Source organism: Dermacentor silvarum, chromosome 7 (assembly GCF_013339745.2).
Source record: "Dermacentor silvarum isolate Dsil-2018 chromosome 7, BIME_Dsil_1.4, whole genome shotgun sequence".
NCBI lineage: Eukaryota > Metazoa > Arthropoda > Arachnida > Ixodida > Ixodidae > Dermacentor > Dermacentor silvarum.
The window spans coordinates 48846591-48918679 of record NC_051160.1 but is presented as its reverse complement, the minus strand read 5'-3'; the positions used below and the strand labels follow the sequence as shown (position 1 = coordinate 48918679).

The window sequence follows — 72089 nt, the reverse complement described above, 5'->3', positions numbered from 1 at the left end:
ATAGAAGGAGCGTCACCAGTGTGGATTGGATGGGTGACGACACGGGTTCGACCTAGCGGGCGATTGCCAAAATCAAAGATGTCTTTATAAGACATCAAAATTCGGTGAAGGGCGTCGGCGTAAGCAGGTCGCAGGTCAGTAGCTATCATTGGAGTAAACTTGCAGTTGCGTGAAGTAGGAAGGGCGGAAGCTGCAACAGTGTCTAATCGTGGTTCGGCCGTAAGAGGAGCTACTCCACAGTCTACCAAAGGGGGCAGCACAGCAAAAGATACACCCTCAGGAAGCACTTGCAGACACGAACCAAAGTTCAAAAGAGGAAGCCACGCTCGATTGTTGACAAGAGTTACAATTGAGCTTGGTAGTGCTATTTGACGTGCCAGGAGGACGTCGAAAGTGGGGACTCCACGTTAGGACCATCTCGAAGTGGTGGAGAAGGCGACATGAGGACGTAGGTCGCAGCATCAGGTTGCAGCCGAACAAATTCAGTAGAACGAAGTCGGCACTTGTGGTCGTCGGTCGGGTCGGCAATGTAATGGGGCAGTTCAAGGCGACGTGTGCCGGTTGCACAGTCAATAAGTGCTGAATGGGCAGTCAGGAAGTCGATTCCAAGGATCACTTCGTGGCGACACTCGGCCAGTACAGTGAACCGAACTAACACTGGATGGCCGAAAATGGTAACACAGGCGGCGCACATTCCAATCACGGCTGTTGTAAGTACTGCCATTAGCTACTCGGACGGCAGGCGACTCGGCAGGTGTCAGGACTTTACGAAGATGGCTACGAAGATCTGACCGCATAACCGACGCCTGACTGCCAGTATCGATGAGGGCTTGAACAGGGACATCATCAACAAAAGTTTCAACAAGGTTCGGTCGAGCAGCAGGGGTCAGCAGAGGTTTTGCAGCCCGAGTCGTAATGTAGCCTTACTTCCGGGGCTACATTGCTTAGTTTCCTGAGAAGCGGTCCGCGTAGGAAGGGGACGAGGGACGTCGAGGTGTAGGCGAACGGGACTAACGGCGTTGCGGCGAGGCCGAGCGGCTAGTGGTGTTTCCCCGAGAGGGAAGGCCGGCATGGTATGGTTCAAAGAGGGGCGACAGAGGCCGAGGGTCTCGGCCGAAGCACTGATCAGCATATGGTCCAGGCGAGGAGTACCACGGGCTACTACTGCAGTGGTGGGAGATGTGACCAACCCGGGAGCAAGCAAAGCGAATTGGCCTGCCATCCGGTGTTAGCCACTCAGAGGGGTTCCGATATCGATTCGGGAACGACTGTCGAGGTGCAGCAGAGGTAATAAAAGGAGCCGTGGGGGTGGGACGTGGGCGGACGCAGACTGGATGTCCATGTTTGCAATTTCTTGTCGGACAACAGCTTGAATGAGCGAAATGGTCATGCTGTCATGCGTATAGGGAGAGTGAGAACTTGGAGCCATAGCCTCAAGAACTTGGAGCCATAGCCTCAAGAACTTAGAACCATAGCCTCAAGTCAAGCTGGGCGGTGTAGGCGGATGTCATGCCGGAGGGTCATTGCAAGAGGAAGTGGCAGCCGTATTCGGAAGTCGGTTGCAGCGTTGTACGATGCGTTTGCTCTTCCCTTTCTCAAAATTCCGTCATTCCTTAATGATGGAATCAACCGTTGAACAGTTCCTGCAAAGCAGGAGGTTGAACGACTCGTCCGCGATGCCCTTCAAGATGTGTCCAAACCTATCGGCCTCCTGCATGTCCGCGTCCGCTTTATGGCAGAGAGCCAGAACGTCTTGAAGATACGCGATGTATGAATCGGTTGATGTCTGGGCACGAGGCGCTAGCTCTTGCTTGGCCTCCATTTGACGTCCCACAGGGCTCCCGAAAAGATCGCGTAGCTTTTCCTTGCAGGGGTCTCAGCTTCTAATGTCGGCTTCATGCGTCTCGAACCATACCTTCGCAGTTCTTCCCAACTAAGTTATCACGTTGGCCAGAAAAAATGTGGCAACCCACTTGTTGTGCCTACCGACGCGCTCATGCGATGTCAGCCAGTCTTCGACGTCGACTTTGCTAGTGTCGGTGAAGATTCCCGGGTGACGTAGCTGGGTTAGCACTACTTCCGCTGGTATCTAAACGGCGCAGGTAGCGTCAGTAGCCATAACAGCGGAACCGGTGTGACGCCCGCTGCGAAGATCCAGGGCTGGCTTGTGGCGAGATTACCCCGCACTTTCACCAAAATGTTAGGGAGAGAAAAGATTTATATATATATATATATATATATATATATATATATATATACAGTTACAGGGTTGTAGCTCAGTGCCCAGGGTAGCACCATCTAGAGATCTCCGAGACACTTCAACCTCCTCCTCAACTCCCAACATCATTTTGTCCACAGCGGCACAAATTAGTACTTGACAATATTGCTTCTGGGTCACCTTCGACCTTCGAGCACCTCATGGGCAAGTCCGCAACCTAGCCGTACGTTGTTTTTGTCTAGTCATGCAGTTGGCTTCCCGACCGCAGCTCCTTGAGCCATTGGTCCTCGTGTGTAGCGATAATATAGTAGATGACAGGGCGAGAAGCCACAATTTGTCTGTGGGACTTCGCTGTATGCAAATAACAGTGGGGCTAAGTATCGGTGCTAAACTTTCAGGCTTTGCGAGCCCATCCTCCGGATCATTTGCTGAAACCTTCAGTTAAAGCGCTCCACTAGACCATTTGCCATTGGTTGGTAAGGCGTGGTCAGTAGTTGTTTAAAAGAGAGCAGACGGCTTAACTCTTTCATGAGTTGCGAGGTGAATTGTGTACTGACAATTGGGCGAGTTGGTACGGATGCATGGCTTCAGAACGGCGCAACAAGGAATACGAAAAGACGAAAGAACACACGAACACAAGCGCTTGTGTTCGTGTGTTCTTTCGTCTTTTCGTCTTCCTTGTTGCGCCGTTCTGAAGCCATGAATTGTGCACCTCGGTCAGTTACTATTTCTCGTGGAATTACGATCCTGGAAAACATCTGAAGCAATGCCTCAGCAATTCTTTCACTGGTGATGCTTGGCAACGCAACCGTGTTTGGATAAGAGGTTGCAAAGTACATCATAGTTAGGACATAGCAAATACCACTGGCTGATGGAGGTCACAGGGGTCCAATGATATCGATAGCGACACGCTGGAAAGAAGTATTCATGATCGGCATGTTTCTAAGAGGTACACGTCCTACAATATGTTTTGGGAAGGTTCTCTGACAAATTTCGCCAGACTTCAGAAACCGCGTGACTTCTGCTTGAACACCAGGCCAGTAGAATTCTTCCGAAACCCTATCCGCTGTCCTCTTTGTCCCTTGATGACCGGACAGTATGCCACCGTGTGCAGTCTTCAGGACGGATGCTCGTAGGCCCTTCTGAACAACCAGCTGTTCCACTTCTCTCTGTGTCGCGGACTTGTAACGCCGGTAGAGAAGGGCATTGATGATGACGAATATGGCAGTGGTCGATCGTGTCGTTTAGTCTTGCCCACGTCAGTGAAGCAACCGCTTAAGTTGTGATTGTTCTTGTCCATTGTCGCCAATCTATCCGGACCAACGTCCAAAGGACTTGGCATGACTACTGGCAGCTTTAGTGATTCTTTGCCAACGGATCGTGATACAACAGCCACATCATCGTTGCAACCAGGATCGGTGTTGTCCTTGCAATGTAGACAGCCACCTGTACGTTCCTCAGGTTTTAGCGCGGCTTCGCTTCCAGGCAGTCCGAGAGAGGGGAAGACGCCGTTGATATTACGCAACACAACATCATACAGCATCCATGCATATGAAAAGTACCATGCCCTTGCAGAACGGGCAGTCGATACCAACTTCTGCCTCTGGAAGATATTGAGCGGCACTGTGTAATAAATCATCAGTCCGCGTTTTCCGAATAAGCTTCTCGGCTGGTGCAAGTGCGTGTTTTACTATGGCAGTGTCGCAACCTGAATCTCTGAAAACGGTCACAGGTTGACCTTCCAGATAGCCTTGCGCTGTCGGCATTCGTTCGTTCTGTTAGACACTTCGGACAGATGGGGCTTCCAGCACCCGAACCAAGATTGTCTCATCTGCTGTCTTCAGTGTCTGTTGCAATTCGGCACTGTTCGCGCAGGGTGCTTTCTCGCGTTGTTTGGCCACGTTCAGAACTCGAACACATAGCCTCGTTGCAGTCCTTCGTGTTTTGGGGAAAGCTCTGTGGCTTCTCTCCTTTCACATTGCTCACGAACATACTTCCTGATGCTCCAGACCAGCAATCAGACGGCGTGTGGCCTCTTTTATTGCATATAAAGCAATGGGGCTTTCCTTGAGCGCTTGTTGGCCTTTTGGCGCCACCCCACTCTTCACATACGCGTTGTTTTCTCGGCCTCTAGCCAGGCGTGTCAGGCGTTGGGCTTCGAGATAATCATCCGCTGTTGTGGCGAAACTGCCCAAGTCTCCAACTTCTGGTCACACCGACGCGAAAATTATTCCGAGACAACCCTGTCTTTCAAGGCGTCATATGTCCTTTCGGTTTTGGCCAGCTCTTGCCAATGGCCAAAATAAGCAAGCAGTCTGCCTGCAAATTGACGTCCGGTTTCGCCATTTCAGGGTTTGGCCTCTCGGAACTTGATTCGATAACCCTCTTCGGTATACCGGAACTTATGAAGTAATGTTTTTACATTACAATAAGGAAGCCGAAATCTTGCCCCATCTTTGTCAAGCTAACCAGAACCCCCGTTGCTCTACGCCCGCCAAATGGGTTTGACCGAAACAATATTGGTGGCTTTCTTTGGGAAGAAGGTGCCGTTCTACGTCCAATACGCCGACTGCTGGCTCCGCTGCACCCCTTTTCGACAGAAGGTGGAAGCCTTTGTCAAGTGCAAGCAAATCGGACATCGGTGGGATATGTGCCGTGTGCGTTCCAACTTGTGAGAAGTGCGGGGTGGTTAGCCCCGACGCGAACCACACCTGCAACCATAAATGTGTGGTCTGTGCGGGAGACCACGCCACGGGCTCGGCGCAGTTTCCACAGCGCTACAAGCCCAAGAGAAGCCCTCCTCCTCTAAAGAAGAAATCTGGTACCAAGCAATCAGGGAAGGACCCGCCACCTCCTAGTAGTTCCATCAGAAGTTACACTCGTTTGGGCTCCTGTGCACGAGAGCTTCCCAGCCAACGAAGCCGCCCATGCCTGTGCCCGAGGATTCACGAACCGGACACAGACAACACAAGGGGAGGCTGAGGCCGGCGCCTTGCATGATATGCCCATTACATATCACGACATCTGCCAACACCACAAGTCATCTAGACGCACTTTACCCCCTCTCACTCGTCACCACTCGAGGGAATTGGAAATCCTATGGAGGCAAATACAGACACACACCATCACTACTCCGTCGCTACTGAAAAAACTATACCCCGATCAATTTCTCGACCGCGGCTGCCATCGTTACGCAGCCCCTTATGCTAAATATAACCACATACTTCTAAAATGTCCCGACTACCCCCCTCCCCCGCCTTAAGAGGGAGGGTAATTGCTTCCCTAGGCAGCTCCGAGCCTGGTCTACAGGACGACGTCCTGCGCTGGACCGTGGAGGTGATGGGGCTCTGCCACGAGTAGATGTCTCAGTCGCCTCCCACCCCCACAGATCCTGCAGGGTTTTAATCCTGACATATAAAGGTGTTCATTTATTATGAAGTAATGTTGACTTCAGCTTTGCAAAGTCCGTCGCATCTTCAGCAGGCATGCGCCCGACAACAGTGAGAGCCTCCCCCGTTAGGCACGAACTCAGGGATAGAACCCACCTTCACTGAGGCTATCCTAGGTCAGTGGCTACTCGATTGAACCTTTGAATACAAGCGTCGACCTCATCCCGGGATCCATTGAAAGCTGGAATTAGCTGATGCGGACTTCGAAAACCTTGACTGCTCGCGCTGCGATCGCTTGGTTCAGCGGTGACAGCTTGACTATGTTTTTTAGAATTTTGCATTGGTAGACGTAGCTCAAACAACTGGCGTGCTACGGCTATGGCGCTCTAACTTTATGTGGTAACCCTCCTTAGCAGCTTCACGCTCTAGCGCATATCTCTCACTTTCACTCTCCCGTTAGCATCAAATACAAGCTTTCTAAAACCTACGTGTTAAGTCGTTGCAAGCGAAATATTGGTGCTATCTGTTACCTTTCCAGATATCTTGGCAGAACAGTGATGCCCGCCTAGGTCATATTAAACGAAAATCGGGGGCGTTTCATGTGTAACCCTTGGAAAAACTAGCGAAACTGGATTCAATAAGAGGTTCACTAATAATTACTTAATACTAGTTCTCCCCACATTTTTGTGTCTTATATGATGAGCCCGCGGCGTGCGCTGGGATCGAAACAAGTTACCTTGTTTATACAATTTTCTATAAAATAGGAGTAAGGCTTTCGGTAATGGGTAGGTAAATATGAATTTGGCCTTGGTAATTCGAATATTTGCAGTAAATCACGTGCAGGAACCCTTCGGGACGTTTTGGGTGTGTTTCACGCTTGTCGAAAAATTAGGTCCGGTCTCATCTTACCCCCTTTTTACGACAGGGAAGTGCTAGTGATTTTTTTGGGGTGATAGTTCGTACCATAGAAACCCAACAAAGCGAAAAACGCGTTTCCTTGGCCATATTTCATTCCTGGACTATAATATGTAATATGCCGCCGAGCGAACAATAATGGAGCTTCTTAATTGTCACAATTATTGAGAGCGCAATATATAAGGTTTTTTTCAAAGATACAGCACCTTGATAAGTAGGGTTTTATTCGCCTAGGAGGATCACACAATTACCTCAAGCACCGCTCAAGTTTTGCCTTCCCGGTTGAAACAGCCAGGACAAAGTAATGCCGAGCCAGAGGTGTAGAAAATTTTGCATAGTTTTATCAGAAAGTAATCACTGGAATGTTTCGAGAGTCGTCAAACACTTCTTCTTTAGAGCGGCTTTAACATGTTTTACTCAAGATATTTTATTTATTGATAAGTGAGCAAGCTTCTCTGCGGCTACCGCGAAGGAATTAACTAATGCTGCCGCAAAAACGGCAAATCTATTTGCGGACCCACACAACCCGGTTAAGTTCGTTCATTGTACTATATGTCTGTCTGACGGTCACTACCCAGACAATGCTGCAAATTCTTACACAGCTAGCTATCTAGAAATATACAGCGGCAATCGTGAAGTGCGTCTCCTATAGACAAGAAAAAGTCAGCACGTTAGTTCATGCCAATTCCTAAATTCAAAGCAGTTAGTTCACTCCATGGACAACCAGTGGGAGGTGATAGGGAGGAAAAAATTAGGATGTCGTGTTGTATGTTTGTTTCAATATAGTGTAGTCAAACGACATAATATATATTTGGTTAATCAGAATTATTCAACAGGCTTTAATATGGACAAATCAAAGCTTGTAACTTGTGCATATTAGAAAGTATATACATGTTTACAAATTGTAGGAAATCGCACTTATTTAAACGAAAACCAATGTTTCTTTTCATGCAGCGATGGCACAATTTTTTCTGCCTTTTCGTGGTTTACTGCCTAACATGCAAGCTACCGTTTATTCAGGCAAGTGATGCTTACACGTTATTTATAACTATATATTTCTCATTCACACATTTTAAAAGAATACAGGAGATGATCTTTTCCACCAACTAACCCCGCGGAAAACGTTCATGCCATCCTTAAGGATTTGCTGTGCTTATCAGGGGATAGATTTAAGAGTTTGGTACACTCAGTCCCCTGTGGCTGCGGAGCACTTGACCAAAGCAGCGGTGAGACCTGTGACGCTGCAGAGAGGGCTAAAAATCTCTGGATCCGGATAGGCCGACACTAGAAAGTGAACCTGGAGACACTCAACACGCGCACCCTCTAGAGTGAAGCTAGCTTACCAGGGCTGTTCAAGGAATTATCAGGCTTTTTTGGGATATTATCGGGATATTATCGGCCTCACTGAAGTTAGAACAATTGGTGAGGCTTATATAGTGCTTACTAGCGGCCACGTTCTCTGCTGCAGAGGTATCCCAGATAAGAAAGAATGCGGGTTAGGATTTCTGATCCATAAGGGCATAGTGGGCAACATTTATGAATTCTACAGAATTAATGAGAGTGTAGCGGTCATCGTAATAAAGCAGAATAGGAGGCATAGATTGAAGGTTGTACAAGCCTACGCCCCAACCGCATGTCACGATGATGAAGAAATAAAATAGTTTCATGAAGATGTTGAATTAGTGATGAAAAAGCTGAAAACTGTAGTCATGGGCGGCTTCAAAGCAAAAGTGGGGAAAAAGCAGGCTGTTGAGCAAGCAATTGGCAGCTACGGCATCGACTCTAGGAACACTAGAGCAGGGATGTTGGTAGAATTCTCAGAAAGGATTAGGCTCGGAATAATGAATACCTCCTTCAGGAAGCGCAGCAACAGGAAGTGGGCCTGGAAAAGCTCTAATGGAGAAACAAGGAAGGAAATAGATTTCATAATCTCTACTGATCCCAGCATAGTGCAGGATGTAGAAGTGTTATTTAGGAAAAAGTGCAGTGACTATAGGTTAGCGAGGTCTAGGATTTATTTGAATTTGAAAAGAGAAAAAGTAAAATTAGTCGAGAAGAAACAGGTCAACCTAGACACACTAAGGGTAAATGCAGACCAATTCAGGCTGGTGCTCACGAATGAATCTGTTGCTCTTGAACAGAACGATGAATATAACGTAGAGGGAATGAATGAGTCCGTAACTACGCTGATTTCAGAAGCATCAGTTGAAATGGGAGGTAAGGCACCAAGGCAACCAGTAGGTAAGCTCTCCCAAGTAACAAAGGAGCAAATAAAGAAACGGCAAAGCATAAAAATGTCCAGCTCAAGAGATCAGATAGTATTCGCTGAACTCTCAAAACTGATCAACACGAAGAAAGTAAGGCATATGATAAATTATAAGGCGGGAAAGATTGAGAAAGCAGCAAAAACTTGACGCAGCATGAAATCAGTGCGAAGAAAACTTGGCAAAGGACAAGGCAAGGTGTATGCACTTAAAGATAAGCAGGGTAATATCATCAGCAATTTCGACGAGATAATAAAAGCAGCGGAAAAATTGTATAGTGACCGAGCTACATTATAGCAGCCGAGCTACTTTCATTAGAAGTAGTGATGAGCAGGATACAGAGACATCTTCTATAACTAGCGATGAAGTTAGAATGGCCTTGCAAGACTGTCCCGGAGAAAAGCGGCAGAAGAAGATGAAATAACTGTGGATTTATTCAAAAATGGAGGAGACATGCTTGAAAAGCTTGCGGCCCTTTATACGCAATGCCTCAATACTTTTCAAGTGTACCAGAGAACAGGAAAATTGTTAACATTATGCTAATTCGTAAGAAGGGAGACGTTAAAGAATTAAATAATTGTAGGCCAATTAGGTTGCTTTCAGTATTGCCTAAACTATTCAACAAGGTAATTTCTAATACAATCAGGGCAACACTTGACTTCAGTCAACTAAGAGAACAGGCTGGCTTCAGGAAGGGATATTCTACGATGGATCACATCCATGCCATAAATAAGGTGACTGATACAACTCCGGAGTACAATCAACCTCTGTATATGACTTTCATAGATTATTCAAATGAATTTCACACACTACAGATACCAGCAGTCATAGAGGCATTGCTTAATCGAGGAACACAAGAGGCATACGTGAATATCTTGACAAATATCTACAATGATTCCACAGCTAGCTTGGTTCTCCACAACAAAAGTAGAAAGAGTACATATGAAGAAGGGGGCCAGGCACGGAGACACAACCTCTCTAATGCAATTCACTGCATACTTAAAGAAGTATTGAAGCTCTTTGACTGGAAAGGCTTACGAGTGAGGGTCAACGGCTACTATCTCAGCAACCTTTGCTTTGTAGAGTTCAGCAACTCTGGGAGCTAAATGCAACAAATAATTGAGGACCTTAACCGAGAAAGTATAAAAGTGTGGTTGAATATTATTATGCAGAAGACAAAGATAATGTTCGACAGCCTGACAAGGAAACGACAATTCGGGATCGCCAGTCAGCCTCTAGAGTCTGTACAAGAGTATGTTTATCTAGGTCAGTTACTCGCAGGGGATCCTGATAATTAGAAGGAAATTTACAGAATAATAAAAATTGGTTGGAATGCACACGGGAGGCATTGCCAAATCCTGACTGGGAGCTTACCACTGTCGTTGAAAAGAAACGTGTACAATCATTGCACTCTACCAGTGCTAACATGCGGGGCAGAAACTTGAAGGTTAACAAAGAAGTTTGAGAACAAGTTAAGGTCCGTGCAAAGAGCGATGGAACAAAAAATTTAGGCGTAACGCTGACAGACCGGTAGAGCGCGGTGTGGAACAGAGAGCTAACGGGGATAGCTGATAATCTAATTGACATCAAGAGAAAGAAATGGAGCTTGGCAGGCCATGCAATGCGTAGGGCCGATAATCGGTGGACCGTTAGGGTTACAGAATGGTTATCAAGAGAAGGGAAGCGTAACCGAGGACGGCAGAAACCTAGGTAGAGTGATGAATTTAGGAAATTTGCAGGTGGATACTGGAATCATTTAGCACAAGACAGGAGTAATTGGAGATCGCGGGAAGAGGCCTTCTTCCTGCAGTGGATATAGAAATTGGTCTGCTGATGATGATGCTTAGCAGCAACTCTTGGCTTTATGTTTTAGATCGAATGTGTTTGCTGATCCCTGGGCGTAAACAAGAGTAATAAAGCCGCCGCAGTTTCTTGTATCACCACTAAATCAGATGTACGTAATACAATTCCTTTAGTTGACAGTTTTGCTGCTGCCATTGTAGGGCTAAAGTAAACTTACAAAAAGTTCCATGAAAAGAACAGTGACTTACAGTCAATATAACGTCAAGCAATATAGTAATTGTAATTTTATATCAATCAGAGAGTACGCTATATCTAGTGCAAAGTTGTAGACGTTACAGAAGAAAACAGCCGATTACGATTACAACTGCTTCATTGAAAGATATATTCAATTACAGTTGCCAATTACTGCCCCACGAAAGTAATTGAGTAATTACTGAAAAGCAATGGATCACTTTTACATTACTTTCCTAGAAACTTTTATTAATAATGCACAGATACAGTAACGAGAAAGAGCTGGCCTAGAACATTGAATGTCCGTCATGTAGCTTTCATTCATCGGTTACCTGCACTAACCATTAAAAAATATTTCGTGATCGTCTCTTGTTTCTAACGTGAAAAGGTCAACAGTCACCTAGAAAATTCGCTGCAGGAGGAAAAATAGAAGTAACGACGAAGTGGTTAGCGATTCCGCGCGGTGTGCTTGCTGGTAGACGCGCGGTGTTGTTACATACAATAATCTTGTGCAGATGACTGCGGTCATTCACCATCTGAGTCCTCTATGAAGCGCAGTTCTTCATTGTTGCTGTGACTTGGAGAAGATGCCGCAGGTTAGGCTAACCAAAAGCCTCCAATATCATCCGTATGTTATTTCCTCGCAGTAACTTCGTGTAACTTCATTCATTGTTTCGCCCTAAGGGCGAAGCAATGAATGCGATAGCCACACAGCAATGTCATACGAAGTAAGGTGAGCGGCTTTGGTAGCAATATGAATTGTAGTAAACATGAGCTGATTAAGTAAGGAGGTGTGCTGCGGCGTAAGCAGACCGACATGACGAGATACTCGATGACCACGAGTAGGCGTGTGAAACGGTGGTGTTGATGAGAAGCGCTTCCCGTGGGCAGCGCGTGCGAAGGGACACATCTGTAGCGCTGCACTGCCGAGCCGGGCAGCATTGCATGTGTAGCGTGCGTTGGAAAATGTGGCCCGACTATTACTAACTGAATGAACAAGCGTGGTGTGAGCGCGCACAAACAAACATGAATAGCTCACACTGAATGACTGCAGACAACGACCGTCAAAACTCTGGCAGCAAGCGGATACGCCGCAGCGGCGAACGTACGTGCGGTCTATCGCTTCAACGGAAACAGAGCGCATAAAGGTCAGAGCCGTGTGGAGATAAGAGACGGTGCGAGCGAGCGACGATCGCGGTTGTTGGCAGCGTAGAAGTGCGCCCCCCCCCCTCCCCCCTCCGCTCCCTCCGGCGCTGGCTTACCGCTTCCTTGCTTGCGCGTGGGAGAGATAAGAGACTGTGCGGACGAGCGACGAGCGCGGTTGTTGGCAGCGTAGAAGTGCCCCCCCCCCCCCCCCCCCCACTGCTCCCTCCGGCGCTGGCTTTCCGCTTCCTTGCTTGCGCGTGGGAGATTGAGTGCGTTCGCTCTCCGTGATAGCGCGCGTCCCCGCACGCTTCCGCTGGGGCATACGGCGCGCGGCGAAGATTTTATCTATACGGAACCTCACGGCGACGCCGACGGCGACGGCGACGCCGACGGCAGAAATCCGGTTGAAGTGTCCATATAATTGCTATCGCAATAAAAACAATACTGAGCCTCTGGGTTTGACAGTCTGAAAATGCGCATTCGTGAGGCAGCTGGGTGGCATATTATCACGGGTGTTCTGCAGTATTTTTCACCAGATACTGGTGCTCAAAGCTGCGTCACCTTTTACAACTTGTCTCGTCATTAAAGTAACTAATTGCAAGTAATTCCTTACTGACAAAATAATTCAATTAAAGTGCAAACGACATTCAATTACAGCCATTTTTTTTCTTTCATAACTTCTATAAACCAAAGTTTTCCAACTCGTCCCTTGGCCGCTTCGTACATAATGACGACCCTATGCAGAGTGCTTGCCTGTGCTCGAAGGCTAAACCAAAGCTTATCAGACACTTCGACGTTGCCAGGCCAGGACATGCGGCTTGAAGCCTGAGCTCAGCCGAGGCTTGAGAGCTTCAGGCCTGGGCCCGGTGCTGGTCCACCAATCATTGCTTTGCCCTGTTCATCCAACCGGCCAGGTTGCACCAGGGCTTTTAGCTAAGCCCGGACCTATGCATTTATACATGCAACACTCAGGCTACTTCAGACGTTAATTCCATTTTCAGCTCGGCCTTGAAATTGCAAAGAATGAAGGGGTTCGAGCATTAGTTGATTTCGATGAAAGCTAATGTCTCCCTGAGTGAATTGGTGGAGTGATCAGCGTATATGAAGTATAGAATATATTCTGCCTACAGAATATATTATGTAGGCCCTCAGCGTTTCCAAAGACAGTGTCTGCGACTTCGACCAGACAAACAGTGTCTCAATGAAAGCGTTACAAAACGCTACCTACCGAGGAGAAAGAAATGAAAACAAATGGCCTCCTTACCACCGGCAGCATTGTTGACACCGGTACCAGTGGTACCAATACCACAGGCAGCACCAGTAACTGATTTATGTTCCGCATCAGCGCATTTACAGACTGCACTATATCCAGAATCGGTCCACAGCGGTGACAAGACACATAACCGATACGGAAAAATGGGGGTGCCTCGCTGAAAAAGCAGGGCAATATTCTGGTTCCTGCACTTTACACATTTCATATCGATAAACGTTTTTATCGCAACTATCACATCTGTATTACCGCTGCTTCTTTCTAAGGTATAAATATTTTTTGCTCGACATACACTTGGGCAAGGTATACTAGAAGCCCCATCAATAAGCCTGATGCTATAAGAAATTTAATATATTTTTGTTTGCTCCAGTGCGGTGGATCGCAATCTGACATAAGTGACATTTGCCAGCCGAACAGTGTGTTTTGCAAAGCAGATAAAAAACAGTTCTGCCTATACATGTATAAAAAGAAGAACACGATAGCGCATATTAAAGAAAGATGTAGTAAGTATATTCATACTTACCATCCTTATATATGTAAAATTTTAGTGAATTCATACGAACTACCTATCATAAATGAGCAGGTTGGATGTATGGCACACACATAATGGCCGCGCTTGTGCGGTAAGCTGCACGGCGTGGCTTGTGGAAAGTGTTGCTTGGTCCTGACAGTAAAACTATTTGCTTTCTTATCGTCATCCTGTGCCAGTCTTTGAGCTCGCCAGCTACTCCCATGTACGTTGTGCTCTAAATCTCGGTGACAAGCCGTAGATTTTGTACACAGCCAGTTCGGTCACTAAAGGGGAGCAGACACATGACCAGATGGCGGTATTTTTATTCTGCCGTGCGCACGTGTGAGCTGCCATAATCCGGTAGTAAATTTTTCTTTAGAAGGCCTCCTGCATATAATGGTTGCATGCTGGGGGGGGGGGGGGATAAACTTTATTATATATAGAGGGGAAGGGAAATAGAGCCAGGTTGGAGAGGGGGACTAGGTCGGGGCCCAGGGAGCCGCAACACTAGCCGACCACTCTGCCAGCCTGGTTTCAATCACCAGGTCGGTCGATCGCAGTGTCGATTCCTAAACCTCCGGTGAAGGAGCTTGCATCATGAGCTCTCGAAGGGACGGATTGCTGGGGCCTCCCCATGGAATGTGGTCCTGGCTCGCCTCTGCCAGGCCACAATATGTTGCCTTTTGATACAATATAATATTTGATGGTGGCAGCTAGGCGCCTGGGGCTTAAAGCGCTATGGGTTTGCGACCGCCTGAGAGTTGTGGCAAGCGCACTGCACAAGAGAGTCGTGCAGTGGCAGATAGAGTCGACTTTCTTCTGTGTAGATGTTTAGCCGATCACCGTAGCTTAGGGCTGCCCTTAGAGAGTCCGGTACATGAGGCTGGCCCACCACCCGGTTCGTTGTTGCTCGGGCAGCAAGGTGGGCCGCTTAGTTTCCCGGATTTCCCATGTGGGCAGGCACCAAGATGGGCTTGATCTCTTGTTGTAGTGGTTTTAGAATATTTTGGTCTGTTGGGCTGACAAACCCAGACATATAACATTTAATGGCGGACATTGAGTCGGATACGACGAGCAGAGTTCCCTCAATGGTCGTTCCTAGAGCAATCGCCGCTTCCTCGGGCTTCCATGATTGAGTTTGTTAGACTCTTCGTTGATTCGTTCGGCCGAGGACGTCAGCCGCAGCTATGGCGCATGACTGGTCTGCCTCGTGAGTAGCGTCAACGTAGGCTGCAGGTTTGTCATGCAGTCCTTTCAGTAGTGAGGACGCGCATGCTGTTCGTCTTGCGGTGTTGTGGCTTCCCATATTTTCAGGTAGGGGGTTGGGGGGTAATTTACCTCTTATGTGACAGGGGCTTCTGATTCTCTCGGTCAGGCTCTGCACCGGCTATAGGTTCATGTGTTTAAGGACATGTTATCCTTGCTGAGTGCGAGACAGGCGCCATAGATGCGACGCTCTCTGCACTTCGATGACGTCTTTTACTGTGTTATTGACTCCGAGCTGCCATAAGCGGTCATTGCTGTCCCTGCTCGGTATCCCGAGAGTAGCTCTGTAGACTGATCTTATCATGCCGTTGATGTTGTTTAGGTCGGTCTTTCTAGGGTATATAATGAAGAAGCATGCATGCTGTTCTACAAATGAAGAAGGCTTGAGCAAGCCTGTTGGCATCCTTCTCGTTGAGGCCAAATTATGTTTCAGTCAATCTTATTATAGCCCCGTCACCTGACGAGTTCTAGTCTGTAGTCGTTAAATCGTTTCTTGATTCCCTAACTTGTCCTGTAGCAGCCGCTCGAGCATTCTTTTGGTGGAGACCAATGGAATGTTACAATTGTTGAGTGTAATTTTGAAAGTATCTTTGACTCCTTGAGGTATCTTTTCGCCGATAAAGTACTCTGGGGACATTGCTGATGAGCATACTAATCCGCTGCATTTGGCATGAGCTTGCACAACGTCTGCAGCTCTTTGGAGCGATTCTATGACATCTACTCTGGAGGCCGACCTAGTCCAGATGGTCACGTCATCGGCATATATCGCATGCCTAATACGCGGTTTGCGGTTAAGTTTGTCTGGGAGTCTTCTCATAGTGTAAGTGAACAGAAATGGCGAGAGGACCACCCATTGAAGCGTGCCGCGCGCACCTAGCTGAATTTCAGTGCTGTTAATGTCGCCGAATTGCAAGGTGGCCGCACGGTCCTAGAGAAAGGCTGATATGTAGTTATATGTGCGCTCCCCAACATTTATGTTCAACAGATTTTGTAGGACAGCTTGATGGGCCACATTACCAAATGCTTTTTGAATGTCCAGGCACACTAGAGTTTTGTTGTGTGTGGGATTCCTTGGCCTATTATGTCCCTTTTAATTGGCCACATCACGCCTTGAGTGGACGTCCCTGGGCGGAAACCAAACATCTTAGGTGGGAAGAACTGATTTTTTTCCATGCACTCGACCAGCCAATTGAGGATGACATATTATAGGGCTTTGCCTAAACTCAAGGTCAGTGATATTGGTATAAGATGTGCTGTGTTTAGTGGCTTGCCCGGTTTGGGAATGCTAGGGAGGCACAGGCTATGCAAGCCCGTGCCTCAGTATGTCGTCGGCAGTTTCTAGGTAGCTTCAGGGGTGGCCGGGTGGCTCAATCGTAAATTATGCTTTCTCAGCTATACTGTGAGTTCCGTGGTTATAGCCATGATTTCTACACGTTCCGCACAAAACGTTTGTGATGGACTAAGACCTTTAGAACTAGTCGATGGCCTCTTTCTTACGAGCCTATAAAAAACTGATGACATCTTATGCGGCTCTAAGTTTGGGCAGCCACAGCGATATGTCTGAAATACGATCGCTAGCTCTTCGTAACCAAAGTGGCTGCTTTACGCCTTCGGAGGAAGCCCTCTTATGTAAATCGCCCTTAGCAGGTCTGAGACCCGGGGTGTTCTCATGCAAATACAGTCATATATGGCTTCTGACAATTCTTTTTCAGCGCCATTGAAAAATAATAACAAATTACCTCCGTTCATGGCAAACGAGTTCAATTTCAAACAGAGTACTCTATTTCATAAAATATTGTGATCAACTGCAATAGGGAGCTTATGCAAATGAACAGCGTTCGGGCTTCGCGATAGTGTAAACATAAATAAATAGTTCTTAAATTTAAATACAGTTTGTGTGTTATTTTACAACATTTCACATAAAAAGATCGCGGGATCAAATCCCGGCCAAGGCGGCAGCATTTGGATGGGGGTGAAATGCGAAAACACCCGTGCACTTAGATTTAGGTGTATAATAAAGAACCGCAGGGAGCCCAAATTACTCCGTAGCCCCACTACGCCGTTTGTTGGCGGACGTTTTGTTGGACTCGGAAAGGGAACATGTTCCGTTTTCCTCCAAGAGTGGCAGCGACGATACTGACCAGCATATCTTTTCGGAATCATCGGATGCTGACGACAGCGTCTCGACGTGTTGTCAGTGGACGCCGATAGATATAAAGAACCCCCATCGCCGCCTCCTAGGTTTGTTCTGAATGCCTGACACAATGCCTCAAACTCCTCTCAGGCATTTATTCAAGATTGACCAATGGTATTTCAATGCCTTCTCAACATTTTTTGTAAGTGGTTAGCAAAGTCATCCTATCATTCTGAGAGTCGCTAGCTTCGCTCAATTAGAGAATGGGTGAGATACAATTGCCGAGCTTCTTTGTTAACCTCCAAGTTTCTGCTCCATATGTTAGCACCGGTAGAATGCAATGATTGTACACTTTTCTTTTCAACAACAGTGGTAAGCTCCCAGTCAGGATTTGGCATTGCCTGCCGTACGCACTCCAACCCAATTTTATTCTTCTGATAGAAGGTAAGCGCAATCGGCGACGGCGGAAAACTAGGTGAGGTAATGAAGTTAGGAAACTTGCAGGTGCAAGTGGGAATCAACTAGCGCATGACAGGTGTAATTGGAGTTGACGGGGAGAGGCCTTCGTCCTGCAGTGGACACAAAATAGGTTGATGGCGATGAGATATAATTCCACGTGTTACCGCGAAAAGGCGCGCTTCACACAAGCTGACCACTTCGCTTTCCTCTGTTGTTACCACTGGAGTCACTTGTCTCAAGGTTCTCCTGTTCAACCAAACAAATGCCTGAGTTGACAATCGAGCCCCGAAGAACGAAAATCGCTGTCTTGCTTCGCGCAGAAATTATTATTCTTCACTACCGAGGATGTAGTATTTCCCGGAAAGGGATGTCATGGAGCATCAATGAAAACCAAGGCCTATTCTTGCCCAGATACTTCAGGCCTAGCATTATAAAGTGCATATTAGCAGATGACGCTAGTATCAGTGAATGAACGAAGCGGAGCAAACATGCGTAGCCTGGCGCAGTAATTGTCTTTGTGGATATTGTTCCAGAGGCATTTCAGAAATATGTATGAGCTGGTCTATAGTGTCCGTGTAGTATTCCTCGTTCGTAGAAAGAAGCGCTGCTGCGGAAGCGCTTCCTAGCACTAACAATATTTTGCACACGTCCCAGAATCTACGTCGTTAACACATGTCTCCATAAAAAGGGAGTGATTGTTAGTTTCCATAGTTTGGCTCCCGTGCTTCTTGACAGTGTCGCGAACGTTTCAGTCAGACCCTCGCCTATGCTGGTCGATATTCTTGATTTGCATTCCCGCCTGGTAACAAGCCTAGTAAAGATATGCGCTCATGTTATATATAAACTAAAAACTGTTTCGCACTCGACTTGGAATTCTTCGTCTGCGATGACAGTTCCTATTTCTGCATTAGTCTTGTCGAGGTCATCATTAGTTAAGAAGGCCTCTCGTAGATGGCTTAGAGCTGCTGATGCGTTGCGGACACGTTAAACCAAAGGACACTTGTCGCGCTGTTAATCCGACAACTCATACATCGTCTTGAAGTCTCCTTTCGCATTCAATGTTTTAACCAGCTTGTGGTCATTCGTAGGCCTTTGTTAGGCTTATGAACATAAATCAGTGCAAGATGACGCACCAGCAGCCGCATATAGACTCATGCCTGATGATATGGTAAAGAAAATGCATTTAGTTAAATTGACCTAAGCTGCAAAGACCCCACTATTCGTCAAGAATCCTCGTCTTTCTTTCATGCATGTTAACGCGCCATTTTTTTTCACCTGCACAACACTTGCAAAACAATCAACACGTGTGGATAGTTTCGCCACTCCCAATGTCTCGTTTTTTTCATGCGCAGTAACTGAGCTGCTATATCGAAACGCTGCTGAGCTTGAGGACACAGGTTCATTCTCGGTCCTGGTGGTTCTATTCCGATAAGCGCAGTATAAGAAAAAAGTCACACGCCTGCGCGGCACATGCAGCACCGTCACAGCGTAAGCTAGTTCAGCGGCGCAAGAGCCGCTCCCATTACGGCACCACGCACAACAAGGTCTTAGCGGCAAAGTGTCTTCGCCTCGATTTTGACAAAAACGATCTGAACTGTCCACCCGGCGTCGACGGCGAGCTGCAGCTTGTAATGCGCTCTGCACAGCAGTCTGCTGAGCCCGATGATGCCTGGTTGTAGCCGCGCACGTAGCTCTACGATTCGCTTCTGCAGCAGCGGTTCGTACCTTGCGAGGAGACGCCATAACGTGTACCGAAGAGGTATCCAGAATACGTGGCGCAAATCTAACATCAGGATAGCGTTGATTGCGCGCCTCGCCTGAATAGCATCTCGTCGCACGCGGCGGTTGCAGGCACGTTAACTAGATGGCGCTACCATACTGGCCGATGCTCGGGTAGTCTGCGCCTGCGCGCCTGCCTATAGGGCGCGTCTAAAGGGAATATTTCTGCGGCCTGAAAGCAAGCGTTTGCGTGGCTCAGTGGTAAAGTATCTGACTTCCACGCAGCGGCCCTGGGTTCGATCCCGGCGGAGACCGGGTACTTTTTCCGCATTTATGGCGATAGTGGTTACGGGGTGGCGGCGGCATCATCGCGACCCGAATCGGCTATTGGAATGAGCCCATAACAGCCTACGCTGTAAAACGTTCCTGTCCTTAGATTTTTCTGTACCTTTAAGAATACCTGGCTGTCCAAACAAATCCAGACTCCAATATTATGGTGGGCCTCACATTCGAATGCTGGTTTTCACACGTAAAACCCCGGAGTTTAATTAATCTATCCAAGGTGTTTTCTGCAACGACCCTAATACAGCATGGCGAAGGCCTTAGCGTCAAAATCATTCTATGACAGATAACGTGGTAATAGAGGATATATTTTCATCCGAAATAAGACTGGCACACTCCAACTTTTACCTCACCTTTATATTTCGATTACATTAAAGGTCACATAAACAAATTTGACGACGAGCTGCTTTAGGGCTGAGCGATTGCACGCGAGTACATTGTGCTTGAGCTCTATTCGGTTCCATTGGTGCATGATGCTTAGGTGCAGCTTTTTACAATGCTTACGCCATAGGGTTCATCATCAGATCATTCTACCGAAGTGCTGTGCTGATTTGATGCATCTGATGGTCTGCGTCAGTTTCCTAGCCCTAATCTTACGGATGTGTTCAAATGCAATATTTCGCACGCGTGCAATCCATTGTAAGGAACCTTCTAGGGCGGAAGCATTAAACATAATATAAATACAGCACAACACTGTACGCACTTATATGCATTGAAAAGTAAACATACCTTTATACAGGGTGTCCCAGCTATCACGCAGCACGATTTAAAAAAAAGAGGAACGGCGTTACGCGAAGCAAAGCTAGTGTGTTTTGTTTCCAGAACGGTGGAGTTGCGGCCAGTAATTTTTTCGTAACTGAGATTTATTTAGTAATTGTAATTAATTATCTAACTCGAGAAGTACTATCCTAATTATCAAAGTGTCACGAGAAAGTTGTATAGCAACATGATAAACTACCGATACAGCTTTCTGTTGTTCAATACGTGCTACGTAAGTGTTTTTCCGAGCTTGAAAGAACCCCACAAATGCACGAAATTTGCCTCTAACGGCCAGTTGCGCAGCAATTCTGCGTGTATTCGCGCGCTTCTTTCACACTCGGAAAAACGCCAGAAGAGATGCACTGGCTCACATGAAAGTAAACTATTATGACAATTGTGGTGGTTATGCAGATGTGAAAAAAATCTACATGTCAAATATTCATTATGTTCACTTCGTTTTATATCATTTATGTTTATTATCTCCCTTTAGAGCATAAACACACGGAATGCAATGCCCAAGGCGGCGAGTGGTTGGCAAGTGACTGCCCTCATCCACATAATGAGTATAAAATATTCTGTGAAATCGTGCGTTTGACAAGGGAAATATGCGTGTGCCGATGTGGTCAGTTTTCGTTTTTTCGTTCTGCTTATTTTCCTGTACGCTATAATCAGCAAATTACTTTGCCCATAAAAATTCCCGTGGAAGATAAATGTAAGAAACATGGTGGCAGTCACATATGTTATTAAACCTGTCCTTTTCTATATGGGAAACAAAGGGAATGCGGGAGATGGCGATTCAAGACGATGAGTAACACGAGAACAAGGTGAGAGCAGCTCCTGCTCTCACCTTATTCTGGTGTTACTCATCGTCCTTTTCTATGTGTAATTTTGCTGCAGCATAGATTCCATCGGAGATTTTTTCTCCATTAAAGCGTACAATACGGCTTTGGTTGTATAACTGGTGCTGCCCACAAAATTGTATCGCAATGTAGACGCCATCTTCCGGTGATTTTCTGTCGAAATGTTTTCTTTGCGAAATCGGTACCTAGTTTTCAAGATTCTTAATCACGATCTTAGAAGTCTTTGCACTGGAAAATTTAGTGCTCAGAAAATGTCAATTAGACACAGGAGATAACATCTAATTCTCCCTAATTTCAGCGGAAACACTTAGTTTTGATTTTTATATGTATCCGAAGCGCACCTCCAAATAACAAAAAAGTAGTAAATTTGCGAAGCTTTGATGACGTTTTTGTCGCTATCGGCAAAAGTTCAATGTTATCGCTAACATCATAATGTAAGCCCTCAAGGTATAGCCAAAATAAAGATTTTCGGCACCCGGAACCCTAATTTTTCCGACAATGAAACTGCTTGAAGCATCGTGTTTCAAAGAGTGGTCTTGCTTATTTTGCCCAAACAGTTCTCAGTTATTCTTTGGTACTTTTCTTACAGTACATCAAGACTACGGACGGTAATTGCACTGCCACTCATCCATCTCCAGGCAATTAGTCGTAGGGTGCTTTGCAAACCTGCCTTATATATATATATATATATATATATATATATATATATATATATATTAAACAACTTGTACAGATCTTATCCTGTGCTAATATTTTGTTTTTGCTGACAAGGACTAAAATATTGTACTTCAAATATCTAGTTTTAGACAACTAGTATACTGAAAGAAGTACAACAGGCATGATATTTTCAAATTTATCAGTACCTCGACCTTTATCTGTATCTTTTTGAGGTTGGAGTTTGGGGGCCAGTTAGAAGAAAACATTTAAATGAACATGTTTCTTGTAAAGACAATTCAGAGCCCTCCAACTACTGTGAAGATGGAAGCCAGCGAAGCTGTGACGACAGTGACTATGTGACGACGGCTTTAGTGAATATTGCACCCACGATGAGGATGAGCCTATTGTCGTGGAGCACTGTACTGTATTCCTTTCACATGTGGTCAAATGTACAAATGACAGACCGGCCTGTAACTAAATACGTGCCAATAAATAACCATATTTCACTCAAAAGGTCATTATGCTCGTTCGACTTCAGAGTGCATTGACGTGATAGGGCTTCCACCGGATTACGATCGTTCTTCTGTTTTGACCCACGGTGAAAAATTGACAAAACTTAAATAAGACATGTGTGAGCCGGCCCCCATTATCAATGCGTGAAAAAGCACCCTTTCTCGATGACACGAGATAGAAATTAGTCTGTGCCTATGCGCTTTCTTACGCAAATACTGTTTATCGGGCTTTTATGCCCTCGTATTACAACTTACGAGTTCCAGCTGAAACAACTTGTGTAGAAGTAAGCACACATCCACTGTTATTCTTTTTAATCCTTCCATCAAAATAAACCGTTAGTTGTTAGCAGAAGATGTATGGGCTCGCTTCCACGCCTGTGTAAACATTGTCCTCAAAATTTAGATAAACTGACCGCCAAACTCAAAACGATACAACAAATTTCCCCTAGCGGACACGGTTAGTTCTCAGAAAATGCACAAACACAATGATAGGTATCTGTTCGCATACTGTAGCAATAGTGGGTGCAAGCTAGCTTTGAAACTGCTGCAATACTTCAGCTGTCACACGGCTACAGTGCTTAAAAGACCAAAGAAGTAAGTGTAAGTGCACAACAACAAAAGCAAGTAGGCGCATCAGCTATAAATTTGACTTCAGCAGTCACAACATAGGCTGCTGCAAAGGGAAAGGGACCCAAAATATTATAAATAATTATTAACAGCTGTAGAATTAGGGCTTCTTGGTTGATTATCTCTATTACAGTTACACCAGTTCCAAGCAGAATATTCTGTGAGGTGTTGTTGAAATAAAATTCGTTTGATGAGCATCACTGCAATAACCAGCAAACGCCATAACAAGAGCAAGCAGACAATTTAGGACTATGTGCGAAATTTTGTGCTTCTTTAAGGATAGAGGATCAGTACACTGAACAATCTACAAGCTAACTGTATGGTCTATTCTGCATTGACGGATTGCAAAAAATAATGTAACTCGATACAGACACGCTACTGCTAAAATGCCTATATGCATGGAAGGTAATAGCTCGCGAAGAGTATACAAAAATGGGCGAGGAAAAAGAAAGCTTACTAAAAAACACCTGACTATTGTAGTAACTGGAGCACAGTGAATACTGGCCTCCATGTATCATTTCAAAAAATTCAAGCTTGTCAAATGTATTTGCCAGTGGCAGTTATTCTGGGAACAAGACAGAAAAAATTGTGAATATTAACAATAAACAATGGTAAGCATGCTGCATGCTTTGACCTGTGACATGTTTAGCCCCCTACTCATCAACTTTTTACATGCGCAGCAAATGCACGAGCGTGTAGCATAAACAGAAAAAAAAATGCGGAAATAATGTTACAGCATAGGAAACAGTTTTAAAACAATAAAACCAAAATAAAAAGTAATAAATAGACTGTGTACTAAGCAAAAATAAAATGTACCTTGTAGCCAAGCGACTGACGCAAGAAAAAAAGTCGCAGTTTCACCCGAAAGGCGAAGCATCGATTGGGATATATAACTAGCGGCGAGCTATACGAAGTAAGCATAGTACTTTTATCGACCGTATAAACTTGCAAAAATATGCATACTAACTAAATTAACGAGCATGGCGTCACGCGCACTCAAGAAAACGTGAATGCATCTCACTCGATGACCGCGGAAACTGGCTGTCAAAACGCTGGAGTGAGTCAGCGCAGCAGCATGCCAATCGACCTTCGTTTCGGCGCTCGCATCAACGCGATCTTAGACGGGAAAACGCAGGGATGATGGACTGTGTCCCCTCCGCAGATGGATTTCAAAATAGAGAAGCGCCGGCGGGCGCTCGCGGCAAAGAACGCGCCCCCTCTCCCCGAGAAATTCCGGCCCGGTGGGAGCGCGCGGCCCCAGTAAAGCGCGTCACCTCCACCTGCCCACCCTCCCTCCGGAACGTTGTGCGCGACTGGAAGGCTGCGCTTCCTTCCCGCTTTCCGCCCTTGTGTGCGCATGCCGCAATAGCCGACTCACCGTCGCATGCATAAATACTAAACATCAGGACATGTTAGGTCTAGTTTCACATAGAACACGATAATGTGTACATAACGTCTAAGTACACAAATAAGCAACAAGTTGAATAAAGTTGAATAAATTTGAGCCCATTTAGTAGGCTGCATTAAGTAATATTATGATTAGCCTATCCACAAATGATTCCAACCTCCTACGTTTTGGAACGCGTACACTTCATACATACCTGATCCGACTATCCAGATTACATGCCGTGCTGCTTCAGACATAGTCACGGGATCCCTGCATTTCGGGGGCTCCTCCAGGATGTGGACAATACTGTGGGTCACGGCCTCGCCAATAAGAGATAAGTTCTGTGTTAGCTTATAGAACTGGCACATTAAAGCTGTCACATTGTGAGCACATGCAAGGAGCACCTATAAAGTCACGAAAACGATTTTTGAGCTAGTGCAGGGTAGCAAAATAGCACAAGGTCGAGGTGACTGAAGAATGTCATGATAATAGGAACCCTTTCATCACACTAAATTTTTAACAGACACGCAGCCACATCACATTGGAAAGAAATATATGTTTACATAACAATTCATTTTTTTCTTCATGACATAGTTTAAGCAACATTTAACTGTTACGTTGAGTTACGTCGAAGTTATGTCCACGCGCCTTGTCTTAAAAAGTCAGTTGTGCTAGTAACAAGCTGTCATTGCTCACATTTTTCCTCCACAGCTGCTCGGAAACCGAAAACCTCGTAAGGAGAGATTATTTACAACGTCGAAGCATTTATAAGCTAGGAAACGTCACTGCAGTATGAATTCGCATGAGTTCGTATGGTCCTCTGACGCCTGGAAGATTCCCCAGAACAAATCCGTAGAGGGGCTACGTCCATACATGCCACTGTTAACTTGCCTGTAAAGCACGGCGTGTTCACTTGTATGACAGCTTCAGGCAGGTAGCTTGTGGAGCCGTCCAGAAGAACAACGTTGCTCGTTTTTCCCGTCATATACACCTCTGGAACGAGTTGTCTTCTCACAATTGCGGTATTACAACCGGTACCTTGTAATACACGAACATTTCTTCCTAGCAGTCGGCCTTCAACCAATGGCATCCCGTCGATGAGGAAAGGCACAGCATTTCCAGGGCTCTCGTCGTCGCTGTCACTTAATCAGCGAGGCTTCCTTCCTGGGCGCTTTGATGCTATCACTAGACGAGTTCGAACTGGTCGAAATTCGGTGAGTGCACATGACGAACTCGGTTAGTTATCCCCGTACTGGTTTCGACAATTTTCATCTACATGTATGTCCCGTTCTGTCACACAACTTACACTTTAGCACATGCTTAGGTGGGTTACGGCAGTCAGGAGCCAAATGTCCAAACCGTTGGCAGACTATGCACTTATGTTGCAGTTTCCTGGGAGCCTCAATGTTTTTCCCACCGGAATCCTTTGTGTTATCGGGACATTTCCTAGGTTCGCCAAATTCTGCGCTTCGAGAAAGCGATCTGTTAAGCTAGCAAGTTCTTCCAGGGATTTGCACTCTCGCTCCTTCAAGAAAATAACAAGCTATGGTTTACAACAGCGCAGAAACTGTTCAGAAATCATGTGATCTCGTAGAGCTTCATACGTTTTAGGCACGTTAGCCATCTCAATCCAATGATCAAAATAGGCTGAAATTCTTGCTGCTAACTGTCTTCCAGTTTCGCCATCTACTGCTTGTGCTTTCCGAAACTTCTCTCGGTAGCCTTGAGCCGTGAATTGGAACCTATGTAGTAAAGCTCTCTTTACCTTCGGGTAGGCTAACGAATCGGCGGCAGTCATACGACCGATCACACTTAAAGCTTCGCCAGTTAAACACATGCTCACAGCAAGAGCCCATTTTTCTTGCGGCCAATCCTGCCCTGTTGTTACGAGCTCAAATCGCTGTAAATACGTGTGCAAGTCATCGCGTTTCTCGTCGAACAAACGTACTAGCTTCTGCGGATTGATGGATGACGAGGAAATGCTGGACGCAGGCGAAATTTCAGAAGCCGCTGCAGGCACATTCCGAGCTCCTTCCAGAAGCTGTAGCTTTAGCTGGAGGATCTCCCGCTGCATCTCGTCAGCTAAGTGCACTAATTCAGCAGCTTCCTTAATTGCCTGTCGCTCCACAGCTCTCGCGTCCTTTTGTTTTGCCTGTTCGGCCTCAATCGATCTCTGAAGTTCTCCGCCTGACAATCCTAGTTGGAGTCCTATAGCGGTGAGTTTCTCTAAATCTATGTGTCTACTAATGTGTGTTAGCGCTCAAGCGAAACTGCCCTCTTTCACTGACAGGCTCGCCACTTTGCGATGTTATTGGGTGCAGGATCACTCCACAAAGAGATAGAAGCAGCACGCAGAAGCGCACAAACTGTTTTCATGTGTTTATGTTTCCCCTCTAGCGTGCAATATATTACCAGAGCCGTTTCTTTATTAGGTCATTTGTGCCTTGGGAGAGCTTACCTATTGGTTGCCTTGGTGCCTTACCTTCCACTTCAATTGCTGCTTCTGAGGTCAACCTAGTTACGGTTTCATTCATTACATCTATGTTGTCTTTATCTTCCTGTTCTAAAGCTGCGTATTTGTTTGCGAGCACCAGCTTGAATTGTTCTGTTTTTATCCTAACTGCGTCTAGGTTGGCCTGTTTCTTCATGACTAACTTATTCTTTCTCTCTTCAAATTAAGAGAAATCCTAGACCTCAGTAACTTATGGTCACTGCACTTTACCCTACCTAACACTTCTACATTTTGCACTATATGCTGGGATCGGCAGAGAATATGAAATCTATTTAATTCCTTGTTTTTCCATTTGGACTTTTCCAGGTCCACTTCCTGTTGCTGCGCTTCCTGAAGAAGGTATTCATTATTCGGAGCCTATTGCTTTCGGCCAATTCTGCCAACATCTCTCCTCTGGTGTTCCTATAATCGATGCCGTATTTCTCTTTCTCTCTTCTGGTGTTCCTATAATCGATGCCGTAGTTGCCAATTGCTTGCTCGCCAGCGTGCTTTTTCCCCACTTTTGCATTGAAGTCGCCCATGACTACAGTATACGGAGTTTGCACCTTTCTCATAGCTAATTCAACATCTTCATAAAACTGTTCTATTTCTTCATCATCGGGACTGGAGATTGGGGCGCAGGTTTGTACAACCTTCATTCTATATCTCCTATTCAGATATATTACGACGACTGCTACCCTCGCATTAATGCTTTAGAATTCATCAATGTTGCCCGCTATGTCCTTATGGACTAGAAACCATACTCCGAATTTTTTCTGCACTTTACCCTACCTAACACTTCTACATGCTGCACTATATGCTGCGATCGGCAGAGAATATGAAATCTATTTCATTACTTGTTTTTCCATTTGGACTTTTCCAGGTCCACTTTCTGTTGCTGCGCTTCCTGAAGAAGGTATTCATTATTAGGAGCCAATTCCTTTCCGCGAATTCTACCAACATCTCTCCTCTAGTGTTCCTAGAATCGATGCCATAGTTGCCAATTGCTTGCTCGCCAGCCTGCTTTTTCCCCACTTTTGCATTGAAGTCGCCCATCACTACAGTATACTGAGTTTGCATCATTGCTAATTCAACATCTTCATAAAACTGTTCTATTTCTTCATCATCGTGACTGGAGGTTGGGGCGTAGGCTTGTACAACCTTCATACTATACCTCCTATTCAGCTTTATTACGAGGACTGCTACCCTCTCATTAATGTTGTAGAATTCATCAGTGTTGCCCGCTATGTCCTTATGGACAAGAAATCCTACTCCGAATTCTCTCCTATCTGGAAGACCTCTATTTCAGAGGACGTGGCTGTTAGTCAGCACTGTATAAGCCTCACCAGTTCTCCTAACCTCATTTAAGGCCAATAATATCCCAGGCAATACCTGATAATTCTTCAAATAGCCCTGCTAACCTAGCCTCACTCTATAGGGAGCGCCTGTTCAACGTTGCCAAGTTCATTTTACACATGAATCCATAAAACTTTATTTGTTTTATGGATTCATGTGTATTTTTGCATTGTAATTGTTTTAAGATGAGTAAATTTACTAATTCACTAAAAACTAACCTGAATATAAAGTAAGGGAATATGTTGTATATTTAGTTCTTGTTTCAGTTTCAAAGGTAAACCCTTCAGGGGCTACAGTTACCTTTATATACGTGTGCGTTGTCAATAAAGCTAGAGTTAGCTTTTTGCCTTGACTTTCATAATTTCCACCATTAAGGAGCAGCTCACACCGACACCACAGTGTTATGCGAGGCACAGGAAAACATACAAGCACACATGGTAATCCAGAAGCAATGGCTGCACCGTACAATAGTGTGCCGCGGCCTCTTGAAACTTCTTGGATATTCCGTACGTGAGAGCAGCGCACCGGCAAAAATCCCAACATGAATACACGGTAATATTCACATTCAGCAATCCTCAGAAACACGCGTCTATACTTTAAAAGCCAACCGCGACAGGCCAGGGTGCACGAGCTCGAGAGAAAACCACCCCAATGCCTTCTACGTGAGCGTGGCCAGCACAACAAAAACTTGGAGGACGCTTAAGCTTCGCGTTTAAGCGTAGAACGCGATAGTATTCAAAGATCCCTGACTGATTCTCATGCTTCCCCGGAACTTCCGCTTATGCAACCGTAATGTTTACCGGGAAACGCTGGCTGCGATCTTTATGCATGTAGGCGAGCTTTCTGGTAGAAACGCGGCCAAGATCTTGCGTGGGCAAATCGCGGAAGTTGTGAACGGCTGGGCTAGCAAAATTCAACATTTTCTGGTTCCTGTTATTGTTTAGCACTTTTTTATATTTCAGTATGAGTAGATTTAACATAAAAGACATGCGCTCTCGGTGTTTCGTTTCAGGAGGTATGTTTGTGGGTTGCATTCTCAAAATTCCGAGGAATAACTTTGTCAAAAATTTAAGACAAGGTATGAGCAACTTTGGTGGGAGAATGGTGTAGTATAGTATAACCCGCATATACCACATGTCATATAGCAAGGCGTGGCTTTTACATATACCAAAATATATACAGGATCATTGTCTCTAATGGACCACGCCACCGACGCCGGACGCCGACACCAGATTATCTGCGACAAGGGACCCTTAACGCTGTCGCGTTAAAATACCGCATTCGCGACCACCTTAGTCGACAATCGCGGATAAGAAATCTATGCGTCCTCTGATTCAGAGGCGAACCTCACGGCGCCATACGAACTCGCGATAGCGCTAGTTGCGTTAAAGATATTTGATGTGACATTAGGTGGCTATAAAATAGGTAGGTTTCATTACGGTGGCATAGAATATTTGCTACAGAAGAATAAAATTGGGTTGGAGTGCATACTGCAGTCATTGCCAAATCCTGTCCACTGTCGTTGAAACGAAAATTGTATAGTCATTGCATTCTGCCGGTGCTAACATATCGGGCAGAAACTTGGAGGTTAACAATGAAGCTGGAGAACAAGTTAAGGACCGCACAAAGATCGATGGAACGAAAAATCTTATGCCTAACATTAGGAGACAGGAAGAGAACGGTGTGGATCAGAGAACAAACGGGGATGGCTGATATTCTAGTTGACATTAAGCGGAAAAAATGAAGCTGGGCAGGCCATGTAATGCGTAGGATAGATAACCGGTGTACCATTAGAGTTACAGAATGGATACCGAGAGAAGGGAACCGCAGTCGAGGATGGCAGAAAAATAGGTGGGGTGATGAAGTTAGGAAACTTGCAGGCGCAAGTTGGTATCAGCTTGCGCACGACAAGGATAATTGGAGATCACAGGGAGAGCTCTTCGTCCTGCAGTGGACATAAATACAGGCTGATGATGATGATGAAAATGTTTCCGGCAGTTTTTAGCGCAACACACCAACTTTCACCATTCATACATGTAGTGTGGAGCCAGGGCATTAGTCCTTCCATAGCAAACAGCCGGCACATACCTGCGGTAGAGCACACGCACACCGACAGGGACGCCAGGAGGAGTTTCATTGTGAAGCAATACTATTAACATACCACACATAAGACCACACTGCCGCTTGTTACCAATAATACTATGACAACGACTTTCCCACGATACGAAGTCGCAGTATGGCTTAAGCTACAAGTTTGTAAGCACGTTTGAGTTGGTCCCACGCTATGCACCCTACCACGTATTTTATTGCGATATATATCGACGCTCCAGTAGCATTTCTGCCGACGCCGTCGTCGTGATGCTCCGTATAAAGTCCAGACACGATAAGGTCGTGCGAGGTATGTGCGAGGGAAAGCTTGCGACGTTCAGCCGACGATTGCGACTCAGTCTCGCGCGCGCGAGGGAGGAAGGCGGGGTGGAAGCGTTTTAGAGGGGGGGGGGGGGGGGCATTCTACTCCTGCGGCTGTTGCTTGCGGCGCGGTCACTCGGGAGCCATATCATAAAAGCGATCTTCAAAGTGGACACATTGCGCGCCCGCGCCGGCTCACCTTCCAAGCGATCTGCGATGTGGCCAAAGTTTGCCGAGTACCGGTAGCATCTTGAGAGCTGTGCTTTCAACGTTTAGTTCGCGTCAAGCGAGAGACTGCACGAAGGTCAATTCGCTCGCTGCTGCAGCCGCGCTTCCTCACTCCAGCGTTTTAACAGCGAGTTGCCGCGGTCATATATACCTGTGCGCGCCTGACACCGTGCCGTGTTTGGGAATGTAGTTAGTAAGCAAATATTTACAACTTACACGGACAATAAAAGTACTATCGTTACTACGTGTAGCTGTGTACTAAATTCCCATTGCAATCAATGCTTCGCCTTGCGGGAAAACTGCGACTTTTTTTATTACCCACACAACGAGAAAGGCGTAACGCTTTACCGTATAGTATGGACATACGCAAGTGCACCGGGTGCTCACACCCATAAAATATCCTACCAAACTGCATTGGGGGAAGTGCATCGATAAGGGTGCATGTTTCAGCATGCATGTCTTGCACTCTGATTGCCACGATTAAAAGTACAAGTTGGCTGCATACAAATTAAAATACCTTTGATTGTACAATTCCTTCAAATTTTGTGGTGACTTTTCAAATTGGAGCAGTATGTCAGCACATACCAGCTTAAGCAAAGCAAGAGTTATTTCATCTAGCATTGAACAGGCATTTGTTTGGAATCGCATTTTCTAACAAATTTTGTATAGATAGGAAATAGTACCTCAGCAAGGTTTTTTTAGGTTGCCGAGAGTATGAATGCTGGTTAACGCACACACTTGTATTAACATTTTAACAGCATCCGTACGGCAGCTTATGAGACAGCTGTCAGCTCCTCGCCAAAAAAAATGTTATTAGAAAGAATACGGGCGAGCAAGCCGCTGAGTATCAACCTGAACGGTCTTTCTTGTCCACTTGAGCTATGTCTGACATTATAGGCAGCAAGCAGTAGTAAAGGTGCAGCGGACTTTAACCTTGATCTTTTCTTGAAGAGGAGCTCCATACGTGCTCCTTTCGGCCTGCCTACTTGAGTGATCTTTTACTTTCAGACGAAGGTGCAGCGGCTGAACACGAATGCACTTTAACTTCATGGCATTTAACGCTACAACACACTAGCACCTAGGGATTACTATTTCGTGCACCAACAGAGAACGGCAGAATAGGCTGCACAAAGCGAAATAGACCGGAAGCATGGGACCACAATATTACAGGGGGGTACTAAGGCTTGAAAAAAAAAAACAATTTACCACAGGTGTTTACTGTCTTTGAACCCATTGGAAGACGCACTTTTTTGACAATACTAGGCAGGGCGAGAAGAGCTCCGTAGACGCAATGAAACGACAAAAGCGTGTCAAAGTAATCACTTTCCTCTGCTTTAGTAGTTTATTAGAATCTACTTTATAGCCTATATCATTTGACGCAATGGGAACTATGCCGTAGCCTTCGTTTATAGTCTTGGGAAATGCCTGGTACTTTCTGCATAAATAAAAAGGCGAACAGAAAATAGGTGGCCGGCCCGCCTCCTCCCTGTTCTTGCAATTCTGTGTGACTCCTATCTGCTCTGTAGTCTGTTTTAAACAAAACCCAAATGGATGTGTTGGAATGTGACTGAAGTCCTGGGTACAAGATTTTCGCATTTAAGAAGCCGTGAGCGCATAATTCTGGCGCAGTTCAAACCGAAATCTGTGAGCATGTTCTCGCAATGCGCCATGTTGCCTTTTGGGCTCATTTTAGCTTCACTTACAGAAATTCTGATATTGCTTGGAATCGGCATCATTATTAACTTGCTCTCAACGGTATAATTCTTAAACGTGATACGAACATTTTGTTAACTCATTATGCATTTTTTTCCTTATAAAGGTGCTCCGTTTCAGCGCACAATTAGGACTGTTTCTTTAAAGATCTCGCTTTTGATGATGCACAGAACCACCTCCCTGTCTGTTTTAGATAAAAATATGAAAGTTATCTTCCAAATATGCCTAATGGATGAAAATGACGTCATAGTAAATGATCCTGGAGTATTTATAAACACCACGTAATATTTACCAAGCCCCTAACTTACTTTACGTGAGTGTTTTTAAATTAGAACGTTGCTGGAAATCAAGCCCACGACATTGTACTCACCAGGAGAACGTCATAGTCTCGGCGCTACCATGAATCTTTTGTTGCTTCTCAGTCTGCGTTGTTTGAGCCTACGTTTAGAGCAAAAATAAAATGCTTGTATCTAACGTCTATTGCTTTCATTACATTTGGAAAACGAAATGTTCAAATGAGTATTGCTAAAATGGTTCTTTCCATGGGGCATTGTTGTCATTGCTGTGGTGACATGTGTTCCCCTGTTGAGAAAGGCGGTTTTCAAAATTTCGCATAAAAGAGCGTTGGCCAATCATGTTGACCATCAAAACAGCGCTATGGCCGTCAACGGCCACAGCAGTTGTATACTTGAGGACTTTAGCGGCCAAGTATTTAGAACCTAGAACATGCGTTGAAACAGTTTTTAAAAATATATGAATAAGGAAACTTCAACTCGGTTGTTCCGCGTTCTTTTTATGTTTCAGGAACCGTGTAGTGCTTGCATAGAACAATATAGCAGATCTTCTCGCAAGCGCTCTTTGGGATGTATACAGTATAGCTTTAGCTTCAGTCTTCAGTCTAACCTAAGAACGAAACCTACGACACAACTACGACCTCTAGACACACAGTTGAAAAGCCGGCGAACATGTGTTACTTATTCGTTCCATGCACTTTCGGTTACCTTGGATACTTCTTTGTATGCAAAAGGTGTCAAAGCAGCTTTCAAAGTGAAAGCAGCTTTCAAAGTATGAGGACTGCGGTGGTCGTTAGTATGTTACTGAACATCACTACTCTTCGGGGCTGTGCCACGTGTCATCGCTTGCCAATATTCACACGCGGTTTTCAACGTTGCGATCAACGGAGCCGCTGTTGGCAGAAATTACACGTGACGCGCACCAACTTCGCCGCCAGGGAACAGTGGACATTTGAACGGCCTACAGAACGGGCACCTGTGACATTTGGCAAAGGCAGCTGCAACCGCGGGACAAAACCTAAGATGTTGTCATTTGCTGTTTTACCGGTATGTAACTGAACCTTCATCTTTGCATTTAGAGTGCAACAAGCCATTTTTTTCCTTCTGCCGCCACCAGTGCTTGTCTAACTATACCTAACTGCATTCAAAGTGTACGCAGTAGACTTTGCAAAATTTTTATAATTTGCAATGATATCGCAATGAAAACACTTTTTGAGATGTATATGCGTAACGAACAATGCAAACTATCAAGAAATGCTGATTACTCGAGCAGGCAGTATGATTGCATGGAAGCGGAAAGTAATATTTTCAGAAAAAACAAATCGTCGACGATGTCGATACTCCCTAATGCGAAATTTGAACGCAGCTTTATACATGTATTTATTTCGCGATATATCGCGGCACGTTTCAAACGGAGCGTGGCTGACGCATGGGCGTGATTGACAGCAGCCGCCGCAGACAGACCTCCGCTAATGTTGCGCTATGGTGAACAGATGACGCGTACAGTGCCTCAATGCGCGCACCCCCGCGAATGGAGCCGAGGCGAGCCTGCGCATCCAGGCACCCGAACGACGCGCGCTACTCTGGCGCCATCTCGTAGTCATCGTCGCCATTGTCTATCTTGCGCGCGACTGCGCTTTTCTGTGCTTTCGCGCTATCTTTGCTATCGCCGTCTTTCATTACCCGCTGCGCTCCGCGTTCGCTCTCATCTTTCGCTGTGCTCGTTCTCTTAGTGACGAGGTTCAACGCCGACAGTCTTCGCAGGAACCGGCGCTTGAGAATTGCGCTCTAAAAGAAAACAAGGTCCTAGCAGAAAGAAGGCTCCATTTCCGTTCTAGCTATAAATCGCATAGAAGAATGACATATCTATTAAAATCAAACTTTATGCCGATGATTGAGTTATGTATGCTGAAGCGAAAAGCTAATATGACCAAGTGCTGTTAAACAATGTGTCCCAAAAAGTAATTGCTAGGTTCGACGCTTGGCAAATGCCTATGAATTTTGAAAAAAAACGGTATGCATGATAATGACACGTAAAAAGTAGCCAATAAAATTCCAGGACTTTTCATACAGTAATACAGCACTGCTGAAGGTACGATGCGTGCACAGATAATGTCCTTGCGCAGCGGTAAATAGTTCCGGGCGTAAATGACTGATTATTGGCAGCACTATAGTTTTATCTTGGCTCCTACACATGATACGGCATAGCGATACGTGACATGGTATAGCCTTGGCGCTTGCACGTCGTATACCGAGAATCACGTATAGCAACATGGTGACGTGATGCGCTGACGATGCGGAATACTATAAAGGCCTAATGGTTCACTGCATAATTAATTTACTACCCCGCTCTAGCAAGGTACGTGATGACAGTAGCGAACAAAGGCCAAGCATGTGAGCAAGTCAACAATTATGAGGGCGTTCGTCCTTTCTACTTGCTATGGAGCCTGCAAGGTAACTGCAGGGAAAGCGTACAGGTGAAGCGAAGCCCCGCTATCTCATCCATGTCGTCATCATCATCATCATCATCATCATCATCATCATCATCATCATCATCATCAGCCTATATTTATCTCCACTGCAGGACGAAGGCCTCTCCCTGTGATCTCCAATTAGCCCTGTCTTGCGCTAACTGATTCCAACTTCGCCTGCAAATTTCCTATCTTCATCACCCCACCTGGTTTTCTGCCATCGTCGACTGCGCTTCCCTTCTCTAGGCATACATTCTGTAACTCTAATGGTCCACCGGTTATCCATCCTGCGCATTACATGGCTTGCCCAGGTTCATTTCTTTCCGCTTAATGTCAACTAGAATATTGGCTATCCCCGATTGTTCTCTGATCTACGCCACTCTCTTCCTGTCTCTTAAGGTTAGGCCTATCATTTTTCGTTCCATCGCTCTTTGTGCGATCCTCAACTTGTTCTCGAGCTTCTTTGTCAACCTCCAAAGTTCTGCCCCATGTGTTAGCACTGGTAGAATGCAATGATTGTACACTTTTCTTTTCAACGACATTGGTAAGTTCCTAGTCAGGATTTCGTAATGCCTGCCTATGCACCCTAACCCAATTGTATCCTTCTGTAAATTTCTTTCTCATAATCAGGGTCCCCTGAGAGTAATTGACCTAGATAAAGGTACTCCTTGACAGACTCTAGAGGCTGACTAGCGATCCTGAATTCTGGTTCCCTTGCCAGGCTATTGAACATTTTGTTTGGCTTCTGCATATTATCTTCAACCCAGCTCTTAAACTTTCTCGGTTAAGGTCCTCAATAATTTCCTGTAAATTGTAAACAAAGCATAACCATCAGCATGTAAACAAAGCTGATGGTTATGGCGTCAAAACATTTTTTGCGTCAGTCCACTAACCTGGGCGCATACAGGAGGGCAAGCAAACGCTGAGCAGACGACGCGGCACTCATGAGCACATCTCGAGAGGCATTCGGCCTTCTAATTGGTTAAGAATCCATGTAGTTTCCACGGTACTGCAAGGATCTACAGAGATACAGTATAGGACTCTGGATGCATGGCAGCCATGCACCCACGTCGAAGCATTCCTACAGTTGCACATTTACATTCATACGACACGGCTCTTTGGGTATGCTTGGCAACATGCATTAAACCGGCCGGATGGTCAATACTGGATTTTTATGTGCGGAGCATTTTAGGGGCCGCAGCTGTCGGCGTCTAATGTATAATGTGTCATGTCGTCGCGCTCAGAAAACACAAATGGTAAACAGGGCCAAAACATGCCAATACCCGCGCACAACTGGGTAACATTAAACTAACTCAATTCAGCATAATTTACAATACCGGAATACTCATGAAATAATCGAATTACCCGAAGCTTGGTAAAATATCTTGTAACACGCACGGCTGATTCCAGCGATGCGCAAGACAGAATAAAACAGGATGAACCCAAGGAAAACACAAGGCAAACACCGGCGTATCACTGCTCCGCACTTCCCCAGCTTTGATGTTGAGTGGAACTGCTTTACCGCCGCGATTACGATTGCATTTGAAGCTTTGCGAGACGAGAAGAGGCAGCGACTTCCCACGCTGCTCGACGAGTGTCCAGTTTTGTGGTCGAAACCTGGCGAGCCGCCGCCAGAGGCATCGGCTGCTGTCATGGACACCGCACGCGTTCGGAGCGAACGTGGGGAAACGCGGACGGCGTTGGCAGCAGCAACATACAAACATCGTTCGCTCACGCTGAGCTTCGGTTTCAACAGAACGTTGAAATGGGTGTTCATAGCCGCTGATGTCAAGTTCGCCATATTGGGCGCTGACTTTCTGCCATACTTCGGCCTGCTGGTTGATGTTCGGAACAAACGGCTTCAGGATCCTGCTACAAGGCAAGCCGTGCTGGCGTCCTCCTGTCAGCCCGACATTACTCCGTCCCTCCGGAGAATCACGCTTCACCACCATAGTACAGGAGCTCCCAGAGCTGACACGACAGCAACAGGCATTCGCCGAAGTGAAACAGGATGCTGAGCATCACATAGAAATTACTGGACCACCGGTCTACGCGCAGCCATGGCGTCTTTCACATGAGAAGCGACTGCTAGCCCGACAGGTGCTTTCGCATATGATGGAACTCGGCATAATGCGCCCTTCGTCTAGCCCATATGCGTCGCATCTTCGCATGGGCCCCAAATCAACAGGCGGCGATTGGTGTCCCTGTGGGGATTATAGGGCACTAAACCGTGTGACTGTACCGATCCGTTACCCAGTGCCTCACGTCCAGGACCTCACCTCCTGCCTGCATGGCGCTAACATATTCTCAAAAATAGATCTGGTGAGAGCATATCATCATATACCTGTAGCACTATGTGATGTTCCCAAGACTGCAATAACAACGCCATTTGGAATATTCGAATTTCTACGGATGCCTTTCGGCTTACGGAATGCAGGCCAAACTTTTCAACGGTTCATGGATGGCTTCGTCCGGGGCCTCGACTTCTGCAAGTTTTACCTCGATGACCTGCTGATTGCTAGCCGCACGCACGAAGAGCACGAGGGTCATCTACGCTGCGTGCTACAGCGACTGGCAGAGCACGGGATCGTTATCAATACGGCCAAGTGCGTGTTCGGGGTACCGCCGCTACCCTTCTTGGGACATAGCATTTCAAGCGCAGTAGTGCAACCACATCAGGTCAAGGTCGCAGCAGTACGACGGTTTCCACAGCCAAAAACCATCCGCCAGCTCCGAGAGTTCCTGGGACTCCTAAACTTCTACAGTAGGTTCCTTCCGAAGTGGGCCCACATAATTCACCCGCTGCACAGCCTACTAGCAGCATCAGGGACTAATGCAAGCACCATTCAGTGGAACGACCAAGCCGTAGAAGCGTTCCTGCATATTAGGGAGGCTCTCGCAAATGCCGCTCTGCTCGCGCACCCGCAGCCCGGTATTCCGCAATGCGTAATGGTGGATGCCTCCGACGCAGCTATTGGAGCCGCATTGCAGCAGAAGTCGAGCGGAAGGTGGCGACCGATTTCCTTCTTCTCCGTAAAATTGAGCCCGTCCGAACGATGGTACGGCCCCTTTGGTAGGGAGCTCCTGGCCATATACGCTACTATACGACATTTCCGCCATTATCTAGAATGGGGAGAATCTTTTGTACTCACGGGTCACAAACCGCTGACTTACGCATTGCGCGCGACCAACTCAGACACGGGTGCACACGTGGCACGAGAGCTCCGCCAAATGTCGTACATCGCAGAATTCACGACGGATATACGCCATGTCAACGGGAAGGACAATGCAGTGGCAGATGCTCTTTCGCGCAGCCCAGTGAATGCCATCAGCCTACCAAGCGGCATTGACTTCACCGCACTAACGACGGCTCAACACAGTGACAGAGAGTTGAAACACGTACTGAAGTCCACAACCAGCGCCTTGAAGCTGCAATGGGTGAATGGACCTACAGGATCTGTATGCTGTGACATGTAGGTAGGTCCACAGGTAGGGCCAGACCGTTCGTGCCCCCGGATCTTCGCCGCAACATTTATGCATTGTTGCACGGCCTCTCGCATCCGGCTATTCGAGCCACTCAGCGGCTGTGCACAGCTAGGTTCGTGTGGCCCGGAATAAACCGGGATATCCGGCGTTGGACACGGGAGTCCCTATCATGTCAGCGCTCCAAAGTGCAGCCCCATACGGTGATCCCCTTAGAATCCTTCCCCCAGCCGGAAACTCGACTTTCCCATGTGCATTTGGATCTTGTGGGACCATATCCTTATTGCCAAGGGCAAAACTACTTACTAACTTGCGTCGACTGCTTCACGCGGTGGCCAGACGCCGTCCCCATTCCAGATATGACCGCCGAAACTGTGGCCCGCGCTTTCATCTACCACTGGGTAGGGAGATTTGGTGTTTCATCAACAGTGACAACGGATTGCGGAACGCAATTCGAGTCTGCCCTATTCGGGAACATCACGCGGCTCCTAATAATCATGCGCATCAGAACCACGGCCTACCATCCCATCAGCAACGGTATGGTGGAAAGGTTCCATCGCCAGCTAAATACTAGCCTGACGGCAACTTCAAGCCACAGTTGGGTAGAGGCGCTAACCCTGGTTTTATTGGGAATTAGGACGGCTCTGAAAGCAGACATTGGCTGCTGCTCGACCGAACTCGTATACGGCAAAACACTTCGCCTTCCGGGGGAGTCTGTCGCTGACAGTAAAATCGCAAACGCCCAGGCCAACAACGATTACGCCCTGTGACTGCGGGACATTATGAGCAAGCTACCCGCTGTCCCTCCGCGTCTACCAGCACCACGGCTTGCAACAGTGAAGTGCGTGCATCATCTCGAGTTCTACCACCACAAAGACTACCAGCAGAACAGACTGAACCGGCTCAAGCAGTTGTGGAAAGGTTTACGCGTAGTGGACGGCGCACAAGACCTCCGTTGCGAATAAACTTATGAACCGCAGCCCATTGTGGACCCATTCACTAGGGGGGGAAGTATTGTAGCGCCGCGAAACGGCGCTTCCGTGCGCAAGGCAAGAGCGCATGCACGAGGATCCACGAGGATCCACGTGACTTTATTCGTGAGCTTCGGAGTGAATAAAGGTTGAGTTGTTGTTTTGGATGCGTGTTGCCTATACTCTCTTGGCTTAGACTAGCAGCGCGTCCCAACATGTATGCTGCAGCAAACATTCGGAGACCACTCAGCATTTCGTAAAGGAATGCCAAGGAATTCACCTAGCGAGACCCGTAGGTAACGTACTACTTCCAGAAGCACTGGAACCGCCGATCGCGACTCAATCTCGCGAGCACAGAGAGGGAGGCAGCGCGAGAGAGAGGGGGCGGCGTTTGACTCCGGCACCAATTGCGTACTTTGCACAGCCGCGCGTCGTTGGGCGCACGCTATCTTGAAAGGAATCTGCAGGCGGCCCATAGCTTTATGCATCTGGTGTTCTCGTCACTCAGCTTGCGTTGAAGCGATACACAGCACGAAGGTCACTTCGTTCTCTTATGCCGCCACGCTTCCTGAAGCCAGCGTTTTGACAGCGAGTGCCCGCGGTCATCAAGTGTGTTGAAGATTTATGTTGTTTTCACACAACTAAAATATAGCCTGGGAAGCTAACAAAACATTAAGCTGTGCGTCCTGCGTTTGTGTATTTGCTCCAGTCTGGTCGTTTCGTTGTTTTTTGTTGCGATAGCAATTATATGGACACTTCAACCGGATTTCTGCCGTCGGCGTCGCCGTGAGGCTCCCTATAAATAAAATCTTCGCCGCGCGCCGTATGCGCGAGCGGAAGCGTGCGGGGACGCGCTCTATCACGGAGAGCGAACGCACTCAATCTCCCACGCGCAAGCAAGGAAGCGGGAAGCCAGCGCCGGAGGGAGCGGGGGGGGGGGCGCACTCTTACTCTGCCAACAACCGCACTCGTCGCTAGCCCCGCACCGTCTCTTATCTCCCCACGTCTCTGACCTTTATGCGCCGTGCATTCGCCGCTCAGTTTCCGTTGAAGCGATAGACCGCACGTACCTTCGCCGCTGCGGCGTACGCGCTTGCTGCCAGCGTTTTGACAGTCGTTGTCTGCAGTCATTCAGTGTGATCTATTCATGTTTGTTTGTGCGCGCTCACGCCACGCTTGTTCATTTAGTTAGTAATAGTCGGGCCATATTTTCCAACGCACGCTACACATGCAATGCTGCCCGGATCGGCAGTGCAGAGCTACAGGTGTGTCCCTTCGCACGCGCTGCCCACGGGAAACGCTTCTCATCAACACCACCGTTTCACATGCCCCTTCTCGTGGTCATCGAGTCTCTCTTCATGTCGGTCTACTTACGCCGCAGCACACCTGCTTACTTAATCAGCTCATGTTTACTACAATTCATATTGCTACCAAAGCCGCTCACCTTACTTCGTATGACATTGCTGTGTTGCTATCGCATTCATTGCTTCGCCCTTACGGCGAAACTGTGACATTTTTGTATAAATACTTTTATCACAAATTGTTCCTGGGTTTTTATGATATAGTCACCTAAAACGTGAAACTTGTACATACACACAATAAACCTCTGAATATATACCTGTGAGAAGCGCTTAAACCTTGAATCCTTAATAATACGGTGCCAAATGTTTCTTCATATACAGAGATGTCACCTACATGTCTGCTTTTTGGCGATCTACTTCTTAACGTGCAAGCCACAGTTTGCAAAGGCAAGTGATGGTTACCAGATTACTTCTCATAGACTTATTACCCAAAGCTTTCACAAATCTCAGTATGGCAGGAAGAGTTTCAATTGTTCCTAAATGTATTCTCTTCGGCTTGTCCAGGCATGTGGCTTTATATTTATTGTGGTCGATTTCGGTTGCGAGTACTGTGATAACAAAAACACTATTGCACTATAGGCGTGGTTTGTTGTACCACTATCAAATCAGTTATACGACGTCCCTTGCTTGAAACACACTGATGGTACCCTTGCATTGTTAGCGCGAGAGTAAAATTACATAGAAGTGCGGACATAGAAGTGTGCCTAACACTTGTGTTAGCATAGAAGTACCTAACATAGAAGCTGACCCTTGCTGAGTACTATGGTGTGCATATGTAAAACACAATATTCCTATCCGCAGAGAATAGTCTTTATATAAAGTTCCATTAACAGGGCAGTTAAAATACTTACGTCAAATTTGTTTTCTACCGAATGAATAGCTTTTGGTACTATAATATCTTCTATTCGTGAATAATCTTGCTGCACAAGGTCACTGTTTTGGTTTCTGATCTCTCTCTTTATTTAGATTATCTTAAGAGTGTGGGGCAAACAGACATCCCTGCTTCATAGCAGCTAGAAATACTCGAGTTCTGCAGGGTAAAGTGCGACGCAGCTTGAACAAAATTCCTCTAAAACAAATTAACACGAACCTAATTATATTAGTTGGCCCTATTGTTAGATATTGAAACTTGGACTAGTTTTTACATTGCTTCATTATTTCAGCCCGGCCTTGGAAAAAATGATCAGTATTATCCTATTCATGTACATTCCACATTAACTGCCAGGTAAAGCTTTCCTGTCGTGAGCAACATAATTGAAGAGCAACTCCTGGTCATTTTCAACGTGCCATGATGCATGTTGCTCCACATGTATGTTGGTAACAGTTGAAGTAATTATACCTAAATTTTAAAAATCCTATTCTGACAACTTATTACATGGTCTCGATTTCTCCAGTGTGGTGGAACAAGCTCCAAAAAAGGGGAAATTTGCACACGTAATGATGGGTTTTGCAAAAATGGCACTGAACCGTTTTGCTTAACGCTGGATATAGAAATACACCTGACAGCCAAGAAAATCCATGTAAAAGAAAAATGTCGTAAGTACATTCTTTCTGGTCATTCTAATATATTGCACACTTCCGCAAACTAGTAAGCAATATCAAGTATTTCTAAAGATATGCGAGACTGCAACGTATGGGAGAGAGAGAGAAACAAACTTTTATTTTCTGAAACGGTAATCCGAGTCAAGACCCGATTCACCTTAGGTGGGAGGATTCCTTATTCCAGGAACCCTCTGGCTTGGGCTGCCTCCTTGGCCCGGGCGACCAGACTGCAGTGGTCGTCCAGGTCATCACAGGAAAGCTTCGCCTCCCACGTCTCAGTGGTAGTATTGAAGTGCGCTGAGTAGGGGTGCTCTTCTTGTCTTGTGTCATCTTGTTGAGCTTGTGAGCTGGGGTCTGGGGATGTGGCACGCTGTGGGCAATCCTGGACCATGTGTTGCAGGGCGTCTGGGACGTCACAGTGGGTGCATGTGTACGAGTACTGCGTAGGATAGAGTCTGTGCATGAGTATTCCGTGTACATAGGTGTTTATCTGTAGGCGGCGGAGGATGACTTATTCCTCTTTGCTCAGCTTCTTGTGTGGTGATGGGGGCATTCTTCTGCTGAGTCGGTGGTGTTTCAGAAGCTTCGAGCACTTTAGGGCGATGCCATCAACGTTGGTGGCCGGCCCAGTATGGGATTGTAGGAAAGCCGGGCTGGTATGCTCGTGGGCAGCGGCGTGTGCCACCTCATTTCCTGTCATGCCCTGATGGCCTGGAGTCCAGTTTATGTGGGTGTCGGGGAGCGGGGCTCGTGCGATATGATTTTGAAGTATCTTGAGTGCGGTTTCTTATATGCGTCTTTTTTGATAGTTGCGAGCTGCTGCTTGGGAATCAGTGAGGATTACGGCTACTTCAGGGCAAGTTGTTATCGCCAGAGCGATTGCCGTTTCCTCTGCAGTCTCGGCGGCTCTTGCCCGGATGGTGACAGCGGCGAGTTCTTTGCCGTGGTGATCCGTGATACTTAGGGCAAAGGCGTTTCGTTTAATATACCGAGGCAGCATCGGTGTACCTCGTATCAGGGTTTGTCGCGTATTTCTTGCTGACGGCACGGATTCTGCTTTGCGGACGCTCCTTATGGTAAGTCGGATGTATATTTCGCGTTATACGCGCAACGCTGATGCACTCACGGAGTGCGGGTGGGATTCTTGCTTTCTGGTCTGCTTCCGCAATGTAGCTTTCTCTGTATTTGAGGTAGCGCAAAACTTTATGTACGGTGGGTGTGAGCTTGAGCAGCTCTAGTTGGCTAATTTTATGAGCCTCGGAGAGCTCTTCCCACGTATTGTGAACGCCGAGCTTGAGGAGTTTCTCCGATGATGCCGTGGGTGGGAGGGTCAAGGGTACTTTGATTGCCTTTGGAATGATGACATTCAGTTTCTTGATTTCAGCCGGCTTGAGTGTCAGGTAGGGGGTGCCGTAGGTGATACGGCTAGTTAAGAGAGCTTGAATTATCCTTAGCGTGTCTTCCTGCTTAATTCCGCTTCTGTGGTTTGTTATCCTCTTGACGAGGTGCGTAACTTGTCACAGTGTACATTGGAGATGCGGGAGAGTGGCCGCTTCTGATCCGTCCTTGTGGTTGTGAAGACCGAGTACGCGAAGGGAGTCTACTGTAGTGATTTTGGTTCCGTTGAGGCAGACGCTAGGATCGGGTTCCATATAGTTGGGCGGTCGACCTCGCGTCCGTGCTCTGAGCACGAGAAGCTTCGACTTTTCGGCTGCGCATTGGAGACCGCAGTCGCGGAGGTAGCTTTCATTGGTATTGATGGCTTCTTGTGTACTGTGTTATTTTTTTTTGTCCAGCAGTAGGTGCTTTGGTCCAGAGCGTGATGTCATTGGCGTAAAGGGCATGACATAGGTTTGGAATGGCATTGACTTGTTTTGGCAGCTTGATCATTGCGATGTTGAAAAGGAGTGGTGAAATCACTGATCCTTGTGGAGTGCCTTAGTTTAGTAGCCGAAATTTATCGCTGCGGAGTGTACCTGATCGTACACTTTTTTTTCAAAGCTACGAAACGGAACAGGCAATTGTGTGAAAAAATTGCATCGCTTGCACTGGGGGCGCAATGCTAATGAGTCAGCAAAGCTGATGGGCTCCTAGCTACTCCTGGCTTTCTGGGCTAGGCTAAGCACTACCAAGTCAAGTCATCCCAGCCTTTTCCATAAATTATTGATCTATTATCGATTAGCTATTGATTGGCTATCGTAAGGTATTGGCCACGTATTTGGGCTCGGCTAAGCAATTCCAAGTTATCCCGAGCATTTCCCTGAATTTATTGATTAAATTTCGATTATAGATTGATTGGACATCGTAAGGTATTGGCCACGTATTTGGGCTAGGTTAAGCACTACCAAACATCCCTAGCATTTTCCGGAATTTGTTGATTGATTATCATTTAGTTATTGATTGGCTATCAATTGGCTATCGATGGATGTCTAAGCTTAAGTAGACTTAACCATGCTTAGTTAGACGTAGCCAGGCCCAGCTTCGCTAGTTCGCAGGGGCATATGCCATTGCGCTTGGACCCTTTTAGCACTACCCCCAGGATCGGCCCACATTTTTCAGACACGTTACGAACTAATGGCCGGCTGAAACATCTCCGCTGTAGAAAATATCGCATTACGTAGGACAGGAGACTGCGTATCTCACGATAAAATTGAATAAAAAATATTCTTTAATGGCTCCGGATCCTTGCGACCTCGAAGCATTGCGGCACAAATGCAGCCAGCGCAGTTTCCAGTATGCTCTAGCGAACCGCTGCCACAAAAAGTGTCATTTTCGGCCCAAAGACGAACCATCGATTGCGATTGCAAACTAGTGGACATCTATATAAAGTAAGGACCGTAGTTTTAACGGCCATATCAACTTGTAAACATAGGCATACTAACTATATTAACAAGCATGGTGTCACGCGCGCACAAGCAAACATGAACGCATCTCACTCGATGACCGCGGAAACTCGCTGTCAAAACGCTGTACTGAGGAAGCACGCCAGCAGCAGCGTGCAAATAACCTTCGTCCCACCGCTAGCATCAACGCGAACTAAGCCGCGAAAACACCCGAGACGGGCGGGAGCGCCCGGAGCCTTGCGGCCCGGTGGGCGCGCGCGGTCGCTCGGAGGCGCGGAGAAAACCGTGACTCCTCTCCTCCCCCCCCCCCCCCCTCCTTACCCTTCGCCCAGCGCCTTGCGGCCCGGTGGGCGCGCGCGGTCGCTCGGACGCGCGGAACAAAACGTGACTCCTCTCCTCCTCCCTCCCCCCCCCCCCCTCACTACACTTCCTCATAGCGGTGCACGCGACTGTAAGACGGGCGCTTCCTTCGCGCTTCTTTCGCTTGCGTGCAGGAGATTGAGCGGCGACTGCCGGCTCACCCTCGTACGCTTTCACTCGTCCATAGAGCATACAGCGCGCGGCAACGAATTTATCCCAAGTGGAATTTATACGGAATCTTACGGCGACAGCCATGACGATGGCAGAAATGCGCACGGAGTATCCATATAATTGTTATCGCAACAAAAAGCACTTTTCCAAAAGGTGCTAGTGCACCCCATCCTCGAAGCAGTAAAACCAGCGTCTCTTCCTGTGTGACCCAGCTCTATTTCCAACGAGTTCACATAACGTGCATCGATAGTAACCCTTGCTGCCATTTGAACGACGGCGTTGCTATTGTGACGCCCCTACCACACTGGAGTCCCAATGACTCCCTGCGAGCAGAAGTGTGATCCAGGGTGAAACGAATCCGCTGGCTTCCCAGTGGAAGGCACTGCAGACGCTGGTTTTTGGCAACACGGAAGGGCCTGTTATTAGTAAAGGGTTCCCCTTATTCCCTAGTGCTCGGGCACATGCCTCTACTTCTTTTTTATACCCATGCAACTCTAGCGACAAACAAAGGTATGCACAGCTTGTATAACATCTCTACGTTAAACTCATCGTGTTCTTCACTCCGCCTTTGCTCGCTTGCTGGGACGTAGGGCTGCAGAGCTCGAGGTCTCGGGTTCATTGCGACGTGGACAATGGGGCTACATTGCGACTCGACGGAACGCAAAAAAAAAGCGCTTGTGTAAACTGTATAATAGGCATGTACTTGGGTGATTTTGCATTTATTTGCCTCGTTGCTTTCAAAAACCAAACTAATAGAAAAGGACTCAGCACTGTGTTATGGTCACATTAATTTAACAGCCGACAATATGGTGATAGCGGATATATTTACGACGCAAACATAGGCCTTTCAGGTTACGCCTCATTTTTGTTTTCCGGTTACACTTAGCTGCAGAGAAACCAATTTGAGAATGTGCAGGACAGACCTATTAACTTGAACGCAGGTGCCTTGCACTTAAACACTATGCTGTTGCTATAGCGCACGCTGCTTAGTGCAGCTTCTGATATTGCATCCGCCATAGAGTTCTGGGAAAAAAAATTGACCGAAGTCCATGCGTCTTATGCTTTGTGTTAGTGTTGCAGCTTTCAATACATGGATGACTTTGATATAAAATATTTCATGAGCTTGAAAATGATGTTCAACGAAGTTCCCGGTGGCCGGGTGCTTGCCCGCTAAAATAAGAACAGCACATTAAAGTATAACTTGTTAAAACTTGCTGCTGGGCTAGCTGGTACATGATAACTGGTGTTAAATAGACGCGCAAAGAAACGCCTTGTAGTTGCTCATCTATTTCACACTAGGTAACATTAAAATATATACTAATAAGTACTGAAACAACAAAAACATTAAAAAAACACCACATACTATGGGTGACGGTGACAAGAACTTTAATTGGTCCTGAGAAACTATGGCCAGGCGGAGCCCAAGGCTCCCTCAGGTAAAATCGGTGGCTCCGCCCAGCATGGCACCGGGAGGCGATATCCGGTTGCGATGTCGTGGGCCCTCTGGACTGCCTGGAGCTGGATGTGGTGGTTGTCACTTCTGAGGAATTCCTCCCACTGTTCCTTTGTGGCAAGTATAGAGTTTTCTATGGCTGGGCACAGCCAGAGCATGTGATCAAAAGAGCATGAATCGGCTCCGCATTTGGGGCGCGACTGCGGGCCGTCTGGGTCTATCCTGCTAAGGAACCGCGGAGTGGGGTAGGTTCAGGTTTGTAGCATTCTGAGCGTGCTAGCTTGTGGTTTGTTTAGTTTTGGGTGAGGAGGAGAGAACCACCTCCTTTCCAAGCGGTAGTTTCTGTCGGTTTCTATAATAATTTCTTCCTAAAAAGGTTGTGTAAACTCCTGCATATATATTTCCCAAGGTACTCATCGCTGTGAAACTAATCTATCATGACGACGTTTTTCGTCATGAAATGGCATAAATGTTTATAAGAATCGAAAAACTATTAGAATAAAAACAAAAATATAAAGACTTGATTTGGCATTATCTTTTCTCTCTGCCCTTTAGTACCAAAAGGCACGCCTTGTAATAACGCACAAGTTGGTTGGCCGGAAAGTGATTGTCCTAAGCCCCACACTAAGTATACCATCAAATGTGAAAAGAATAAAGGGACAGGTCAAATTTGCAAATGCAAATGCGGTCAGTTTATTCTGCTTCTCTTCATTTTTCTGTGCTTTCATCCGAACATTTCTTTCCATTGAAAGTCCAGTAAAACTGTAGTAGGTAAAACAATGTAACAGACAAGCATGAGGTAGCAGAAATTGTGTTTTATTTCATGACGCTTCGAGCGAAGACACTCTCAATAAATTTAGTTAAGAGACACGTGTGATGATTAGCACGGAGTCTTTTAAAGAAGGTGTGTGATTCCGTCGTAGCTGCACGCCTACATATTCCAAGCTCACGTTCCTCGCTATCTACAGAAGAAAGATGCGCAGAATCGTCTAATAAGATATCTATATTATTAAAAGGCGTATTCCGATAACGCTCATGCGTTTCCATCTCACCCTATTTTCGATAGCTTGTGTGCTTCAATAGCATATTTAAATACACAACATTTGCAGCGGTGCAGAAGATGCCTATCCGTTTCGGCCAATAATTAGCTGTCATATTATTTTATTGGACACATATTTAATGTTAAGTGCAACTAATGTCGCTGCAGATGAAGTGTGATGCTACACACGTTTATGCAATGTGCGTTTGTAACCCCCCCCCCCCCCCTCCTCTTCAGTTTTCGCGTAAAAATAGCACTTGGAATTAGGTGCAAGTTTTTCACATTGCAGAGACTGTGCGAACGGTAGCATTCGTTCAACTACCTTGTTGGTCAAAACAGGCAACAGGAAACTTTCTAAAATTTTTCGGTCCAAATCGAAGAAGGGGAACCAAGATGGCGTCTGTATAGGATCATTTTCGTCTAGGCCATGCGGTGAGATAATGGTGCGGAATTTTTGACCGTCGTGTTCTTGAGAACAGTGTCAAATCCACAAACGAGGCATTCATGTCACATGTTGATGATTGGCATCTAACATAAGACGTATGCAGATGTATATAATATACTAGTTTATTAGGTACTACAATATACTGTTTCCCGCGAGAAAGAAAAGTCCGAGCTCCGATTGGCTGACCTCACAGCCCCAGGAAACTGTAGTAAAGAAAATGCATGCAGCAAATATCTCAGATTCGTGCAAACACACAAATTGACTCACTATAGCCATATGAGACGCTTATCTCTATTTTAACATCGTTGAGATGTAAAAGCTAGTGAATTTTATTTTTATCTCTCTAGATATTCGCAAATTTTACTATTTTAGTTTTATCCTTAAGAAAATAACAGTTTCCCCATAAGGGCGAAGCATTATCTGCGATGCCAAATTATGTAAAAGTTACCCGAGATCAGTTTCGACGTTTATGACGTACAACTTGAAGTAAACCATCGCTTACTAACTAAACATGCCGAATGTAATGGGCCTAAATTCCGCGGTTACGGTCATTCACTAAATGTCCACGGTCATTCACCATCACATCGCTGGCGTGATGAAGAACGCTAGAAGCGGGGAGCGCGCGAGCGTGTTTTAATCCCGGGTCACTGTGCTGCTGTATGTTTACCTCTTTAACTACGGCACACTAGATGCACAAAAAAAGGTTTATTTTCTGCGTGAATCTGGAAAACACATCGATAATAGCCATAATCACTGAAAAGAAAAGGAAACAAATTTTACGAAAAGTTTTCTTGCAATAGGTGGAAAACTCAAGCCAGGCACCTGAACGTGGGCTACTCCCCAAGCCACCTCAGGCTTCTTCTATAATTTGTACAGGCAGCTATCCTCAAACGTTAGGCACAGGTGCACATTTCATTTGCTTTACATCACGTGTGGTAGACCACTGCGGTCGGAGATCTTGCATCGGTCTTTCTCCTCTGACCTTGCTATTAAAACAAAATACCTCACGTGCCAAACGTCTTCCTCGCCCTCTGTTCCTGCTCTGAACCAACAAATGACACTTCCTGGCCTAATACGTTACATCCAGCTGGTAATGCAATACATCCATCCGCCGGTCTCCGTCGCTGGGTTCCAAGAGTGCGTTGGCTAATTTTATACAGAAATGACAGCGAGCTGCAGCAGCGCTTTCGTGCAATAATTTTCGTAATATATTCCTATGGCTAGCACCGCACATGGCGGCGTCTACAGGCTAAAGGCTTCGTGGCAAAATGGTGCATACTCGGTGGTGGTACATTTCAAGGAACCTTATTGCCCGTAGCCGCTTATACGACCGGCGCGATTCAAGCGATAGTGAAGCTCTATTTCGGAAGGTGATTTCCCGAGAATACCACACACCCACAAGAAGGCAGCAAGTGAAGTGTAGGATAGGAAATAACATTAGGAAAGAGTCATGCTTCTTCGCACCTCTACTTAAGGGAGTCTCACGTACACTTACAAAAACCAATTGCATTTGAGGCAATTTGAGACTATAGTGTTTGTGTTAACCAAATGATATCGCTTGAGCCCATCTGTGAACGTTTGTTCTAGCCGAACTGACACCAACAAAAAGCAAAAAAAAAAAAACTGCGCAATATATATTGCACGTAGTACTGCTCTAGCGGTTCCGGCACTACCTTGCGGCGTCGTTCAAACTGCAAAATTTCTATATTTTTTCCCGAAAACCACATTCATGGGAAATCAGTGTAAGTGTATATTAAAGTACTTTTGCGTTTTTCGACGGCTAAAGCGCACGACCTAATCCCAATTATTTCTAAACCGAGGGCTGCTTTCTATAGCATCCCATATGCTTTTTCTTCGTTTATTAACAAATCGCGTGCCTATTTAGCACTGTAAAAATTTTCATCGTCACGTTCACGTAATGTCGGAAAATCCGAGCGGTGTCCACACTCATCCCATATCAAATACTCTCTAACTTGCGAAGCCTGTCGTCATGCTAATGTGGCCATTCTTTTACGGCAGTGTATCGAAGTAAATAAGCTCCACGGGTAACATCGATCCTAAATATCTCCCTAACAAACTTTTTTGTGCATTTATGCGCCACCTGAGACGAGTAGGCGACTACGAGGTGAACGGTCTTCGCTGAAAGGACTGGATGCTTCCTCCAATGTTAGCTTCGTTTCTATACTAAACGTGAGGGCCCACGTGAACGTAAGGGCTCCGAAGGAAACCGTGGCTTCAATACAATAATGCAGGAAGATAAATTAAACAAACCTATGCTTCGAAAGTTGCTGTTCACATAAGACGTTTTTTTTTTCGCCAACGGGAAGCAGGGAAACCAATACTCGGATTTCTCCCAATAGCTCAAATAACCTTGTTGGAGAAGGTATCCACCTCTGTATCAAGTCAGCTAAACTTCCTTATGGTAAATAAGGACGCCAGTGTGGCATGAGAAGCCTCGACCCAACACAAAATAAAATAAAAGTTGACGAGGAACTTCTATACGTGTGTAAGATGGCAATGAAAAGGAGAAATGGTAACAAAGCGAAGACTTGATATTTAATTAAGTTGGGACCAAGTTTGATACAAATATAGTCACATGCATCCAAAATATGGCTAGAGAAGTCGCCAATTTCGTGATTTCTATTCTAGGAAAGTATTTACAAAGATTTAATTGATACGAATTGTTTTGCCCGCAAATGTTGTTTGCTAAGTTACTGCCTTACTGTAGTTTTGTGTAATAATATGCTTTCATTTTCTGTGTTGACAATATAGAATTACGAACCTGCCTATGCATCAAGCCTTAGCATTCCTTGTGCGCAAAATGTCACTTATCTCTAAATACACATTGAAAGAAAAAGAAATCACAGTAAATTCTGCGGAAGGATTTTTTTCTCTTTAATTATGTCATCAAAGCGCGTGCCGAACCAACAAAGTATTTCTTGCATTTCACTTCATTCGCTAACTTTTCAATTTTCACTTAAATAACTAATGGCCTTTCCAAAGCTTGATTGTACAATTCCTTTTTTTTATTTCACTATGTAAATACAACTTCGTAATGCAATAGGCGAAAATATTCACAGCATTGTTTTCTTGAGATTACTAACAGTTTTGACTCGAGCAAATGTGTTCAGTTGATTTTCGTTTCTTTTTTCTTGCAGTTTCTAAATAATACGAAGGATCATGGCGCAGCAAGGCTTCGAGAATTTTTGTAGTCGTAGAGTGCCGTGGCAACATCTTCGTGGTGGTCTAGGTATATAAGAGTTTCGAATGAATAAAGTAACTTGTGTGCACCTTGCTTGGATGTTTTTCTTAATGTGACCCCCTGAGAGAAAATAATATTGCCTATCAACCCCGAACTATTGGCCTAATTGCTTACGCAAATAAGTATCTGAGCAAGTATACCTTAAATTAATTATTAAAGTTATCTTTAGTGAGTGGTACAGTACCTCGTTACTGGGTTGAGCGAGCGCATGCGCAGTTGGTAGAAGCAGTCGAATCCCTAACACGTACCGTCTCAGAGATTGCCGAAAGGGACAAAGAAACCGGCTTGTTTTCGAAACTTGTAAGGCATCGCGATTCCACGCCGTGGTGCTAGTACTCCTAAATGTGGCACACAATAACAAACAGCTTTGAGCAACGCGCTTTCACTGAGAGAGAGACATGACCATTATGCAGGCGTCGGATTCGAAATTCCCGCCAGCGATTGCACTTGGTCTCACTGCCAATAGTAACAGGTATGAGGGTTCATAATAGTGATAAACAAAATGGTGACGTCTAAAACTACACCGTTCTGTCGCTTTCTCCGTGGCAAGCTATCTTATAACGTTGTTCGTTCACACGTGGGGCGGGAAAAATTGAAAGCGCGCACATACGCCCAATCACGTGAGCATATAGCACATTTATTTATTTTTAGGGTTCCGAGTGTGTTGCGAAAAATAGCATAAAAGGCAGATATTTAACTTACGCTGAACAGAATGCTTCTTTTGCTTTTATTTCACAAGCACCCCACAAGTCCCTCAGCGAGGGCATTACATAGGGAGTGGGGCTAATACAACACATGAGTATAATAACAATTAGTAAACACACCATTGTAAACAGTGTAGAATATTTATTAATAAAAGGTGCCACGATATGATGCTAATGATGACGATGATGATGATTTATTGGCATTCCCTTTCAAATGGGGCGGTGACCAAGACTAACTTAATTAGCCTGCTTGATTTATTAAGGTATGCTATACAGGTTTTTCATTCCAGCATTTTTGTATACACGTCCTTATTCTTCCATTTCTTTCTGAAATCTTCACGATATATCTTGTACCACTGCCTATGAACTGCTTTATGGCGTGCCACTTGGTGTAATGATATGCAATGACAATGCAAAGTGTGCACATATCGACGCTACGCGGCGCGCATCTCGCAACGCGGGGGATGTGAGATGAGCGGGAAAGAGCGTCAGCCTTGGAATGCTTCCGCCAGGAAGCTTTGTCCTTCCGACACTTTGCTTTGTCCTTGGGGCTATTGTAAATGTTCAGCAGGAAGATGCATTCTTTCCGTATACGATTGGGAATTAAGTCGAGGAATAGGTGTTCGATGTGAGGACTATGCAGATCATGTTGAATAACAGAGATACGACGCCGTACTAGGGTGGAGACCCGGAGAAGAGGGCGGGTGGTATAGAAGGTTTAATAACCGGGGAGAGTGGTGGGGGCGCTATTGGTTTCTTGAAGAAGGATCGCATCCGGGCGGCGGGTATGTTGGCGTAGGTATTGATTAAGTACCGGTTGTTTCTGGTGAAAGCCTCGGCAGTTCCATTGCCAAATGAGGGTGTCTTGATTAGTGTGAGTCATGATGGGAGAAGGTGGATGTCGCCATCCGCGTCCCGGAAGGGTCGCAGATGGGGGCGGGTTGGCTAGGAGGCGTGAGAATATGCTTTTCCAGGTTTGTAACTACTTGGACAATACCAACGAGTGCATTCTGGATGGAATTTCGAAGGAATTTTTTTTGTACCTTTAGATAATGTAAACCTTCCCGAAGCGCTTGGATTTCAAGTGGCCGGTAGCATCAATCGGCCAGCAGTCGAGATAAGCAAGGGACGTTTACAGTATTAGTGAAAAAAAGAAAACATGGGCAAGGCTAATATGGCCGGATCCGCTACAGGCATTGGTAGTTATACAAGGTAGATGGAGAAGTTTTGAGAAAAAAAAAGGTTATAGAGATGTATACAAATATGCTAGATTGATAAGCATGTCTAGCATAAGTGATTAACTCAAGCAGGCTAGGTGAGAGTTTGTCAACGCTCCGTTTCAATGGTGATGCCAATAAATCATATATACCAGCAGCTGCAACGCAATGTGCATAGGGAGTACCGCGTTTATATTTTTTTAAATGTTGAACGTAATTTTAAATTACTAGAACATACCTGGTGCCTTGCGTACGCCGCAAAATAATACGCAGCACAGTTTTTGCTCGTCTTTTGAACCACTAATCCGCAATTTTGTTTCTCACGTTGTGTGTTATTGGCTCAACGCTGGACGTCCGCTAGGGGTTCGTGCAACGGCCGAGGTAGAGAGCGTGCGATCCCCGAAACACTCTTGTAACTAGGGCGCCTGTCATGAACCCTCACAGAGCACAGTCAGGAAATTGACTCCTAGTACTTCCGAAGCTAACTGACTTGTGCAGCTTCGCATTATGTCATTGTATCGCTTTCTCGGATTGGCAGACATCGGCGAAGGATTTTCAAGTAAAATTTTGGTCTAGGCGATCGTTTGCTACCAATCACATGTACCAAAAACCTGCTTCACTACTATCGCGTATATATTTGCAACCGTACTATCCGCGCGTCCTGCTTTTGCTTTGGTGCGGGAAGGAAAGAAGCCACTCTCGATCACGCATGTGCCGCGTGCACAAATGGCCCAGTTGTCGTGCCACGCACAATGCAAGCGGAGCTAAATTTAGCCTCTAGCTTGGCGTTAAGAGAGGCACACCTTAGCAGTACGTTTGTCGATCTGGGCGGGAGTGGTCGTGTTTGAGAGGTCATCGAACCGCAGTACGTATAGTCTATCAAACTGAAGCCTATAATTATCTGCAGTTTTAAAGTCTGCAATCGTTTAGTTCTATTGCATGTATTTCCCACTTGGTCAGTTATGGCGATCCCACGTTCCACTGGTAGAGTCCTGAAATAGCGGTAAGTGATTCAGGAAGAAAGACAGCGGGTTGCCCAGCGCCTTTGACTACGTCTCCATAGGGAGCACAGGTCCAATATATTCGTATGGAGACAAGCGCAGTAACCTCAATCATGTAAGCGTGCAGCTGGCTCTAGTGGTCGTAGGCGGTTTCGGGCGCCATCAGTGGCGAGGGGGTGTCATAACTTTATCTTAGTGTCCATACAGGCCCAGCAAATCAAACAGGCTCACTATAAACAGAGAGCGAGCACGATTGCAAGATTAGACCGTTATACTCCTCTAGATGGAACATTAGCATATTAGCTCACAATTCGTGTATAATTGTACGTTTTGTAATAATGCGCTAGAATTCTTTGGGAACTTCACGCCGTTTGGGGGCTATGTATATATCCATGTATGTTTCTATCTAACCGTTTTCCTGCCTACCTGGGTAACTCGGTATTCCGTGGTTAAATGGTAGCACACCGGTCTGCTGTGCGGACGGAAGGGGTTTCGAAAAAAACCATCTTATGAACTTTGTTCACTGAGTATGCGGCAATGTTACATGCTTGCCGCTCTTCAACGAAGCTCTGACGTGGGCATGGATGGTATGTGGGGATGGTCTCTGCTGGTCTTCACTGAACTTTAACATGTACAAGCGGGAAAAAATAAGGAAGGGACCCCTATAAAGACAGATTGAAAGGAGCGCTGACTTCGAACTCTTTATTCTACTGACGATGCTAGGCATATGTAGACATACGAAGCGCCAGCACGAGAAGGACAAAGCGAAAGAAAGAATTTCGCAGTTATAAAAGTTGCAACGAACCAACTAGCTCAGCAAGCAACCATTTTCATTGAACCTATTTGATGTAAACTTGGGTCACTGGCTATGTGCCAGCAAGCGATGCCGCTCTTTAATGAAGGTGTTTAAGGCCAGCTTCGGTAACTAGGTATGTGCTACTCGGGATGTACTACTCTGCAATGAAAAAATAATGTCCCATAAATTAATGCGATGCTGTGCGGAATCGAACCCACGTGACTAGGGTTCCTCAATGACAGCAACCAGGCGTATTCGCAGGCTGCGCAACAAATGCACCGGGTATGTGCCGCTCTTGAATGAACCTCTCGCAAACTTGGGTAATTTAGCAGGTGCTACTGAGTGTGCGGCAAGCGAGGAAACAATCATCAGTGGTCGCAGGCACCGGATTATGGCGCTTTTGTTCTCGAAGGCCACGCTCTCTGATCATGTTCTACAACGCGTTTCATTTTTTTTTCTTCTCCTTTGGCCTCATGTGTTCCCGCGAGTGTTTTTTTTTTAATTCCTATATTTCACCATTTCGTTGGTTGGGGCTTCGGGGACAGCCGCGACTGGCTCCTTTTGCTTTCATTTCATTTTCTTGCGGCACGTGCACTTAAGATTTGCTTGTCATTGTCGTCGTCTGCTACGACGCACATCACTGGCATCTGTGCTGTGCTTGGGAACTTCCATTCACGCTTTACAAACACTGCTTTCCGCCTCACGCACTTCACTCTTCACAGGCACCCTATGTAATCCGCGAAAGAGCGGAACACGGACACACGTTATGTTCGGGGTGTTTTGATAAAAACTCAAAATAAATGGGGATATATTCAATGCATAACTAATTGGTTAAATATACTAAAATTTCTGAGCAACGACAACAGAAGTACGTAACTGGAGCAAGTACTTCAACATTTCGCTCGTTGCCATGCGTTTGTGTACTCGCACCAGTTAGGTCGTTTTATTTTTTTTTGCCCACTTATTTTACAAAAAGTATTAGCATGCTTTATTATACACTACCGAATATTTAGACCTTCTACATCTAAACAATAAATCTCAGTATATAGACATGTAAGAAACATTGACCGTTCAACGTTCACTGATACGACACTGAATGGTTCTTCTTACTCGCAGAGATGGCACCTACATTTCTGCTTGTTGGCGCTATACTGCTTAACGTGTAAGCCACAATATGCCCAGGTAAGTGCTGGTGTGACGCGTATACGTCAGCACCTACTACATTCGTTTGAGAAGGCAGAACACACACACAGCATTAATGTAATATGGAGTTTAAATAGCAGTAACACAAGTTAAAATACAACACTTATTGCACACGGAATGCGCCCTCCCTGGCTATGTTTTAGGATCACACTACCATGTCTGTGGGGTGATCGTTTATACCCTAGCGTACCGGCGCTTACACTATCGGTTATGTCCTTCACGGATGTCATCGTCACCCGGTCTGTGGTCCGTCGTCGCAACCCCGTCGTGGTCAGTTGCCGCTGGTGTCCGGCGTCACCGATGCCTCGGATGAGGTAACGAAGGCACAATCGCTCGGGAGCTGTCGCGCTCCAGCAGAGCGGGCAGGCGCTCCTGGTGCAGATCGGCCCGCTTAGTTCCGTAGATGGAACGGGGACTGGCTGCAGCCAGCCTTCCCGTGTCCACGTTCAGCAGCGTGAACGCTCACGTGTCTTGCTGGCTAGGTCCAGGCCAGCGGTAGTTTCGGAGCCGGCGGTCAGCGGCTCGCAGCGCCTGGCCCTCGAGCGGGATATCGCTGGATCGCAAAAATACTGGGGCAGGACCCACAGTGGCGTTCTCCGCCGTCTTCTCCGGAATGCTGCGCCCCCGCCACTACGTCCTTCCATGCGCGCCTCGTCTCCAAGATGGCGTCACCACGCGCTCTCTTCACAACTTCTTCGTTTTTCAATGTCCCCTTGTGTGCCTTCGTTCGCATCGTCTCCTTATCTTCCTCTTACTTTACTTGTGCTTGTCACTCCGGACTATGGCCCCTATTTTTCGAGTTCTTGCTCCGCGAATACTGCACGCACTCTTCTTCACCTCTTCGGTTTTCACGGGAATTACACTGTACTCCACTACACCATCCCACACATCACTTCAGTTCACCCTTTTCCATTCACAGATCACTACACTTCTCCGCACCAACGCGCACGTCAGTGGAGTTTTCGGCGAGTCGGAACAACGCGCCAATGGCACCAACAGCATCATTCACAAGGCATTGTTGTATTCTGCGAGTCCTTGCGGAACATTACTTCCCGCAAGAAGCGCCAAACACTACGTATGTCATATAGGCATCAGCAGCATGCTATGCCCAAACATGCTTATCTCTTAAGCGTTCTCAAGTATATCTCAAGTGGTGTGCTAAAACGAACCTAGGTTCGTTTTAGCACACCATAGCTATTCGCCATAGAAAACTGCTCAAAGTCCTTTGTGCCTCGTTCACTCACGTGGTCCGCGATAACCTAGCTCTCGCTCCTTGTCTGATGTGAATTGCAGCCAGCCTAAGCCGGTGGCAGCTGCTCGCCGAGCCTGGTACTCGGCCGGGCCGTCACTGGTTCGCCAAGGTACTCGGGCAAAACCCATAATGGCGTTCTCCGGCCGTCTTCGCCTAGAACGCTGCGCCCCGGCCACCACGTGCGCGGGCCGTCTTGCGCGCGCGCCGTCTCAAAGATGGCGTCTCCACGCGCTCCCTTCACTTCTTCCTTTTTCAAATGTCATCCTGTGTGCTTTCGCTCAATCGTTAGTTCGGCCGTTCGTATCTCTTCCTCTTTCTTTACTTGCGCTTGTCACTCCTCATAGCTGGCTACCGATCATTTATACATAGGCTTATTACTTAAAGCTTTCACAAAACACCAGATGTCTGCTTGCACTAATCTGCGACTTTCTGCCATTCCTTAAAATGCTTATTCTTCTTAAGCGGGGCATCTGCTTTCATCTTGTACTTAGATTGAGGGTGCCAATACTGTGGTAAAAAGAGCAGTATTGCAGTAGTCATACTTTGTTGTACCACTATCAAATCAGCTTTACGATGTCACACGCTTCGAACATACAGATAGCGCTCTCGTTTTTCTAATGCAAAAGTAGAACCAGGGAATGTCGACTCACAAGCTAGCTGACTCTTGCTCAGTATAACGGTGCACAATTGATAAAACGTAATATATCGTTTCGTGCACAGAGCAGAATCTATAGAGTGTACCTCTATCATAGCAAAAGAAATGAAACATGTCCTATTGATTTCTGCTTTAGTAAACAGGTTTATAGCGTAATATGTTGTATTTTGTAAATATCGTGCTGCACATTGTTCCAGTTGCCTTTGCCGACGTGTAATAATCTAAAGTATTGCAATAGCGCATGACAAAGCGAGGTTCCAGCTTCACAGTAGATCAATACGTCCAGTACTACTAGGGGAAGACCGATGCAGCTTTAACGAAATCCCAGAAAGGCAAATCATTACAAACCTAGATATGCTGGTTGACACTATCCTTAAGTACACCCGGCAACAAAATAAGCCGGGGCATGAAATCTGTGAAAAAGCTGAATATATCCGCAGCCTCACAACGTAGCCTGGTATTTGCATTTCGGGCTTCGACTAAAATATGCTAACAATATTTGCGTATACTGTTTTACTTGCTACTGTTACAGGCTACGAAGATATTCAGCTTTTTCTCAGACTTCATGTCCCGGCTTATTTTTTCACCGGGTGTACGTGACACTTTGGCTACTTCATACATTGCTTCGAGATTGCATTATGGTATTTAAATGGAAATCTCATCATATTTTGACTCACCTGTATTACGCATTTCCTATGGGGTCAGCGTGTCTGATTGCATGCACCATAATGAAAGTGCCGCTCCTGCACATTCATGAGATGCGAAGATGTCATTTGCTCTGCGAACGCTTTCGAAGCATGTGAAATAGTACCAGCGTAATAAATAAATTTTATATTATAAGTTTTATCGTGTTCTTGCTTTATTCCAGTGTGGTGGAACACACTGCAGTGGAGAAGAAATCTGCACGGATGAAGATAAATTTTGCCCGAATGGTACGAAACCGTGCTGCCTAACTTTCTATTCAGAACTACGCATGACATCAAGGAAACTTCACATAAAAGAAAATGTACTAAGTAGATTTTTATAACATTCCTAGCATAACTCACACTTCAGTGCATTCATTATAAATGTCAAATGTTTGCAACTCCACAATATAGTAATTTTTAAAACGCTTACAATCAACATGGTATTTGGCATCTTCGGGGCAATATTTGTCGCACTTGCCAGTGACACTTCGCAGCACAGCTAGTGGTAATTCTTTCTTGGTCATGACAGATCAGAATCAACTTGCTTGTCACATGTGAAGTGCCCCGTGAATCTCACCGTATGCGTCAAATCTCGGTGAACGGTTGTGGATTTCAAGCCATTAGGCCATCTCAATGTCAAAGTGCAGCAGTCAAACGAGCATATGACACTAATGGTACACTGCTGAGGACAAGCGCGTGCCGCTACAAACACGGCACTTCTGTTCCCTGTGAAGGCTCGCATGCATGCAACGATCGCCCGTTTCAGATGTGCAGTCTACGAAGCCGTTTTCCATTGCGTAGTCGGCATTTATTATTGCGAATGTCTTTCTTAGCCTACTTACCGTACTTTTCGGTTTGTATTTAGTTTTTACCTCTTTGCTGTGCAGTTAGTGTGAAAAAAATTATTCCAAAACTTCAGTATTGGTCAGTTTCGAATCTCAGACCAAGATAACAGCAAAGCGTTGCTGTATCCGCGGGAACACAATTGCGGGCTGGGCATTCAGTGATTATTTCTCAACGTTGATGATGATGATTTGGAGGTGTCCCCGTTGAAACAAGGCGGTGACAAATAGTCACCTAGCCTGTTTGAATTACTCAGGTATTCTGTAGATACTTTTCCTGCTAGTATTTTTGTATACACCTCTTTAATATTTTCTATATTCCTCAAAACTTCTATCTAGCTTGTACCGCTACTTAAGCCAGTAACGAATCCGGTCGTATTCATTACATGTGCCTCTCCGGTGTTCAAAGGTACTTAGGGCAAACCGGCAGATGCTTGAATGTGAGACTGCAGGAACATTGCCTCAAGGTGCACAAAGGGAAAGAGGGTTTTCCTCGTGTACATTGCAATCAATGCGGCTGCGCACCCGTATTTGAAGAGACGGTAATAATAGCGAAAGACGCATATTAGCATACTGACAGATAATTGAAGTCATGACTATTCCAAAGGACAACTGCTTTAGTAAACCATCAGTCGTTTTGGCCAACAATGAACGGTTATTTCTAGATTCAGCTGTACGTGGTGTGCCGTCTTAGACTTCTGCTTTTTGCGAAGATTTTAATTATCTTTTCGGTAAGCCATTATGCATATGCAGTTTTACTTGTGATCACGTGTACGGGGCTACATATATGTGTGTTCTTATACGTATGTGTACGGGGGTTCTTATATATATATATATATATATATATATATATATATATATGTACGGGGCTATGTATATGTGTGAAGTGTACCTGAAGCGAATTTATTGTCTGACCAATTTTGAGGGCATTGGTTGTGTAATAATTTCTTCCAGGCAGCCTTTCTTCTATATTCTCGCGAGCAATCATCATTCCATTAGCGCAAAGAGAATTTAACTGTCATCATCATCATCATCATCATCAGCCTATATTTTATGTCCACTGCAGGACGAAGGCCTCTCCCTGCGATCTCCCTTGATCGTATCATCTATCCCAGCAGTAAGTAGTCATTCATTAAATTATTCCCACAGTAACTTCAATGACGCCCTCTCAACAAGGTTCAATAAACTTAGCACCATACATTTCAGTAACGCTACGTGCGATGGTGGAGATTACCCGAGGGATCAGTTATAGCCCGCAAGGAAACGTCATGTCTCCTTATGGAATTCTTAAGAGAGACTGGTTTGATGGACACATGGTTAAACCCTTCCGCGATATTGTAAGAGACGCTCGGGTGCAGCAATTGCCCGCCCTTGATCGCCAGGCTAAACCCGCCTGTTGCTACAATTCACCACCACCACGTTGTTGGAAAATGTATGGACGGCCCCGGGTGACATGACCATTTCAAGATCAATTCATTTGTCCCCATCTGCGCTTTACTGGCTCATTCAACGAATGTAAGCTAGATCTGTCCTCACGAGTCTTCTTCGCCTCTTCTTGTCCTGTAGATAAAAAGCTGTGCAGGTGTTTCACGACTTTCATCATGCTCAACTTGGCTTTGTGAAGCGACGAAGTTAGAACTGTGCTAGCTGCAGAGTTCCTTGCCTTGGTCTTTCCTAATTTTGGCACTGGAGAAATCTCATGCAATGTAACGACTCTCAGAATATATAATTTTCTTGGTTTGCAGGGTGCTACTCGATGAGGCTATGTCAGCGTTATTGTCTTCATCGTTTTCACATTCTCTCCTGTTACGATGGCAATCGGCGGCTGGTCAAACTCTGGGTCATCTAGAACAGCGCAGGAAAATGGCCACACACCACACTTTCGAAATACAGATGATATTCTCTTGTACATCCATACCATCCTGAACAAGAAAATATGTAATGGGCGTAAATAAATGATTCGCTTAGTAAAAAATTATCTATGCTGATTAAGCACCTTTTCGTCGCATTTTGCCTCTTTGAAATGGCGGATTTTTAAAACATTTCCCCTTTAACGCACCACACTTACAGAACTAAACTTCTGACAGCATGTAGCATGTAGTACAAAGCAACAATGTAAATGCTTACGTTGCTGTACTGACGCGGGAGTACCTTCACGCATGGCTCCGAAAATTTCAGTGCATGAGCAGAATTTCACCACTTTCTGGCGGGTCACGAGCTCACGGACAACAACCGTGCATTTTGCCCCCACCAACTCTCCGAACAATCACGAACTCTTCTATAAAATGAAATGGACAACCACCCCTACCTAATGATAAAAGAAAGAACCCCGGAAAAGAACTTTTTTGTCTTAGGTATAGACGGCAGCAAAGTCAAAATGTGGCGTTTTGCCCCGCCTTACCCTACGTACACACTCTGATCTACCCTCTGAAAGGGCCTACCAGGTGACAGTAGCAGCAGTGGAAAACTCGACGCGGCAAAGAAGGCTTCACTTTAAATCGTTCGCAAAATAGGCGTTGCACAGCTTCCTGAAATCATCCCATTTGTTAAAGAATCAAATCGATCAAATTTGTCTAGCCAATTTTTCATGACATCGACAACGTAGCCATGAAAGTACAACTGACGGTGTCGCGCGTGGAAAGTTGTTAGGGCCGAAGCAAATTGGACTGAATAGCTTTGTTTCGCCTGACTTGCCGTTGCGGTAGACGTATCTTGAAGAGGCAGGAATTGAGGTGGTTGTCGTTGCAAGTGAAGGCTGCGGCGAAATACCCACTCTTCATCAGCAATAATAAACTTCTGGGAGCAAATAAAAATGCCTTGGCATCAAATAATTGCGTGGATTGCAGCAGTTTCACTGACAAACTGGTGAAAGACAGCCAGAAGCAACCGAGCACACAGAACAGCTTAGACTGATAAACACATCTTTTTTCGTCGTGGCCGTCTCTGCGACTAGATGTACGCCGAAGTGGAACATATAAATTCTAGGTAATGCACATGCTATTATTTGTCTCGTTTCTCTTGTATTTCCAACGTGTGTTTCACTCATAAAAAATGTCACCCTTATAACATACCGGTTTTCACAAGAACTGCTACTTAATTCCTGGTGCAATTATCACTGTACTGCATTTACGTAGCATCTTCAAAGTAGCACACCGCAGAACACTATCCCTAGTGCACTTGCATGCTTCTGTTGATGAGGTTTGCACCCATCACTACAGTTCAATAAACATTAATACATTAGACACATAATTCATTGTTCAGTACACAATGCAGTTATTAGTGATCATTCAAAATAACTTCTGAATCAGTTAAATTTTAACGCACACGATAAACATACGATAACTTACTTGTCACAGAACCTTCTAAGAAGTCCTGCTCATGAAATTTGCTCCTGCTTTTTTTTTTTTCTCTTTCCTTGATGTATTCCACAAAAGACTAAGAACTTCAAGCCAACGCTTCGTTTTATCCCCTAGGACTTACGTCGCTGACGTGATCAAGTAGCCAGTGATATGCATTAACCCTCAAATGATTTATTTATTGCATGTCGCTTTTAGCACTTTACTCCAAAATGATCATATTAGTATCCTCCTTTATTTTTCATAGTTTCGTCCTGTCTGGCGGTTGAAGATATTACCACAATAAGTAGAGTCATTTAGTGATTATTAAGGCCGTTGTTTATCCGAACACTCATGTTTTGACTACAAAGAATGAATTGTGTGATAACAATGCAATCTTTCACACCACAATGCGTCTTTGCGTCGTTTTATGTCTATATTGATCATTCAAAATAACTTCTGAATCAGGTCAATTTAAATAAGACTCTCAGCCTTCTCTATTTACATTCCAAAAATGTTCACAGACGCTCTCTGAAGTCAGCTTTATACTCCAAGTGTCTTGAGTTTCTGTTGATTCGGGTGCTCGTATCCTACCGAGCATAGGTGACGATGCGTCTACCACACACGGGATAAGAGAACTCTGACCCCCTACTCACTTCTCTCCCTAGCTTGGCCCAAAGAAATCGTTAACACGATTCCAATAGGTATCGATTCTGTTTTTTCAGCCATCAAATGAACATAATAACGTTTGTGAACAAATAGAAGACGTCCCCGTTGGCGCTACTTCCGAAAAAAAATGTGGTTGATCCCTCTTATATAGGAATCGGTATAGAACACGAAAGTGAAACGTGTCTTCACAGAAGTAGTGTAATGTTTATTGCACATTGATATATAATGTCTATTGGTGTTTTGTGGCTAAAGCGCCCTTAGGCGTTGATGCACCCACGCTGACGCCTGGTGGCACGTCTCCTCCATCACGACTACCAACGTCGATGACCATGAGCAACCGTCGTGCATATGGAAGCTGCACTACGCTGCACACGCTAGCACAACGCGAAAGACGAAGCACGTAACTGACACACTAATACAACGCGCAAGACAAAGCACGTAACTGAATCGTCACCGAGTCAAATCAGCGCGTACAGCGCGTCGTAATTGCAGCCTCCGCGATCAACTTCAGAAACATTTTCAGAGCTAATTGCGGAGGCCACGCTCCGCTGTGCTGAGTACGGTGAACGCCACCTAGGTGGCGTTGGTAGTGCTTCTTGATGCCAGCGTCCCTTCGAATGCTGGCATCGAGGCGTCGTAGTGCTGAGACCACCGAAGCGTTCACTGTCGGTGCGCGTTCATAATGCAGTACTTCTCTTTTCTGCTCGTAGGCGGCGGCACCGCCCCGAGCAAGAGCGCGGGTACACGGAGGAGTGTTAAGCCCAGACCACACGTACGCTTGCGGACGCGCGTAAGCTCGCGTCTACGCGCCTTGCGGTTGCCGCGCCTAGCGAGGAATGGCGTTTTGCATCCACAAATACGCGCGACAGCGCGCGCTCACTGGCATCACTTGTTTACACCTTGGCAGACGCCACTTCGTATTTCGTTGTTGGCAGTGCTTCAAAATGCTTCGATATTTATAAACGTAATTTTTATCTTTTTGGAGCTGTTAGATCAGCCCAAAAAGTGAAGAAGAAGCACTTTCTTGCATGGTATAATTCTGCTTAACTGAGAGTTGAATGTACCGCGCCGTCGCTGCGTAGCCAGGCGCGCCGACGCGAGGCAGCCCAGGCGCGCGATAACTGAGAGAGCTGATCAGCGAGATCGCGCCGCGTTTTGGACGCGTACGAGCCGTGCCGCACCGTCTGCGCATGCGTGGGCGCGCGGACGCGAGCTCGCGCGCGTTTGCAAGCGTACGTGTGGTCTGGGCTTTAGATATATAAGGCGCGTCTGTGTAGCTCTCTGCAAATGCGTTTGTGGCGCAATGGGTTAAACGCTCGGCGATCTATCGTCGCGGACCGAGAGGTCGTGGGTTCGATTTCCAAATTTTGCATGTTTGTGGAACTTTTTCTTCTGGTTTCTTTCTTTGTATTATGCTCTATGACGTATTTCCGTGACGGAAATACGTCAGTGAAGTCTTGGTGGACCCCGGCATAAAACACTTTCGTGTTAAAAAAAGATATATCTTCCTACTCTTCTCGTAATGAAGCGTCACGCAAGTGTAACTATAATGTGTAACTATACGCAAGTGTAACGTATGTAGCAGCTTGAGGCGGCAAACGAACTTGGTGGCGAGAGCATAAGCGTGGCCTTATGTCAGCTGGACTGTCGGGAGGTTGGGGCAGCTCAAGCTGAAGAGCACCGGTCGCACAATCAATGAGGGCAGAATGAGTGGACAAAAAATTTAAGCCGAGAATAAGGTCATGGGGGAACTTCTCGATGACGGCAAATTCGACGGAAGTGGGATGACCAGCAATGCAGACGCGGGCGGTGCACATCCCAAGAACGGCAGGAGTCCCTCCATCAGCGACGCGGAGGATGCGGGAGGCGGCAGGCGTGAGCACTTTATGAAGGCGTCGACGAAAATCTGCACTCATTACAGAGATGTGCGCGCCAGTATCGATGAGTGCAGAAATAGTTACGCCATCAACATCAACGTCTAACAAGCTTCGTCTTGTCGGCAGCGTCAGAAGAGGATTTGTGGTGGCAGTCGTCAATGCAGCGTCACCTCCGGGCGCTGCATTGTTTAGATTTCCTGATAGGCACGAGCAGGGTTGAAGGGGGACGACGGGCGGCGAGTCTGTGGTGAGCGCGACGACGGGCGACGGCCTGGAGGCGAGCGTGACTGGTGACCACGCGGCCACGGGGAGCGGCTACTTATCCTGGGGGAAACACCGTCGTTGGGGAAATAGGTCTGGGTTGAAGGCGGAATGCGGGTGCTCTCGGGACGGCGGTAAGAGTATACAGCGTTCGAGGCAACGAGGACCAGCGGGTGGCGCAATAACGGGCGACGTGGCCGATACGGTGACAAGTAAAACATATCGGTCGATCGTCAGGGGTTCTCCACGCAGCAGGGTCGCGATATCGAGTAGCGTATCGCTGCTCTTGATAAGAAGAGGGCGGACGCCACGAAGTTTGTGTTGTGCTGGCAACGGTGCACACAGAGTGAATGCCCATGTTGGCGAGCTCCTGCCGGACAATGGCTTGAACGAATGCAGCCGTAATCGAGCCCGAGTCACAGGCGTGAACTGGAGCAGGGGTCATGGCCTCAAGTTCGCGGGGTACAATACGTGTCAGCTGATCTGGTGGTACCCATGGTTGTGCAGCCGTGCGGTCTTCGCAAGAGGACGTTGCCGCCGTTTTGGGAAGCCGGGCAAACGAGTGACCAATGCGCCGGCTTTTAGCCTGCTCAAAGCGCCGGCACTCCTTTATAATGGCTTCGACTGTAGAACAATTTCTACACATTAAAAGGTTGAAGGCGTCGTCGGCGATCCCTTTCAGGATATGCCCAACCTTGTCGTCCTCCGGCATCTCGGCGTCGGCCTTTCGGCATAGCGCTAATACGTCTTCTATGTACGCTACGTAAGATTCAGTAGCCGTCTGCGCACGTGACGCGAGCGTCTTTGTCGCGGCGATCTTCCGGCCAAGGGGCTTCCCAAACAATTCTCGGAGTTTTTCTTTGCAGGTGTCCCAGCTCCCAATCTCAGCTTCGTGATTATCAAACCATACCTTAGCTGTGCCTGTCAGGTAGAAGATTATATTTGCCAACATCATGCTAGGGTCCCATCGGTTGTTTTTACTCACGCATTCGTACTGCGCCAGCCAGTCTTCAACGTCCGCGTCACCGGAACTGGAGAACGTGCCAGGATCCAGGGGTTGCACAAGCACGACCGTTGAAGTGGCGGGCGCTGATGTAGACGCTGTGTCTTCCGCCACTGCAGACAGATGTCCGAAACGAGGGCCGCTGCGAAGTTCCGTTGTGAGGCCAGACGTACCCCGAACCTCCACCAAAGTGTGACGGAAGCGAGATGGAGGTGAAGGATGTAATTACAAAATATATACAGAGGAGGCTAGGGCAAGGGATGTCCGATCCGGGCCAAGAGCTAGCGTCGTCATAGTCGTCTTTGGCGCGCTGCCAAGCATCGCGTTGATCCATGTATGGATTGCTCCGTAACAATATATTCAGAAATTACTTAGCTGTTTTCACTGTCTCGTTGGGAACCTAGCCATCACGCACGAACAAATTAGGTCCTTATTCTGTACTGAACTCGTGAGAGCTTGCTACTCTGAACAACTCCTTAAAATCGATGTTCCTCTGAACGCCCAAGCCATATTGAGCATCATGTCAGTATTGACAGCTTCACTAATATTTACAACTGTTCTAAGGCACCAAGACAAACAAACTGTAGGCAGTCATAAAAAGCATTTATCAGAGCAAGGCTTTCCAAAGATGAAATAATGTTGTTTTCAAACTATACGAAATATATCATATTGGGCGCATGACGCGGTGAAACAACTAAAAATTATTACTTATTCTTTCTTGCTGCTGCAGTAACTGCGTTTGCCTTGCCTGTATATTCCGATACGCGGACGAAAAGTGCTGTCGCTATCGACGTAAATGTTTCGTCATAAGGTCTCGTCGTCATCCGCAGTTTCTTCATCGAATTAACACGAATAAAGTATTTTTCCACGGAGGCCAGCACTTGGACTTGAAGCCATGTCCCTGCAGCACTGTGCATTTCAGTGTCACGAGCACTACTCCCTGCACTGTCACTCTATGAGAGCTCTGCGAAATTATGACAGGGTGGGCGTTCCACAGAGCCCAGGAAAGTTGTGGCTTCCGTGCATATGTTTCGAAGGCCAGAACAAGCAGTACTGTACCGAAGGTGGATGACAATATGTGCATCACCAAAAAATCTTTCGTCGCAAGGTCGAAGTATGTCGGCCAGTATTTTTCCGTGGTCATGCTTGTGAAAACAGCGTCGGCATCTCTTAGGAGGTACACAGGACAATTATAATGGGCAACCAAGAATCTGGACAACCACGAAGCTTGGCACAGACCCGCAATGGGCAAGTGCCGACAGTCAGGCGGTTGGCAGAAAATAACATAGAAATCCTTGAATGCATAAGACTGAAAGCACCCACACATCATAGAAACACAACACAGATACTGCTTCATCCCCGGTGGCTTAAAAGATAATATTCATACATCCTGAATATGAAAGAAGTTGAATATACCTACCCAACACATTGGGTAGGTAGGTTCATTAACGCTCATCATTAACTGAATGATGGAAGCAAAAATATAGGACACTTTTGCACAAGGTTTCAACACGCTTACCACAAGACAATTATATTGTCATTAACACTGAAAAACAACAAAAAAATGTGGTTGATCCCTCTTATATAGGAATCGGTATAGAACACGAAAGTGAAACGTGTCTTCACAGAAGTAGTGTAATGTTTATTGCACATTGATATATAATGTCTATTGGTGTTTTGTGGCTAAAGCGCCCTTAGGCGTTGATGCACCCACGCTGACGCCTGGTGGCACGTCTCCTCCATCACGACTACCAACGTCGATGACCATGAGCAACCGTCGTGCATATGGAAGCTGCACTACGCTGCACACGCTAGCACAACGCGAAAGACGAAGCACGTAACTGACACACTAATACAACGCGCAAGACAAAGCACGTAACTGAATCGTCACCGAGTCAAATCAGCGCGTACAGCGCGTCGTAATTGCAGCCTCCGCGATCAACTTCAGAAACATTTTCAGAGCTAATTGCGGAGGCCACGCTCCGCTGTGCTGAGTACGGTGAACGCCACCTAGGTGGTAGTGCTTCTTGATGCCAGCGTCCCTTCGAATGCTGGCATCGAGGCGTCGTAGTGCTGAGACCACCGAAGCGTTCACTGTCGGTGCGCGTTCATAATGCAGTACTTCTCTTTTCTGCTCGTAGGCGGCGGCACCGCCCCGAGCAAGAGCGCGGGTACACGGAGGAGTGTTAAGCCCAGACCACACGTACGCTTGCGGACGCGCGTAAGCTCGCGTCTACGCGCCTTGCGGTTGCCGCGCCTAGCGAGGAATGGCGTTTTGCATCCACAAATACGCGCGACAGCGCGCGCTCACTGGCATCACTTGTTTACACCTTGGCAGACGCCACTTCGTATTTCGTTGTTGGCAGTGCTTCAAAATGCTTCGATATTTATAAACGTAATTTTATCTTTTTGGAGCTGTTAGATCAGCCCAAAAAGTGAAGAAGAAGCACTTTCTTGCATGGTATAATTCTGCTTAACTGAGAGTTGAATGTACCGCGCCGTCGCTGCGTAGCCAGGCGCGCTGACGCGAGGCAGCCCAGGCGCGCGATAACTGAGAGAGCTGATCAGCGAGATCGCGCCGCGTTTTGGACGCGTACGAGCCGTGCCGCACCGTCTGCGCATGCGTGGGCGCGCGGACGCGAGCTCGCGCGCGTTTGCAAGCGTACGTGTGGTCTGGGCTTTAGATATATAAGGCGCGTCTGTGTAGCTCTCTGCAAATGCGTTTGTGGCGCAATGGGTTAAACGCTCGGCGATCTATCGTCGCGGACCGAGAGGTCGTGGGTTCGATTTCCAAATTTTGCATGTTTGTGGAACTTTTTCTTCTGGTTTCTTTCTTTGTATTATGCTCTATGACGTATTTCCGTGACGGAAATACGTCAGTGAAGTCTTGGTGGACCCCGGCATAAAACACTTTCGTGTTAAAATAAACGTGATGCACCAATATTGCCTGTAATCAAATATATTATAATACAAAACTGTTGAAACATCTTCCCAAAAAAGATTGCATAAGCGTGGCCGATGAAGCGGTAATGCAGTTCCACTGAACGGAGATATCACCACATGAGAGTGGTACGAGGGCTGACTAGCACGGCTGTATACTGGTGTCTTCCTTGACAAGTTTAGCGGGAGAAGGATGATCTATCAAGGCAAGCACACTTAGTTGGAAGAATTAACCCTCAGCTCAAGCGCAATCGATTACAGCATTGCGGCAAGATAGAAAATCCCATCCTAGAATTATTGCGTGGGAGCACGATGAGAGTACTAAAACCTCTACAGTGTACATAACGTCTTGAATTTTCGTGCTAGCTGTACACTTTGCAGTTGGTTCGATGGGTTGATGACTTGCAGTCCGAAATGACAATCCAGAAAGAGGCGTCATCACCTTACAAAGTGATCTGCAAAATTTCGCATCCATAACAGAAACAGCCGCGCCGGTATCGAGTAGAGCGACTGTAGCTACACCTTCGACCAACACGTGAATAACATCAGCAGGTAAAGAACAGGGACTTGGGCATTTCGAAACTGGTGCAGTTCTTTCCTCAGGAACTGCGTCGTCTAGTTTCCCTCGTCGTTAGATACCGGCTGCCGAGGCATCGGTGAAAGCGACCGGCGACGCGGGGATGGCGAGCGGCGATGGTCGAAGCGAGGAAGATAAATCGGAGTCTGACTTGGCGGTGGGTCGGATGGTGTGTAGCGAGCATTTGACTCGACCGGGTAACCAGGCGCCTGTGGATTATTGTCGATTGTTTGCACACGGCGGCAGAACCTTGCGACGTGTCCGGGATATCTACATGCAAAGCATATAGGCCGATTGTCATGCGTGCACCACAAGTTGGCAGCAGTAGGGCCGACCCAGGAGACGGGAGGAGGAGGACGGCGCATGGGCTGCTGAAAAGGTGGTACCGGCTTGTGGCGCCACGCCTGGCAGGTACCGCTGCTTAAGTGAGCGGAGCGGCCAAAAGACTTCCTCTTGAATAACGTTGCGCACAGTGGAAGCAAAGCACTGGCAGGCACCTGGGTGAAGGCTACCAGGGCCAGCTGTCGTGCGACTTCTTCGCGAACAAACGCTTTGATCTGCGTGAGCAGCGACGCCTGGTGGGAACCAGTAGCCAGGCTGGAGATTGACGCATCGGTTGCAGAAGAAGGCCTCGTCCAAGCTCGCTGCTTGCGTAGCTGGTCGTAGTTCTGACAGAGGGTAATAACTTTGGCAACACTGTTCGGGTACTTG

General features: G+C 46.4%; 1 long non-coding RNA gene across 1 annotated transcript; it reads left to right on the top strand.

Annotated features, from left to right (window-relative positions):
* Positions 1-42643: 42643 nt before the first annotated feature.
* LOC125946732 (uncharacterized) lies at positions 42644-52388 on the top strand. The gene is made up of 3 exons (XR_007467827.1): positions 42644-42781; positions 48170-48301; positions 52257-52388. It is a non-coding gene; the product is annotated as an uncharacterized LOC125946732 (long non-coding RNA).
* Positions 52389-72089: the final 19701 nt, after the last annotated feature.